Raw genomic sequence first — 72,089 nt, forward strand, 5'->3', positions numbered from 1 at the left:
ATTACATGCATAAAATTAAAATATAATTAACATGATACATAGTAGACACATATTATATGTATATAAATATTGTAACTTATTTTTATGTATATAAACTTCCAACCATGCATATTTGTTGGTAGGATTCAAATTGATGTTTTAGCCATGTGATTCAAGTTTAAAAACCAAATAAATAACAACGAAAATTGTTAGACGTTTTTATCTAAATAATAGCTCGCAATACACAATTCATGAAGCATATTATAATTCTTTCAAATCAAAGATATTTTGACCTAGTGATTATGACTCAAGTGTTGTGAACAATAGGTTAATAGGTTCGATTTCTCCAACTCCTTTTTTCTATAACTTTGTACTGCCTTCGTGCAATTACCTAATAAATGTGATTATAATTGATTGCATTACTCTCCAATCAATAGCATAATGCATGACACACTCTAGGATTAACTAATTGAAAGGCACATCAACGTGGGAATCCATTAATCAAACACATGGTAAGTAGACCTGGCATGGACCGAGTCTGTTCACAAGTTCGACCCGTGGGCTTGTGGAAATGGCGGGTCGGGCCGGCCCGGCCTGAAAATTTCAGATTTTATCCACGACCCGGCCCAGGCCCACGGGCCAGGCTCGTGCCTCTTGCGGACTGACCCGTATTTTATGTTGTTTTTTTTTTGAATTTTTTACAGTTTTAGGCTAAAAGCACAAAGGAAAAGAGCATTCGCCCTACGGGCCAGTCCCACAGGCCATCTAAGCAGGCTCGTGCCGGTGCGGGCTTGAAATAATTTTTTTTGACCGTGACGGGCTTGTAGCAGACAACAAGCCGGGCCTCAAGCGGGCTCATGTCGGGTTGACCCGCGTGCTAGCCCGACCCATGCCCACCTCTAATGGTAAGGCAACATTTTGGGGTGATGAGTTTTGCTGCGACATGGCGTTGTGTCTTATATTTATGACATGTAGGCTTATTTTTCTAGGTTTATATATATAGATGTTTGTTAATGGAAATCTTGATGGAAGAGTTTAGTCATATACTACATCTGATCTTTATAAGTTTACCCGTATTTCTTTTCGAGATGTTTCTTATTAGTTTAACCCTTTGTTTTGTTTCTATTTTTGGAATGGGACCACTAAATTTACATCACACATACATTCAACTTTAACATAAAATAATAGTTTATCTTTCTTTTTATGTCACATAACATTGTTTCTCCTAAAATTTTGTGCAAAAGAAACGGGTAAACTAATAAAAACTGGAGGGAGTATTCTTTAAAAATTTAAAAATAAGGAAAAATTCCCAAGAGGGCCCAACTATTACCCATTTTCATTTATAGTCCAACTATGGATTATTCCCTACAGGTTTCAAGTTTACCATCTTGTGATTTTCATGGATCATGAGTTACTTAAAGCTGGTTAAAATTTAAGGTTTTTTTAAATTTTACCATCTTCAAACACTTCCAACAAGTGACAGAGATCTATAAATTCTGACCAATATTTAAAAATCTTACTTTCTAAACCATTTATAAATTACTCATAACTTATAAAAATTACAAGATAGTAATTTTGAGACTTGTAAAGAATAATCTAGTTGAGACTTTAAAAAAAAGGTAATAATTGAATACTCTCTTGTAAATTATTCTTAAAAATATTGGTTTTTTTTAAGGAACCCGTGCATTTTTCGTAAAATTAAAGAGTTAGTCCCTCTGTTTTTTTTATCTTTCTCACTTGGAATCTTGACACTATTCATGTTTAGAAAGAATCTTCTCAAATAATCTCAAGTGATAAGAAAAAACATAGTCATGTGGGATCTTGTTTTATTCGTCTGTACTTTATTAATATTCAATCGTTATAATTTTTACTAATACATAATGAAACATATTTAAGTTTAAAAACGTACATTGAAAGACGCTTACAAAAGTGAGAATGATAAAAAAAAAGAGAGAGTACCTCGTTAAAAAAAAAGTTTTTGAATTTAGTTCTAGATACTAGTTGAGAGTTGAAATTGAATGGGCAAAAAACCAAAAAAAACCCGAAACCAAAACCCTCAACTTTGCTCCGCCCTCGTCACCGTCACCAACTAGACCATCACTGCCCGTCAACCCCAATTTATCAACAACGCACCGCTGACTGCACCATTAATGTTGATTCGAACACTTTCAAAGCTGAAAACTCCTTTTTTCATCTCTCCAGTTCTTCATCACTGTAACAAAAAATTGCCCATTAATCAACTTTCTACCCTATTATTTTTTAGCCCATTAAATTCATCAAAACCCAGCAATGGGTTTTCATTACTTTTAGGGAGAAACATCCACGATGGCAGACCAAGAGGCCCTCTTTGGAGGGGGAAGAAGTTGATTGGGAAAGAAGCCCTTTTTGTCATTTTGGGTTTGAAGAGGTTTAAAGATGATGAAGAAAAGCTTGATAAGTTCATCAAATTTCATGTGTTGAGGCTTTTGAAGTTGGATATTATTGCTGTTCTTTCTGAACTTCAGCGTCAAGAGGAAGTTGCTTTGGCTATCAAGGTTTTTTCTTTAATTGAATTTGATTTTCTATTGTGTGAATTTTGATGAGTTACATTTATTGTGGAAATGGTTTCTTATGACGATTCATGTTAGCCGACCCCAAATCATTTTGGGACTACGGCTTTGTTGTTGTGGGAATTTGGGTTCCATTTGGTAGGGCGTAAAACATTTTTCTGGAAAAATATTTTCCTCTATTTTCAGTTTTACATTGTTTGGTTGGCAAAAGAATGTAAAATCATTGGGGTAAAATTACTCTCACAATGACAGAAAATCATTTTCCACATCTCTCTTGTACATTCCTCACACTATCTTCTTATTTTCCTTTCCATTTTCCTTTCATTTCATCATTTTTCTTACATGGAACCAAACAACTGAGAAATTGTGTTTTACATTGTAAATGATTTTCCATGAAAATCATTTTACACTAAAAATGTTTTGCTACCAAACGGAACCTTGGTGAATTCTCTGTTTTACTGTCTATTTACTCATTTTTTTTCTTCGTTACTTTTGCAATGGATCGATGCAATTATTTGAGTTGGTATTGTTGCTTAGACACATAGCTGAACTGTTAGTGCAGTTTAATTAATTTAATAAAGCCGTTTCCTGTGATGTTTTTGAGATTTTTAACAGCTGAAATGTAACTGTGGAAATAGCTTTCTTTGTTGGGGTTTTCATTGAATTCGTGCATTGTAATAATGTCTGATTATATTGAACTGTTACCCATGGAAAACCTAGTAAGTAGACAAAATTGCTGTTAAAATAAGTAAAGATGACACATTCCTAGTAAGTAGAAAAAATTGCTGTTAAACTAAGTAAAGATGGCACATGCCTCCTTGTTATGCCAGAATATTTAGAATTGATTTTTTACTCCCTTTTTTTTTAGAATTAATATCCTTAATAATTTTTTTATGCCATGTGTTAATTTCGTGGTGCTGAAGATTGATTGTGGAAAAGTTTCATTAGTTTCTTATCATTGGTTATAAGTTACAACTTTGATGGTAGTTGGCCTCTGTTATCATGTTATGTCAGTCGTTTTGGGAATACATCCCTTTGAAAATTGAGTGAAAATGTATTGCTAGTACTGGGGGTGACAATTTTGTGGGCTGCGAGCATGGACCTTGCTTTGTTGTGTTAAATCCGCAATAGAGTTAATTTATTTAGCTAGTTTTTATTTTTTATGTTATTACCATTATCCTTTTGGCATATTATCTTAGGCCTTTTTGAGCAAAAGTAGCTGTTATAGTGGCCATTAGTTGCTGTATTAGGTTCGCTGTGGAGAAAATAGCGTTCGTTAGATGTCGTTCAAGAAAACAGAACTATTTTTCTGTGAAAACATTACTTATAATTTTAGAAGTTCCGTATTTCAACTTATCTAAAATAGTACATCAACCTTTAAGAGTTCCTTCAAATTACTACTCTACGAAGCATATTTTCTTAATGGATAGACTTTTTGCTAAACAAAGTCTTCTAACCTAGTTTATAAAGTGTTGCCAACAATGCCCTAATCTGTTCCTTTTTTATGTGTATGCTCCACATTAGGTATAATCCTCATAGTTGGAACCTTGATGATCAAAATTGTGTTTTGTTGGTTCTTTGTGTTTTGTTGGTTCTATCTAATGCTCAAAAATGTTGATGTCCCATGCTCTTCTTTGGTCTTTTGAGTGGTTACAGCCTTACAGGTTAGTGCATAAAACTTCATTGTTCGATAGATAAGATATTTTTAAAGATTTTACCACTATATGGAACAAATGATTTGATGAATGAATATTTAATTATTGTTTTAACTTGTAGACAATTCAAAATAATCTGGTCATACTCTATACTATGTACTTTATCCATTTTGAATTAAGTGAAACACTTCTCTCTTTTATATGGGAACTTTTTGAGATAAATATGTCACTTATTTGAGAATGGAGGAAGTATATAAATAGCTAAAGTTAGAATAAGAAAGATTATATACGTTTTGTGGTATCAGTAATTATTTGAAAATTTGGTTGTGATGTCTTTTACAATGGTCTTATTGTTGGGAATACCTGTAAGATATGTTTTTTGACATGCAGCGCCTAAACTCATGACTCGAGTCACTTAGAGTCAATTTTCGCCTCATTCATTTACATTAAAACTGATTCAAGGACCTGAAAATATGCACCCTCTGGAATTGATTTCCATGAGCTTACACCATGGGGAGAGATCTTGCTTCACCATCCAAGGTGATGAGTATTGTATTTGGGCTTGATGATGTTTGTTCACAAAGCCTCATCTTTATTCGCAAACTTTTAGATCCACTTTGTCTTCAGGACGTCATTTTTCTTATGAATGGGCCTAATGGTGAGACCACATCATGCTTTGGGTGATGCGCAACAACAATTATAACCCTGCTTATGACATTTTACGATGATGCTCACTTAGAAGCTGCACATAACTGAAAGTGGCTCCCTTTTGAAGTTGTAAAAGAACATTGACCTGCAACCTGTGGGGTGTTTCAGGAAGGAGAGGGGGGGCATCTGTTCTTTACAGAAATTCAAAGTTGGTGACTTGAGGTAGAAAACTGATGATAGCAGCAATTATCAAGTATCTTTTTTAGGCTTGGGTTATTTGTTCAGCTGATCACGTATCTCATTGATCATTTTAGAGTAATTTTTACAGCAATGGCTATGAATTTATGAAACTGACACATTCCAGCATCCTATTTCGTCAATTAATATTCTGAATTCTTGAAGTGTCTTGACAGCTATTCTGTTGGTTTGAGCCTTGAGGTAAATCGTTTTATGTTTTTTCTGCCTTTCGGAACTTTTCTTTTTTCACGAGTGCTGAAAGTAAGCTATTAAATGCTGACAGCAGTATGCTACTTTAGTGCTTATGTGGAATCAAATTTAGTGTTATAAAGGTTAAGACCTTCAGGGATGTAGTTGTGGGCAGAAAATCTGGTTCCCTCTGAGTTATATGACTTCTCCAATCATAGAAGTCTCTCTCTTTTGTATGGAAGGAGCATTAATTTCTTATAACCTGCTTGCCCTACTCAATCATGTCTTAATTATACTGTTCCTAAATCAGGTGTTTAGGGTAATTCAAAAGCAAGACTGGTATCATCCTGATGCCTATCTGTATAAAGACTTGATTATTGCAATGGCCAGATGTAAAAGAATGGATGACGTGATTCAACTTTGGGCAGACATGAAAAAGGAGGAATTGTTTCCCGATTCTCAAACATATAGTGAGGTCATCAGAGGCTTCTTAAGGGACGGTTCCCCTGCAGATGCTATGAACATCTATGAGGACATGTTGAAGTCTCCAGATCTTCCCGAGGAACTTCCATTTAGGATCTTATTAAAGGGTCTTCTACCTCATCCACTTTTGAGAAACAAAGTTAAGCAGGATTTTGAGGAACTCTTTCCTGAGCGTTCTGTTTATGATCCACCACAAGAGATATTTGGAATGCGCTAATGTTTGTAATTTGCATCCTTACTTTGCTGTTAGATCCACGATTCCTTTCCATTTGTGATATTGGAATTCTAGTCTTATGTATGTCATTGTAGAGCTTGATATTGTTGCTATTGTGTGTGCGTGTACATGTGTTCTCTTTGTGCTTTAAATGTCAAGTCGTTGGATAATTTTGATTTTAGCTATGTTGGTTATAACTCATAATTAACCTTGATGTACTATGTGGTATGCTAAATAATTTGAAGGGCTAATATTAGACTTCGATGTTAGGAAGGAATTGTAGTCTTGAAAGCAGTCACATATTGTTGCACACTTGCACTGTGCATGAGTGCATGTGTAAGCTAACTTATAAACCATGCCTAGCAAATAAAGCATAGGAAAAGCCCCTCCATTTCAACCTCCCTTTAAAACTTCTTGGATGAGAGAAACAAACTAGCCTTCTTTTCTTCTTTCTTGTGAACCACGACACTTGGAGCTAAAGGATGCACACAAACCCCCTTTGAACCAACCAATCCCGAATTCACCTTTCTATCAAATTGCCATGACCTATCAAGTAAAACATGGCAAGCACTCATAGGAAGAACATCACACCATAACTCATCTTTGTAGCTTCCAATAAAGTAGTGCTTGTTTATTCACTCTAAAACCGACGTTATAACTAAGCCAACTCAACTTGTAAGGGTGTGGATGATCCTCACACCAAAACTTAGTTTAGTCACCAAATCTGCCGCCACAACATTAGTGCAGGAACCACTATCAATGACATGTTACAAGTGTTTTCTCCTACTTTGCAATGAGTATGAAACAAATTATCCTTTTGCTCATTGTGCGAAAGACAATCAACATATAAAACCCTCGGCAAAAACATCTTCCTCACTACTCTCCTCATGAATTTATTTTTGGCACACACTCATTTAACTCCTCTTCATTCAAGGTCATGTATTGCCTCATAGTAAGAGCTTTCTTTGATGGACAATTGCTTGCTATGTACCCTAAACACTTTCTATTCTCTTTATATTTCTCTCTTGGCATGAAAACCTTTTGTAATTTTCACTCTCTTTTCCTCTTTGGATGAGCTATCCTTCTTATACCCTCATGGTTCTTGTTAGAGGATGAATAAGATGCATAAGATAAAGGTTTCGTGAAAGAGTTGTCTGTTTTAGCATAGGAGTGCTTTGACCTTTTTTTTTCACGAGCTTCAAATTTGAGAGCTAAACTACACATATCATCAAAAGAGTTATCGTTTAATACCTCCACCTTCTTTGCAATGGGCCGGTTCAAATCTTTGAAGAAACATGCAATATTTAATGGTTTTTTCACATCCAAGTCGCAAGTAAGACACAATTTATCAAACTCTATAGTGTACTTATGCGCACTCAATATATCTTGGCATAGAGTAGTTAACTTGAGATATTATTTTTTTCATAATCACTTGGCAAAAACTTCTCTTTGAGCTTCTCTTTTAGCTCAGTCCAACTGAGCTTGTCTTTCCCCTTCCTTGCACATTTTGCTTTCAAGTTATCAAGCTAAATTCCTCAAATTTTGTTAATCTCATCATTGAAATTAGGTTTGACAACCCTCACAACAAGATCATCTTCTTCCTCATCCGAACCTCCAATGTATTCAACACTATTCTTATGTAGCTTCTTAGTGATAATAGAAGCTATAACATCCATTTTGTCTAAAGTCAATTCATATTACTAGAATCAACATTATATTTCAATTGATAATCAAATTGTTGCTTAAATCAGCAATAGCCTTAGTTAATTTCTCCATATCAGTCAACATTATAGCTAATCACAACAAGAACACCAACAAAACAACAAACTAGGAAGCAAAGAGCACACTAACACCACTAGCCCCACGTAAAAATGAGAACTTTGCAAGAAAAGAAATGAGTTGCCTTGGATCTTTGAAGAGTAGAATCCCTTGTATCCTCACCTTTTTGGAAAATCTTATACCACTTGATATGAGCACCAAGCTAAGGAAGCCAAGTATTCAAGAGAAACGTCACTTTGATGCAAACAACACAAGGAAGCCGAACTAGAACAAGTAACAATGATATTTCTTTGCTAAGTAATCTCTCCTAATTACTCAAACAAGAATACTTAACACCTCCAAACCACTTCGAAAATTAAGTTGTTCAGACACTAACTAAATAATCACTCCTAAAAAATCAAGTTAATGGACACTTAGGTTTGAGAAAGCAATCACAAAGATAATTTTTAATCATAAACTCACTCTAATCTTCGTCATGGTTATACGCCCTTTATTTATAATAGAAGAAGCAATAAAACCTTAGGTCTCCAAGCACACTACATGCCATGACCAACATAGAGAATGATGAAAAAAGTTTTCCCTCAATTCAAGCCTAGAGTATAGGTATAACTTAAAGAAACACAAGCATAAGGAAAGCTATGCAAATCTTTCATCAAATACACTAGAATCACTCGGCAACAAGGACACCTCGTTGCATGCCACTTAGAATTGATGCTTAAGGATACTTTCCTAAAATACAAGCTATGACAACTAAGACTCACATGGACCGAATTTATCGAGGATTTTCGGACCTTATTGCAACTAAATATAACTAAAATCAACTCAACTACTTTAATTAACATTTAACTAATTAAGACTAAAGGTATGCAATTTTGGATTCCGATCTCTGATCCATGAAAACTTTGCTTTATTATTGCTTTTAGTATTATTAGTATCTATCAAATTTATTAATATGTTTAAACCTTATCAAAAACGATTTTTTTAAATAAAAAATACAAATACGGGTCCAACCAGTCCAAAACTGGACCAGATCGAAAAATCTTCGGTGCGGACGACACCAGACCGGAATATTTCTGTCCACTCTTGGTTCAAAAAATTTCAGAGTTCGGTCCACTGGTCTGGTCTGGTCCGCTTTTGGACCGGTGCACACCCTTAATTAGAACACTCAAATAAAATGCTAAGTAACTTGTTCTTCCATCCAAGCAACACTAGTGACAAAAGCTTGTCTTTAAGCCATCAAAGTGAACCCCATATGTTCCATGAGAATTGAAATAGGTTCATCTTGATTAGTTGCTTTAGAATCCGCATCATTCAATCTCTACTAAGTTTATCACTCAAGACTAAAGCAATAAGGGTTAGTTTAAGCTTGAGAATCACATGCTAAAGTCATATCACCTAATCAAAAAATAACCTAAGGTCCACTAACTAGTAGTTAGGAAGTTAGGATCGAATCCACAAGGAGATAGCTATACTATAATGTCTGAAGTCTAATATTATACTAATTAAATCAGATGAAAATGGTTGGTTTACTGAACTAATTGCAAATAATCAAATCAAGAAATATCAAATAAGGGAAAGACCACACATACAGTTCACCACGTATGCAATTCAGGATATCAAGAATGATTTAGGAAACTCAATAAATCAATTTGACTAGAGCACATGTAATTTCCTTAGAATATTACCTCCTCGAAACTCACTAAGCCGCTCTCGCATGACCATAAATTGCTAAGCCTACTATTCAGAGCCTATACGAAATCCTAGCTCTTAATCTATAACGTTGTATTGCAATAATAATCAACACAGTTGCCAAACTTGTAGATTAACATAAACAACTTAATAGTAAGAATCAAATAATTGAACAAATAGTCATTTAATTAATCTCTCATATGCATATATAGGTCCCCAAATCCCTAGAAAGTAAACTACTCAGGCATATTTAGGGAAACTATAATCATAATTAAATAAACAAATAACATGATGGAATAACAAAGAAGAATTAAAAAGGAAATAGTTAGTGATGAGAGATAATACCCATTAAAGAAAGATTATTGAAAATGATTACTTTAAATCTTCAAAGTGTTTGCAAGGTAGACTAAACTAGTGTTCGTGAGAAATAAAAACTAGGCTAACCGTCTAAGCTAATAAAACTGAATTAAAATAAAAAACATGGTCTTCCCCCTCTAGAAGGATAAGTATTTATATTAACACAATTAGGAGCGTAACACACGCTTCAAAACTCCAAAAAAATTACCCCTCTCGAGTCGCCGGGGAGGATTTTGCCTGATCGGATGGTTGTCAAGTACTATAGAATCTTCAGCACGCCCGATCGGGCGGGATCTTCTGACCGAGTGGGATTCCTCTATCTATTTGTTCACATAAAATCCTCTCACCCGAGCGGATTTGCCTGGCCGGGCCCGCACGCAATATTTTCTTCCAAATCCTCAAACGTCCAAATATCACTAATTAAGGTCGCCCAACCGGTCGGGACGGATCTTCCCCGGCTAGGCGGCCGTCAGGTGCAATGCCATAACACTTGCTTTATTCGTCGAAATTAGGCAAGTGATCACTCGTTGGAAAGCTCTTGAAGTGTAAATATCATCAAAAGAGTGGACGGAAATCATTTTTCTACTTCTTCCACTATTCGATTTGCTTCAAAACTCTTCCAACTTAATGTTGGTGCTCTAAGAAATACACCATCTCTTATGATCGTATGAATGACTAGGAAATGCACTCAAATATGCTAATTCCTACAATGATAAACAGACACACTACAAGGAGCACATTAGCACTAAAAATGGCTCCGAAGAACGCAATTTGACAAATAATCAATGAACGACTGGGGGTAAAAACTCTATATGAAATAGGCATATCACCGACGAACTCAAAGCAAAACTATGAAAACACAAAGGTCTTTTATAAGCAATCTCAAAATTGATTTTCGTTCATCTTAACCTTTCCTTACACAGAGTGAGGAGCAGAATAAAGGAAGCTAAAACACTGCAAAAAATAACCTAGGAAAATTGTTCAACTTGGAAGGTTTTAGGAGTTACATTTCCTCTCGTAATTCATGCCTATCATCAAGCCTATTTAATGAGCTGTTACAAGCTTGCTTAAACCAACAAATGACGACCTAATTGGGTTCCTAATCATACGCCTAATTAGCTAAAACACACGGCCAAATATTGAGTTACTTTAAGAGCAATAACTTGGTTTTATTATAGCTAAATATACCAACAAAAGCAAATTAAAACACTTATGCCCATAACATAACTATGGGCTTCTCAAAAACTCCATGTCACGCCAATTTTGTTGTTGCTACAATCTTGTTGGGTCTCCGGTCCAAGTAATGCAAGTTACACACTCGGGCTTGTGAACAAACGGTGAGAAACTAAAAGCTTCTAAAACAAGTGCAACTGGTTAGCGAGTTGAAGAGCTTTTTGATTGGGCTTGAATTTGGATCACTAGGAGTTTAGGGACAATACAAGGGCTAAGAGACTTCCTAATCAATTCATTTGCCTTCAATTCTTCCATTTGCCTCCTTATTTCTTCCGTTTCTTTTGGATTTGTTTTATGGGTGATGCAGATTTTCATGCAACTAATCAAGATGATTTCACTTGTCATGGAACATATAGGTTCACTTTGATGGCTGAAAAACAAGCTTTATGGGTTCACTTTGTTGTTATATGTGTGTGTCAGCAAAAGGTTGGCGTGAAGATGGCATGAAGATGGGAGATTGTTACAATAATATCACCCTCGATTCTCATTTGTAGCATGCAACTTGCAGCAAGAAGTAGTGGCTTGTGTTAGTTACAGTAAATCAAGTAAGCCAAAGATTAGCTACAACAATATGGAGTACATGTTATATGTTTGTATGGCTTTTGCAGGAAATCGGATGGAACTCCCAAGCACATGAAGATAGACTTTCCTACAAAAATTTTACCGACCCACTATCATCAACGAGTTCACGGTAAACTCTTTTGAAATACAAAGGAGAAATCAATAACGTTTGGTTGATGACAAACTCTATTCTCTACAATGTGTGTGAATGTTACATTTCTCAAGAACAATGGAGAGGAAAATCTAGAATAACTACTCCAAAGAAATTATAAGAATGATCTTAATCTTGCTGTATGTGTGTAGTCTCTATATATATGTATATTAGGAAAATCAAAGATTACGTGGCCAAAATCATAAATTGTTTCGCTCGAAATGTAACTAGAAAGAAGGAAAATCGCATCAGAAAACAAGTTTACATACTAGTTTCATGACTAATGACCCAGGTACGACCAATGACGGCCTGTCGCGATGTGCGACCTAGGTAGCAGGGTGCGACCAAGTTATATTTAAGAACTTTGCTTTGTTGCATTTGAGGATTTGCAAACAGGAACTTGTAGCGAGGTGCGATTACAAGTCAGTCCCTTACTCTCAAAAATCTTTATAATCACATTATACACTATTAAAGAAACGCTAATTTGTGTCTGCTATTTTGCGTTGAATAAAAAAGAAACTGAAGCCAATGCTCTTGTGGAAACAATTTGCTTCGATTCCGCTACCCAATTGACGCAAATGATGGAATGTGCGTCAAACTGACAAAGAAATCGACACAAATCCTTTTAGCATATGACACATTATTAATTTGCATCGGTTCGTGTGTCATGTTCGACGCAAATGATCGGTAGCCAAGCCAAAAGCTGAGCATGTGTTTCTGCGTCGGTTCGGCCTCATAAGTGCGTTTCTAAGGCACTGTATGGACTCCTTTTAGCTCATTTTGATCCCATCTCTCTCCTTTCTTCCCTTTTCTTCTCCCTTTCCCCTTCTATTTCACTCACTTGATCATTCTTGATCATAGCGACATTTGGCTAGGTTTTCAGTAAATTTTGACTCAATTTCTAGTACATTTGCTTTCACCCTGTTATGCCATGTTTATAATATAGGTAGAACTACCTAAGATGGCTATGAGTTGTAGAGTTGGCAAAGAAAGCAATGAAAATAGAGCATACGATGAGAAATGGTGCGCTTGCACCATGCCCCATGTCCGCGTGCACAAAGGAGCACATTGCATAATAGAATCTTGTTCAGGGAATTTCAAATGGACATAACTTTGGAACAACAAATTGGATGATGGTAATTCTAGTTGGAGGTGAAAGCTTGTTTCGATAGCATTCCAACGACTGGTCATAAGCTTTATTTGGATCTAAAACGAAAGGGTTGTGCACCCAGACCACTTATTGAGGTGCGCTTGCACCTCTCGACAAATTCCTGCATTCCAAGATCAGTATGTTTGTTGCGCACGCACCTGTTTGTGTGGTGCGCCCGCACCTGTTTGTGTGGTGCGCCCGCACCATCTATGTTTCGTCAAAGAGTGTGAGGCCTCGTGCCTAATCAAAACATTAGAGATGATTATTTTTTCACTTATGCTTTATTCTATAGACTATAGGGTGATATTATGGTTCTTATTTGTAATATCCCTATTTTTAAGAGCGTTTATAAATGCTAATTATATTTATTAAGTTAACCATGTGACGGATTATTTTTATATTATTTGGGTTGGAATATGAATTTATATTTGTTATGTTTGTAAAGTATTTAATTATATAATTTTTTGAAGTTATTAATATTTATATTTTTGGGTTTTATGTGTAATTTGTTTGATGATATTCAGCTAATTAGGAACTTAAAGTCGTTTCCTTGCACGCCCCTTGTCACTTTAATTAAAACCAAAACCCACCCTCGTAACTCTTTCACTTTTCTTTTCTCTTTTAACTTACTTAAGTTTTAATTGGTTTTAATTATTTTGTTTACTTTTATTTTTTTTTAAAACCATAACCTTCCTAAACTAGCTTACTTAATTAAGTTAGTAATTAGTATGTTTTAGTTTCACTTAATCTTTTATATGTTTTCTAAATTTCTAAATTAAAACAAGGAGTAAAATAAAGTTAGTTTTATATATTTAAATTAATTGTTTAAGTAATTTTTGTGAGTACTTAAAACGATTTCTAAAAAAAAAAAAAAAAAGAAAGAAAAAAAGAAAAAAAGAAAACTCTTTCTCTCTCTCCGCGAAAACCCCACAACCCAAATACCCCAACCCCTTTTTCTCTCTTAAACCTCGGTCTCCCTCCTCTCTTCCTCTGGTGGTACTCTGGCGCTAGTTCCCCCCTTCGATGCTGCTACTGTTGTGCAACAACGCCGCCATCCCCTTTGCTCGCGTCTCTCCTTACCGCGCGCCGATTTCTCGCGAATGGTGCTGCCGTATTGTTGCAGTTGTTCGCTAGTGGACGGCGGTCGTCGTGCTACTGTTGTTGTGGTTGGTAATGCTGTCGCCGGCAAGTTTTCCCCTCTCCTGTTTTTGTTCGCTGCTGCTGTTGTCGTCTTTCCCTTGCCAACGTCACCACCGATGTCCGATGTGTGTTGGTGGTTTGCAGAGTACCAAAGTTACTAATGACCCTTTTGTGTTGTTGTTGCTATTGTTCGTTGTTGTGGCAGTTGCGTTGTTGATATTGCGTTGTTGTTGATGTTGCATTGTTGTTGTTGTTGTTGTGTCGTTGTAGTTGTGGTGGTTGTTGTGGAGTTGACGAGTTGTTGCTCGTGTTTCCCTCCACCTTGTGCTGCTGCTACTGTTAGTATTCGGGGTGCTGCTTCGTCGGTGCAGCCGTGCGACGGGTGCCAGCGCTTAACTGAGGTGGGGTTGCTGGTGTTACTTGTTGTTACGTGCTGTTGATGATGTGTTGACTACTCTTATTTTTTCTTCTATTGTTGTTTAAGAAGAAACCCGACCTTATGGGTTAAGGAGGTATATTAACATAAGCTTTATTTAGTTATTTTATTTGTATCAAATGATGGTCTAAATATTAGTTCAAGGGTTTTGAAAAGAAAATCAAATTAAGAGTTGTAATTTACTTTTGATGTTGTAATTCTGATGGTGGTTCATTAGTTTAAGTGATGGTTTCATTTGAAGATAAACTTGATGTTAGGATGCCAAGTTTTGGAATCAGCTTATGATATGAAATTCTAATAGTGTTGCTTAATCGATTTGGGATTTTTTTTATATTGATAAAGTCAGCTTGGGTAGGAGCTACTACCTCCGTTTCTTTTTAATGGTTACACTTTGACATTTTACACTATTCACAAATTGCACTTTGACCCTCGTTTGTGATTTATACGTGAATAAAAACATAGTCATGTGGGATCTTGTTAGATTCGTATTAGTATGTATTTTATTAATATGTAGTTTTTATATTTTTTACAAATACAAAATTAGAGATATAAAGGCTCAAAGTAGTGCATCGACATGCGTGAAAAGTGTAAGTGTAACAATTAAAAAGAAACAGAGGTAGTAATATTTAGTGTGATTAAGAAAGTGAGTTATTCATTGAAGATAATGTAAGAATGGTTATTAATTAGTTTTATGCTTATTGTTGAGGTCAATTATGAAGAGTAATTATGGAATTCAACTTAAAGTTGGTGATCTTGGAGTTTATTAGCACAAAATTTGATCGCGTCTCAGGTAACTTATATGTTCAGTAAAATATTTACTAATGCCCTTTTGTATATGGATCTCTTTGTTCTGTTTTTGATACGTATTATGACCAAAGTTATGAATGTGTTGATTCTGGAAGCATTATTTGATAATATGAATACACAATAATTGTTTTGCTAGCTTTGTTGTTGAACTAAAAATAAAAAGTGGGCAAGGTATGGGTGGATAATAGTTATTCTTTTGACATGATATGGTTGACTACGCTTCATACGAACCTTGGGGTTAGTATTGCTCGACTCCATACGAACTTTGGATGCGACGTTTGTCTAAATCCAGTACTTGCCACTGATTTGTTTTAAAAGAATGAGCTATGTCAGCGTTGAAATGAAAGGAAATGATTTAAAATAAAATGTTTATAACGGGTTGAAGTAAAGGTTACAAGTTTTTCACTCATTATGGATTTTTTTTTTGTTTTGTATTTCTTCTCTGCATTTGCAGGTTTGGAATCACGAGCTCGGAATTGAAAGTGGAGTACGAATATATATAGGATTTTGTTTAGTATGGATCAAGTTTGTATTTTAGATAGTTGATTCACGAATAGTTCCCAATGATAATTCATTGTATATAATATTTGGGAATTTTAGTCAAGTTGGTGCAATTAAGGATATTTTTTTCTGCTTCGATTTTATTTAATTAAGAGTTAAATTCTAATTTATGGATGTTGAGTGTGTTTCATTAACAGCTCGGTAGAGCGGGATGTTACATTATTAGAGAGAAAACATTTGGCTTATTCTTAGATTTGACATCCATAGATTAATTTTGATTTCAAATGTTCTTAATTGAATTTTGAACTATTTTATCATCCTCATGAATCAACTTAATTTTTAGGCCAAGATATTGGGTAGAAATTAAGGAGATCCTTATTACGGGTTTTCCGAATTCATTGAATCCCTTAATCAATTGTCTAAAGATCATTTGATAGAGGATTTAGTTGATTGATTAAGCGATTATTCTTGAGGACTATCTGAGAGATGACTCAAGTAATTTAGAGGAAAACTAAACCTTGCATAATCGTGGCATTTGAATCTCATTTGCATTCATGATCGTTGTCCATTCGGATTCATACTAGTAACCTTAACTATATTGTCTTTATTGTGACTCTAAGTCAATGTTATTTTGATGATGATAAACACATTATGCTATAACATGTATGTATGTAACAGTGATCTAAGAAAGCTATCAAGATTGTATGTTCATGAAAGCTCAAGAACTTGAAGATATAGAAGCTTAGGTCTAGTTATATTCTTAGTCATGTTTATGCAGTGTAATTAACTTATTGGAATTTTGTGCTAAACTAAAAATGTGAAATTAAGATGATTAACTATTTTCTTGAGTTAATAAAATAGGTAATTATATTAATTTCATGTTTCTATATAAAAAGGGAGTTTCTAATTTTAAATATTAGTTTTGAAAAGAAAATATTTTTATAAAACATCTTCGAATAAAGAGTTTTGTAAAAACTGATTTGAAAAAAAACGTTTCTTTAAATAAAATTTAGAAAGAAAAGTTTTGAAAAATTGATTTTTAAGAAAAAGATTTTGATAAAGATTTTCGAAAAAAAGAAAAAGAAGAGTTTTAAGAAAAACTTATTTCTAAAGAAAAAGCTTTGGATAGAGATTTTTGGATAAAAGTTGATTTAAAATCTGAATAATAGTTGGCATAAGATATGGAGGAATCCTTATCTTATAAGGAAAGAAAAAAATTAGTTTTGATAAAAGATAAAATTTGATTTTGAAAAAGGAAAAGATTTTATCCCTTGATTTTAGGAATAAAAAATCTTTAAGAAGATAATCATATCTTGGAGAATAATTTTTATTCAGTTGATAAGTTACATAAGGGATAGAAATCGGAAAAACAAGTTACGTTTTCAGATATAGTTTCGGAAAATTTCGAGAGCTAAAAACAGATTCTCATAGCACAGTGTACGACACAAAGTTCTAGTAAGTTAAATTTTCTAAACAACGATTGCAACGATCCTCTATTTGTTTGAATATGAAGCATGCTTTTGAGGAATCATTCATTCAGTAATTCTCACATTATAGAAAGTAGCAACAAGTGTTGGAGAGTGTAATACCCCATATTTTTTAGTATTTATTTAAACAATAAAATCTTTATTTTATATTTATTTTCTAAAATAAATATTTTAAGCAAAGGGTATTTTAGTATTTTCAATGATTTTTAATTATTTTGGCGGGAATATGGCGCCAAAATTGGATTTGTTAAGCTTTTGGTATTAAATCCTAGTCAAAAAATTCAGAAAACCAAAAAAAAAAAAAAAATTTTTTTTTTAGGGGCCATATATTCCTACGGGATATATGGTGATTTGAGGGAGTTTTGTTTTCCTATAACTTCCAAATTTATGATGGGGGTTACAAATCTTGGTTTAATCCCCTAATTTATGGTGAAGGTTACAAACTATTTAATTTTTGAAATTAAGTACTACCTATTCTACTCCTATAAAAACCTCATACCTTAAGCCATCTTTTTCACACAAAAACTTTGAATAATCCATACTCTCTTACTTCAAAGTTCTTCTTTCTCTTCCTATCTATTCTAGTTTTATATTTCTTATTCAAGTTTCAATTTTCTTTGGTTTAAGAAAAATATTTTCATATTTCTTACTCAAAAATATTATGCTCATGATAGGTCATTCATGTTTAAATTCATGATTAAGTTCATGTGATAAATTACTAATTGGTTGGTTATGATAAAAGCTCAAGTATAATAATAAGTGAAGATACTAGTATACTTTTTGTGCAAGATCAAGGTACGTGATGTAGCTAGATCTTTTAGAATGTGGTTTTATATGATAAAGTTGTTTATTGATTTTTTTGGCTGGATTGGTTTACAAATTTGGTTTAAAATGGTTACAATATTTTATTATTCACTCTTGGAAGTGAAAGAAGGAATGATTTTATCAATCATTTTTATATATAAAAGTTTTATGATCCTTTTTGGAAAATTAAATTTTTTTTACAAGGAAAGGTTGATTGGTTTTTTTTTTTTTATGAACTTTGAATGTCCAAAAAGTTGTTTATGAGGAAAGGAGGTTTATTCATGACGTACAAGTCATATTATTATTATTTTTGCTTGATTAATATCAAGAGATTCAAAGTCCACTTGTTGGCAATTTTAGTTACCCCTTGATATATTTCCGTGATGGGATGACTAGCTTGGGGGGGGGGGTGTGCACACTTAGCAAAATAGAAGGGGAGACAAGAAGAGGAATTGTTTTGCAAGATTATTTTTAATCCAAGTTGTTTGGAAAGAGTTTATTCTTAAAAGGTTATTCTTGAATTACTATTCAAGTGTTTGGAAATAGTTTGTTCTTAAAAGGTTGTTCTTGAATTACTATTCAAGTGTTTGGAAAGAGTTTGTTTTTAAAAGGTTGTTCTTGAATTACTATTCAAGTGTTTGGAAAGAGTTTGTTCTTAAAATGGGCGCGAAAAAGGAAAAGCTCGTCGTTGTTGTTCAGAAGTCGCCGGAGAGAGAGAGAGTTTGAGGGTGAAGAGAGAGACGTTGTTCTAGTGTGAGGAGAGAGACGCACGCGAGAGGAAGAGGGAGTTTTAGGGTTTGAGAGAATGAGGCTGTTCTAGTGTGAGGAGAGAGACGCGAGAGGAAGAGGGAGTTTTAGGGTTTGAGAGAATGAGGCTCCGTTCTAGTGTGAGGAGTGTTTAAGAGTATGGGGCTTTTGGGCTGATCTGCGTCGGATGGGCCAAGGGGTCTGACGCAGATTACTTTGTTATGTGCGTCGCACTATGGGCTTCATGCGACGCACATAGATGATTTGCATCGCACCATAATTACATACGACTCATATCGGTCGTCTTGTGTGTCGATTCATTGTTGCATGCGACGCAAATGGTATCTATGCGTCGTTTCCGTGTTTGTGCGACGCAAATGGGGCGATGCAAATTGACCTTTTTCTACTAGTGCCTCGATGTAGTTTTGGGGATGGATTGCTTGGAAGATTCAAGGCTCAGATTGATTGTGAGGCCCAGAAGGTGTCCATAGTCGGTCCTAAGAAAGAAAGAGTGACTTATAGGAAGCTTTGGAAGGAGAAGGGAATGAAGATAGTGTCTGCGATGAGAATTCAATCTTATGTGAAGGAGGGATGTCCGTTATTCTTATGTGGAGTTCAGAGGATTGAAAAGGAAGATGAGAATAAGGAGATCCCAGTCGTATCTGAGTTTCCCGATGTGTTTCCTGAAGAGATTTCGGGTGTGTCACCGTTTAGGGATCTTGAGTTCACCGTAGACTTGATGTCAGGAACCGGACCTATTTCAAAGGCTCCATATAGAATGACTCCAACTAAGATGAAAGAGTTAAAAGTTCAGTTGGAGGAGTTATTGGAAAAGGGTATATAAGACTAGAGGTGATCATTTTGGCCCGGCCCGCTTTTGGGCAGAATTTTTCGGCCCGCGGGCCGGGCTTGGCCCGGTCCGATCGTATTTTTTTTGCTTTGGGCGGGCTTTGGGCAAGCCAAAAACAACTTTTTAGTCTATTTTTTGGCCCGGTCCGTTTTGGCCCGCAAAAGCCCGCTAATTTAGGCCCGAATTAGCGGGCTTTCGACACAAAAATTCGGCCCGAATTTAGGCCCGACCCGACCAATGGGAAAATTTTTTTGGCCGCGGCCCGACCCATGATCACCTCTATATAAGACGTAGTTCGTCTCCTTGGGGTGCACTTGTATTGTTCGTGAAAAAGAAGGATGGTAGTTTGAGGTTGTGCATTGATTATCGGGAGTTGAACAATGTGACGATCAAGAATAAGTATCCGCTTTCGAGAATAGATGATTTATTTGATCAGTTGAAAGGAGCGGGGATTTTCTCGAAGACAGATTTGAGGTCAAGTTATCACCAATTGAGGATTGCTGAGGGTGATATTCCGAAGACTGCATTCAGGACGCGTTATGGTCATTATGAGTTTACAGTGATGCTGTTTGGTCTGACCAACGCACCTGCAGTGTTCATGGATTTGATGCATAGGATTTTTAGGCCATACTTGGATAAATATGTGGTTGTGTTTATAGATGATATTTTGATATATTCGAAGGATAGGAGCAGTCATGAGCTACATTTGAGGAAAGTTTTGTCCACCCTAAGAGAGCATAAATTGTACACCAAGCTCTCTAAGTGTGAGTTTTGGTTGGATGATGTTGCATTTTTAGGACATGTTATCTCAAAGGAAGGAGTTTCGGTGAATCTTGCTAAGATTCAAGTAGTGTGCGAGGGGCCAACACCGAAGACAGTGTCTGATATAAGAAGTTTCCTTGGGTTAGCTAGTTACTATCGAAGATTTGTAAAGGATTTCTCGAAAATCTCAAGATCAATGACTGGCTTGATGAAGAAAGAATGTAAGTGTGTTTGGACTCTAGAGTGTGAGGAAGCTATTTCGGCGTTGAAGGAAAGGTTGACTACAACAACTGTTTTGGCTCTGCCTGATGAAAGTCAGCAGTATGATGTTTATAGTGATGCTTCGAAATTTGGGTTAGGGTGTGTATTGATGCAAAACCGGAAGGTCATCGCTTATGCTTCTAGGCAGTTAAAACCATATGAGGTGAACTATCCAACCTATGATCTTGAATTAGCTGTAATAGTGTTTGCTTTGAAGATATAGCGAACTACTTGTATGGGGGCAACGTGTAAGTTGTACACAGATCATAAGAGCTTAAAGTATATTTTCACTCAAAAGGAGTTGAACATGAGGCAGAGGAGGTGGTTGGAGTTGATCAAGGATTATGATCTGGAGATCAAGTATCATGAAGGGAAAGCTAATATTGTTGTTGATGCATTGAGTCGAAAGTCGAGTCATTCAGTTAATGCAATGGTACTGCCAAGTCAGTTATGTGTCGAGTTTCTAGAAAATGTCATTGGAGGTACTAGAAGAAGGAGCTGTTGAGGAATTATTGGGTTCTTTGTCGATTCAACCCTCAATTTATGATGAGATTAGGGAAGGTCAATCAAAGGATGAAAAGTTAGAAAAGATTCGAGAGAAGATCCAGGATGGTCAGTGTTGGATTTCCAATAGCCGATGATGGAAGTATTCGGTTCAAGGGAGGTGGTGTATACCAAGAATAAGAAGAGTTGAAGCGGAAATTAATGGAAGAAGCTCATAGCTCAACTTATTCAGTACACCAGGTGGTGATAAGTTGTATAAGGACATGAAGAAAACTTCTGGTGGCCAAACATGAAGCGAGAGGTACCAGAGTCCGTGGCTAAGTGTCTCACATGCCAAAAGGTCAAGTTTGAGCACAAGAGGTCGCAAGGGAAGGTTCAACCTCTGGATATTCGAGTTGGAAATGGGATTCTATATCAATGGATTTTGTGTCTGCATTACCAAGAACTAAGGCTGGAAATGATACAATTTGGGTAGTGGTAGATCGTTTAACTAAATCTGCAACTTTCATACCTATGAAGAATACTTGGTCGATGGATCAATTGGCTAAAGCATATGTGAAGTGGGTGGTGAAATATCATGGTGTGCCTAAGGACATTGTTTCCGATCGTGATTCACGATTCTTGTCCAACTTTTGGCGAGTTTGCAGATGGCTTTGGGAACTAATTTGTTAATGAGTAACATTTTCATCCGGCTATAGATGGGCAAACAGAACGAACAATTCAGACTTTAGAAGATATGTTTATGGAGTATCAGGGTTCGTGGGAGGATTTCTTGGATTTGATAGAATTTTCCTACAACAGTCATCATGCAAGTATTCGTATGGCTCCGTTTGAGGCTTTGTATGGTCGAAGTGTAGAAGTCCAGTCTGCTGGAATGATATTAGTGAAACCGTGGTGCTTGGACCGAGTTCCTCGAAGAGACGGTGAAGCAGGTGAAAGTGATTCAAGAAAAGATCAAGACAGCTCAAGATCGGCAGAAGAGTTATGCTGATTTGAAGCGAAGGGATGAAGAGTTTCAGGTTGGGGAGAAGGTATTGTTGAAAATATCTCCAATGAAAGGGGTGATGCGATTTGGGAAGAAGGGAAAGTTAAGCCCAAAGTATATCGGGCCATATGAGGTGTTAAAGAAGATCGAGAAAGTGGCATACAAGTTTGATTTGCCAAATGATTTAAGTCGAGTCCATGATGTTTTCCATATATCTCAGATAAGGAAGTATTTTCGGATGTGTCTCATGTGGTGCAACCTGAGCCCATTGAATTAGATGATAGTTTGACTTACAAGAAAAGACCTGTAAGAACCCTTGATAGTAAAGTTAGAAGTACTCACACTAAGGATGTAAGATTAGTCAAAGTATTATGGTTAAACCATCATATTGAGGAAGCAACATGGGAAGTTAAAGCGGATATCCGCAAGAAATATCCGGCATTGTTTTTCGAGGTTAGTTGTCGAGTTACGGGGTCGTAACTCCTTTTAAGGGGGGTAGAATGCGATAGAGTTTCGCGTCTCTACTATAGTTATGCATTTTAGCATATTTTTGAGTCATTATATGCATTTTAGACATGAGCATTTGAGTCAGAAACTAATTTTGTTTTAATCCGTTTTTGGAAAGTGTTATGACTTTTTGTCTTAAGTTTCGAGGTCGAAACTTCTTTTAAGGGGGTAGACTGTAATACCCCATATTTTTAGTATTTATTTATAATAAAATTTATTTATATTTATTTTCTAAAATAAATATTTTAAGCAAAGGGTATTTTAGTATTTTCCATGATTTTAATTATTTTGGCGGAATATGGCGCCAAAATTGGATTTGTTAAGCTTTTGGTATTAAATCCTAGTCAAAAAATTCAAAAACCAAAAAAAAAAAAAAATTTTTTTTAGGGCCATATATTCTACGGGATTTATGGTGATTGGAGGGAGTTTTGTTTTCCTATAACTTCCAAATTTATGAGGAGTTACAAATCTTGGTTTAATCCCAATTTATGGTGAAGGTTACAAACTATTTAATTTTGAAATTAAGTACTACCATTCTACTCCTATAAATACCCATACCTTAAGCCATCTTTTCCACACAAAAACTTTGAAAAAATCGTACTCTCTTACTTCAAGGTTCTTCTTTCTCTTCCTATCTATTCTAGTTTTATATTTCTTATTCAAGTTTCAATTTTCTTTTGGTTTAAGAAAATATTTTCATATTTTTTACTCAAAAATATTGTGCTCATGATAGGTAATTCATGTTTAAATTCATGATTAAGTTCATGTGATAAATTACTTATTGGTTAGTTATGATAAAGCTCAATCATAAGAATAAGTGAAGATACTAGTATACTTTTTGTGCAAGATCAAGGTACGTTATGTAGCTAGATCTTTTATAATGTGGTTTTATATGATAAAGTTGCTTATTGATTTTATTGGTTGGATTGGTTTAGAAATTTGGTTTAAAATGGTTACAATATTTTATTATTCACTCTTGAAGTGAAAAGAAGGAATGATTTTATCAATCATTTTATATAGAAGTTTTTTATCCTTTTTGGAAAATTAAATTATTTTTACAAGGAAAGGTTGATTGGTTTTTATGAACTTTGAATGTTCAAAAAGTTGTTTATGAGGAAAGGAGGTTTATTCATGACTTACAAGTCTATTATTATTATTTCCGCTTGATTAATATCAAGAGATTCAAAGTCCACTTGTTGGCAATTATAGTTACCCCTTGATATAGCTCCGTGATGGGATGACTAGCTTGGGGGGTGTGCACACTTAGCAAAATAGAAGGGGAGATAAGAAGAGGAATTGTTTTCAGGATTATTTTTAATCCAAGTTGTTTGGAAAGAGTTTATTCTTAAAAGGTTATTCTTGAATTACTATTCAAGTGTTTGGAAAAAGTTTGTTCTTAAAAGGTTGTTCTTGAATTACTATTCAAGTGTTTGGAAAGAGTTTGTTCTTAAAATGTTATTCTTGAATTATTATTAAGTGTTTAAAATAGTTTATTCTTAAAGAGTTATCCTTGAATTATTAGTGATGGAGTTTTCGAAATAAAAAATTGTTACGAACTAACAAATGTGTTACTTATCTAGTAATTTCGTACTCAGTTTTATACTGACGCGTATTTTCTTTTTCCTATCTGGCTTTGCCCTGTTTACCTTTTTGGTAAGCAGATTTGTAGGTGAATTTTGGATGTGCATGGGAGCATACTAGGAAGGAGATCTTCACCTAGATTAGAGTGTTTCATTTATTTTGAGTATTGGGACAATATTTACTTTTATTAATAAAGAAGTATTATTATTTTGGTTAAAGTCTTCCGCTGCAAGTTATTTTGTTAGTTAGTAGTTGGTTGCCGAAAGCGTGTTAGTCACGTGGCGGTAATACTCCTAAATTACTCAAATATTATTTGCTAAATTATTTATTTAAAAGTGAGTAATTTGGAGGTGTTATAGAGAGCACTACTAGAGTTAGTAGTGGAGGAATCATATTGTATCAAGAGTTTGGTATTTTAAGATTCAAATAATAAAAGAGTAGTTTGTGTTGACGTATATCTCAGAGGTGAGATTGAACCACGTTAAATTCTTGTGTTTTATTATTTGATTTCATTATTTTAGTGTTTTGATACAATTTAGTTCAAGCAAAAACATTAATCGGAGAGTTTACGAGTGAATAACACGGTGTAAGCTTAGTCATTGTGCCATAAGAGCGTTTTTGCAAAAAACGATTAGTTTTTGTCATCAATTCAACCCGACCTTTCTTGAGTGTCATCTTGTATTCCAACAATCTTCCTCATTGATATTTTCATCTCGTATTATTTTCTAGATATTTGATACTACCTAGTCATAGTTTTTACAAAAATCATTCAAAAACCTCAAATATTGTTTGAAAAATAATTTTTGGTGCCAGAACGACACACTAAAAACCTCTTATCAAAATGACATCTTTGCGGGGAAAATTGTGCTATTGATTAAAGTTTTCTTGAGTTTGAAATTGCTTAACTGATTTTTTTACTTCTATTTATTTGTTTATTTTTTTTATTTTATGTGGTAAGTGTTGTTCATATGAGTCTAGGAATTTGTATATAATTTTTTTTTAAATCTTTTTTTAAGAGAATTTCGAAAAAATGGCGGACTTTTTTTTTCCTCAATATGAGGATGAACCATTTTGGAATTATTATTATAGATTTGAGAATACTCTTCTAACTAAGTATAAACTTGAGCTTTGGAAGATGTGTGAGGTAATGTATGAAGGCTTGAATATGCATACAAGAGAAGTGGAGTCTATGTTTAATGGTGAATTTCGATCCAGCACTTTGATGAAGCATGAAGTTTCTTTAGGTGGCTATCTAGAGACACTTATGAGTGGGACCATGAAACTACTACTTTCTCTAATTTAGAAAATATCTCCAGCTGTTAACTACATGTATATTCAGAAATTCTTAATTCACTCAAAGAAATATTTCCTTGTTAAAGCGGTGTGATTCTATGATAGACAACATTGTCGAATCTAGCAAAAGCTCAATCGAAACATTGGGTAAAATTATTAATAGTTAAAATCACTCTTGCAGGTTTATAACCAATGAATATGATGATTGAGATTCGGACGAGAACTGTACAGTAGAGAAGTCATTTATTGAGAAAGCCTACATTACAGAGTCTAATAATGTTGAAAAAGTAGTTGATGAGACTTTTGTTTCTACTCGTCCTCTTCATATTCCTTTTTTACAGAAACTCGACTTAGTTCCTTCCTTCTCCATTTTATTTTCCCTCTCCTAAAAATTTCACCATTGGAAGAGTCTTTTGCATCTATAAATCTTCACAAGACTCAAATGAAAGTCATCGAGGATATGATTGAGCTCAAATTTTACAAGTAACATCAAAAAGAGAAATCACAATTTTTTTTTTATTGGATTTTAACGTTTGTTCTTCGTACTTTCCGGGATTCTCTCGAAAATTTCATTATTTCGGCACTAATTTCTTGGTAAGCATGTAGATGCATTGAAATTTTTGCATGCTCTTTGTTTATTTTTTTACCTATTTGATCCACTGTGAAATGTGTGCTGATGGTTATGGCAAACTATTAATATCTTTGTCAAATTACTTAGTGGTATAGTCCAGCTAATTTCCTAAAATAGCACTTTTCGGGAGGTACTATGAGGCAATCCTTCTTATCTTTGGATTTTTGCTAGATTTTGTGTCGTTACTTCCTCCCTTACTTTCTCTTTGCAAGCCTTGCTGTGACTTTAGGTGATCTTTGAGATTGGTAACTTTTGGTAGTCTTTTTGAAATTAGGCGGGTTGGTTGTTTGGATTTCCTTATCCTTTGTGTGATGAACCCCGAAGAAGGGCCATAAACTCGTATGACTCATTTACAACCTTCACCATTGATCGTGTAACTTGTGACTTGCATTTTAGCTCCCCAAGATTGTAATTACCGAAATAGGGCATTTCACTTTGCTAGAATTAAGAGCTCAAAAGCCAAAAACATTTTATACCAGCATAATTATCCACTTTTCAACCCATCTGAGCCTTTCTATCCTATTTTTGCTTAACCCTCATAATAAGTAATGGGCAAACTTTTCTCAAAGTAGAGTACATGTTTAGGTTGTGTTGAGTCGAGTTATTTTGATGCTAAGCCTTTTGGGTGAAAGTGAGTTTTGTTTGTATAATTCCAAAATATAAAGAAAATTGCGAAAAAAAAAGAAAAGAAAGAAAGCTCTTATTAATTCATTTGGATTATTGTTGAAACAAAAGAAAGTGAATAGCAAATTGATGAGAAAAGTGAAAAAATATGTTCAAAACTTAAAAATCAAAGTGAAAAAGAAAAAAAAGTACTATTTATGTTTGAGATTTCAAATTGAATTGTGTTAGAACTAGCTTGGGGCAGCCTCTTGCCCCTAGTCTGTATTCCGTTTTACCTTTTTTTGCACCACATTCCCAAATTGATATCCTCACCCCTAAGATAGCCTCGTTACAACCTTGATAAAATTCCTTTTGACTTCTAAAGTAATCTTGGTGTATTCAGTAGTGGCGGGTGAGATTTTGTGCAAGTCGTCAAAATGTGGTTGAGGTGAGCAATTATGGTTGAGCATCCTTCGGGGGGAGATTCAAACTTAGGACTTGGAAGTCGAGAGGGGTGAGAAACCACTCCTAGAAAGCCTAGTTTTTAAGAAGACTCGGTTGATTGGATCTCTTAAGTCACTCTTGTGCTTCCTAATCATCGTTCCTCTTGTGTTTCTAGTACATTTGTTTTCACCCTGTTTTGTCATGTTTATAATATAGGTAGAACTACCTAAGATGGCTATGAGTTGTAGAGTTGGCAAAGGAAGCAATGAAAACAAAGCATACGTTGAGAAATGGTGCGCTTACACCATGCGCCATGTCCGCGTGCACAAAGGAGCACATTGCATAATAGAATCTTGTTCAGGGAATTTCAAATGGACATAACTTCGGAACAACAAATTGGATGATGGTAATTCTATTTGGAGGTGAAAGCTTGTTTCGATAGCATTCCAACGACTGGTCATAAGCTTTATTTGGATCTAAAACGAAAGGGTGTGAGGCCGCACCTCTCGACAAATTCATGCATTCCGAGATCAGTATGTTTGGTGTGCCCGCACCTGTTTGTGTGGTGTGCCCGCACCTGTTTGTGTGGTGCGCCCGCACAATCTATGTTTCGTAAAAGAGTGTGAGGCCTCATGCCTAATCATAACATTAGAGATGATTATTATTCCACGTATGCTTTATTCTGTAGACTATAGGGTGATATTAAGGTTCTTATTTGTAATATCCCTATCTTTAAGAGCGTTTATATATAAATGCTAATTATATTTATTAAGTTAACCATGTTTTGGATTGTTTTTATGTTATTTGGGTTGGAATATGAATTTATATTTGTTATGTTTGTAAAGTATCTATTTATTTAATTTTATGAAGTTATTAATATTTTGTTTTTGGGGTTTTATGTGTAATTTGTTTGATGATGTTTGGCTAATTAGGAACTTAATGTCGGTTCCTTGCACGCCCCTTGTCAGTTTAATTAAAACCAAAACCCACCCTCGGAACTCTTTCTCTCTCCGCGAAAACCCCAAAACCCAAATACCCAAACCCTTGTTTCTCTCTCCTCGTGATTTTTCTCTCTTAAACCTCGGTCTCCCTCCTCTCTTCCTCTGGTGGTGCTCTGGCGCTAGTTCCCGCCCTTCGTCGCTGCTATTGTTGTGCAACAACGCCGCCCTCCCCTTTGCTCGCGTCTCTCCTCCTCGCGCGCTGATTGCTCGCGGCTGGTGTTACTGTGATTGTTGCTGTTGTTCACCGGTGGACGGCGGTCGTCGTGCTGCTGTAGTTTGTGGCTGTTAGTGCTGTCACCGACAAGTTTTCCCCTCTCCTGTTTTTGTTCGCTGCTGCTGTTGTCGTCTTGCCCTTGCCACCGCCACAGCGCCACTACCGACGTGTGTTGGTGGTTTGCAGAGTACCAAAGTTACTGATGACCCTTTTGTGTTGTTGTTGTTGCTATTGTTCGTTGTTGTGGCAGTTACGTTGTTGATATTGCGTTGTTGTTGATGTTGCGTTATTGTTGTTATTGCGTCGTTGTAGTTGTGATGGTTGTTGTGGAGTTGTTGCTCGTGTTTCCCTCCACCCTGTGCTGCTGCTACTGCTAGTGTTCTGGGGTGCTGCTTCGTCGGTGCAGCCGTGCGACTGGTGCTAGCGCTTAACTGAGGTGGTGGTGTTGGTGTTACTCGTTGTTGTTACGTGTTGTTGGTGATGTGTTGACGGCTTCTTCTTCTATTGTTGTTTAAGAAGAAACCCAACCTTATGGGTTGAGGAGGTATATTAACATAAGCTTTATTTAGTTGTTTTATTTGTATCAAATGATGGTCTAAATATTAGTTCAGTGGTTTTGAAAAGAAAATCAGATTAAGAGTCGTAATTTACTTTTGATGTTGTAATTCTGATGGTGGTTCATTAGTTTAAGTGATGGTTTCATTTGGAGATAAACTTGATGTTAGGATGCCGAGTTTTAGAATCAGTTTATGATATGAAATTCTAGTATTGTTGCCTAATCGATTTGGGATTTTTTTTATATTGATAAAGTCAGCTTGGGTAGGAGCTACTATTTAGTGTGATTAAGAAAGTGAATTATTCATTGAAGATTATGTAAGAATGGTTAGTAATTAGTTTTATGCTTATTGTTGAGGTCAATTATGGAGAGTAATTATGGAATTCAACTTAAAGTTGGTGGTCTTGGAGATTTATTAGCACAAAATTGGATCGTGTATCAGGTAACTTTTATGTTCAGTAAAATTATTTACTCATGCCGTTTTGTATATGGATCTCTTTGTTCTGTTTTTGATACGTACTATGGCCATAGTTATTAATGTGTTGATTGTGGAAGCCTTATTCGATAATATGAATAAAAAATTATTTTGCTAGCTTAGTTGTTGAACTGAAAATAGAAAGTGGGCAAGGTATGGGTGGAGAATAGTTACTCTTTTGGCATGATATGGTTGACTACGCTTCATACAAAACTTGGCGTTAGTATTGTTGCACTCCATACGAACTTTGGATGCGGCGTTTTTCTAAATCTTGTAGTTGCGACTGATTTGTTTTAAGAGAATGAGCTATGCCAGCGTTGAAATGAAAGGAAATGATTTGAAATAAAATGTTTATAACGGGCTGAAGTAAAGGTTACAAGTTTTTCCCTCATTTTGGAATTTTATTTGTTTTGTATTTCTTCTCTGCATTTGCAGGTTTGGAATCACGAGCTCGGAATTGAAAGTGAGCAAGAATATATATAGGATTTTGTTTAGTATGGATAAAGTTTGTATTTTAGACAGTTGATTCAAGAATAGTTCCCAATGATAATTCATTGTATATAATATTTGGGAAGTTTAGTCAAGTTGGTGCAATTAAGGATATTTTTTTCTGCTTCGATTTTATTTAATTAAGAGTCAAATTCTAATTTATGGATGTTGAGTGTGTTTCATTAGTAGCTCGGTAGAGCTGGATGTTACATTATTAGAGAGAAAACATTTGGCTTATTCTTAGATTTGACATCCATAGATTAATTTTGATTTCAAATGTTCTTAATTGAATTTTCAACTATTTTATCATCCTCATGAATCAACTTAATTTTTAGGCCAAGATATTGGGTAGAAATTAAGGAGATTTTTATTACGGGTTTTTCGAATTCATTGAATCCCTTAATCAATTGTCTAAAGATCATTTGATAGCGGATTTAGTTGATTGATTAAGCGATTATTCTTGAGGACTATCCGAGAGAGGACTCAAGTATTTTAGAGGAAAACTAAACCTTGCATAATCGTGGCATTTGAATCTCATTTGCATTCATGATCGTTGTTTATTCGGATTCATACTAGTAACCTTAACTATATTGTCTTTATTGTGACTCTAAGTCAATGTTATTTTGATGATGATAAACACTTTGTGCTATAACATGTATGTATGTAACAGTGAACTAAGAAATCTATCAAGATTGGATGTTCATGAAAGCTCAAGAACTTGAAGATATAGAAGCTTAGGTCCAGTTATATTCTTAGTCATGTTTATGCAGTTTAATTAACTTATTGGAATTTTGTGCTAAACTAAAAATGTGAAATTAGGATGATTAACTATTTTCTTGAGTTAAGAAAATAGGTAATTATATTAATTTCATGTTTCTATATAAAAAGGGAGTTTCTAATGTTAAAGATTAATTTTGAAAGGAAAATATTTTTATAAAACATTTTCGAATAAAGAGTTTTGTAAAAACTCATTTGAAAAAAACGTTTCTTTAAAAAATAATTTAGAAAGAAAAGTTTTGAAAAATTGATTTTTAAGAAAAAGTTTTCAAAAAAAGAAAAAGAAGAGTTTTAAGAAAATCTTATTTCTAAAGAAAAAGCTTTTGATAGAGATTTTTGGATAACAGTTGATTTAAAATCTGAATAATAGTTGGCATAAGATATGGAGGAATCCTTATCTTATAAGAAAAGAAAAAAATTAGTTTTGATAAAAGATAAAATTTGATTTTGAAAAAGGAAAAGATTTTATCCCTTGATTTTAGGAATAAAAATTCTTTAAGAAGATGATCATATCTTGGAGGAATAATTTTTATTGAGCTGATAAGTTATATAAGGGATAGAAATCGGAAGAACAAGTTACGTTTTCAGATTTAGTTTCGGAAAATTTCGAGAGCTAAAAACGGATTCCCATAGCACAGTGTACGACACAAAAGTTCTAGTAAGTTAAAGTTTCTAAACAACGATTGTAACGATCCTCTATTTGTTTGAATAAGAAGCATGCTTTTGAGGAATCATTCTTTCTGTAATTCTCACATTATAGAGAGTAGCAACACTTAGGGTTTAAGTGTTGGAGAGCACTACTAGAGTTAGTAGTGGAGGAATCATATTGTATCAAGAGTTTGGTATTTTAAGATTCAAATAATAAAAGAGTAGTTTGTATGGACGTATATCTCAGATGTGAGATTGAACCACGTTAAATTCTTGTGTTTTATTATTTGATTTCATTATTTTCGTGTTTTGATACAATTTAGTTCAAGCAAAAACATTAATCGGAGAGTTTACGAGTGAATAACACGGTGTAAGCTAAGCCATTGTGCCATAAGAGTGTTTTTGCAAAAAATGATTAGTTTTTGTCACTCAATTCAAGACGGCCTTTCTTGAGTGTCACCTTGTATTCCAACAGTCTTCCTCATTGATATTTTCATCCCGTATTATTTTCTAGATATTTGATAGTACCTAGTCATAGTTGTTACAAAAATCATTCAAAAGCCTCAAAAACCCCTCAATTAGGTAGTTTAGACTTGATAGACTTTGATCAATCCCATTTTTTTATGTATCGACCCTTGGCTTGCCTTTAGTACATTCTTAGTTATTGCTTGTTAGTTTTTTCAAATATTGTTTGAAAAATAATATTTGGTGCCAGAACGACACACTAAAAACCTCTTATCAAAATGACGTCGTTGCGGGGAAAATTGTGCTATTGATTAAAGTTTTCTTGAGTTTGAAATTGCTTAACTGATTTTTTTACTTCTATTTATTTGTTTATTTTTTTTATGTTTCTAATTTTCTTTTTTTTTTTTTATTTTATGTGGTAAGTGTTGTTCATATGAGTCTAGGAATTTGTATATAATTGTTTTTTAATCTTTTTTTAAAAGAATTCCGAAAAAATGGCGGACTTTTTTTTTCTCAATATGAGGATGAACCATTTTGGAATTATTATTATAGATTTGAGAATACTCTTCTAACTAAGCATAAACTTGAGCTTTGGAAGATGTGTAAGGTAATGTATGAAGGCTTGAATATGCATACAAGAGAAGTGGAGTCTATGTTTAATGGTGAATTTCGATCCCAGCACTTTGATGAAGCATGAAGTTTCTTTAGGTGGCTATCTAGAGACACTTATGAGTGCGACCATGAAACTACTACTTTCTCTAATTTCAAAAATATCTCCAGTTGTTAACTACATGTGTATTCAGAAATTCTTAATTCACTCAAAGAAATATGTCCTTGTTAAAGAAGTGTGATTCTATGATAGACAACATTGTTGAATCTAGCAAAAGCTCAATCGAAACATTGGGTAAAATTATTAATAGTTAAAATCACTCTTGCATGTTTATAACCAATGAATATGATGATTGAGATTTGGACGAGAACTGTACAGTAGAGAAGTCATTTATTGAGAAAGCCTATATTACAGAGTCTAATAATGTTGAAAAAGTAGTTGATGAGACTTTTGTTTCTACTCGTCCTCTTCATATTCCTTTTTTAAGGAAACTCGACTTAGTTCCTTCCTTCTACATTTTATTCCCTCTCCTAAAAATTTCACCATTTGAAGAGTCTTTTGCATCTATAAATCTTCACAAGACTCAAATGAAAGTCATCGAGGATATGATTGAGCTCAAATTTTACAAGTAACATCAAAAAGAGAAATCACAATTTTTTTTTATTTGGATTTTGACGTTTGTTCTTCATACTTTCCAGGATTCTCTCGAAAATTTCATTATTTCAGCACTAATTTCTTGGTAAGCATGTAGATGCATTGAAATTTTTGCTTGCTCTTTGTTTATTTTTTACCTATTTGATCCACTGTAAAATGTGTGCTGATGGTTATGGCAAACTATTAATATCTTTGTCAAATTACTTAGTGGTATAGTCCAGCTAATTTCCTGAAATAACACTTTTCGGGAGGTACTACGAGGCAATCCTTCTTATCTTTGGATTTTTGCTAGATTTTGTGTCGTTACTTCCTCCCTTACTTTCTCTTTGCTTGTCGAGTCCAAGGACGGAGTTTGTATTAAGCTTGGGAGAGTTACCATATGTTCTCTGTATCTCAAAATTTTCTTCCTCCTCTTAATTAGGTTCATATTATTATATTTGCATGTTAATTAATTTCATATTAGTGTATTTACATGTTATGTTTAGGAAAAAAAAACTAATAAAAACAAATTTCCTTTTTCTTTTCTTACTTATATTTATGCATTTAGATTAGTTTGGTTGCATACATGATATGTTGCTAAAGTGTTCATAACTTGATTGGAAGACCTTCTTTGCATTTGACTTGATGATTTTGCAAGCCTTGCTGTGACTTTAGGTGATCTTTGAGATCGGTAACTTTTGGAAGTCTTTTTGAAATTAGGTGAGTTGGTTGTTTGGATTTCCTTATCCTTTGTGCGGTGAACCCCGAAGAAGGGCCATAAAACTCGTATGACTCATTTACAACCCTCACCATTTATCGTGTAGCTTGTGACTTGCATTTTAGCCCCCAAGATTGTAATTACCGAAATAAATAGAAGATGATTTAGGGCATTTCACTTTGCTAGAATTAGGAGCTCAAAAGCCAAAAACATTTTATACCCGCATAATTATCCGCTTTTCAACGCATCTGAGCCTTTCTATCCTATTTTTGCTTAACCCTCATAATAAGTCATGGGAAACCTTCCTCAAAGTAGAGTACATGTTTAGGTTGTATTGAGTCGAGTTATTTTGATGCTAAGCCTTTTGGGTGAAAGTGAGTTTTGTTTGTATAATTTCAAAATATAAAGAAAATTACGAAAAAAAAGAAAAGAAAAGAAAGCTCTTATTAATTCATTTGGATTATTGTTGAAACAAAAGAAAGTGAAGAGCAAATTGATGAGAAAAGTGAAAAAATATGTTGAAAACTTAAAAATCAAAGTGAAAAAGAAAAAAAAAGTACTATTTATGTTTGAGATTTCAAATTGAATTGTGTTAGAACTAGCTTGGGGGAGCCTCTTCCCCCTAATTTGTATTCCGCTTTACCCTTTTTTGCACCACATTCCCAATTGATATCCTCACCCCTAACATAGCCTCGTTACAACCTTGAAAAAATTCCTTTTGATTTCTAAAGTAATCTTGGTGAATTCAATAGTGGCGGGTGAGATTTTGTGCAAGTCGTCAAAATGTGGTTGAGGCAAGCTATTATGGTTGAGCATCCTTTGGGGGGATTCAAACTCAGGACTTGGAAGTCGAGAGGGGTGAGGAACCACTCCTAGAAAGCCTAGTTTTTAAGAAGACTCGGTTGCTTGGATCTCTTAAGTCACTCTTGTGCTTCCTAATCATCGTTCCTCTTGTGTTTGATTGGTCTACTAAATCTTGGTATGAACTCATTTAGCTTGCATGTCATGTTTGTAGCTTTGCATATAGAGCATTTAGGCTAGCGTGTTGCATGGTTTTCTTTTTCATCGTTTTCTCCTCTTTTCTTTCTTTTTTTTATTCTTGTTTACTTGAGTTCAAGTAAAATGCTAAGCTTGAGTGAGTTTGATTAGTGCGTTTCTAAGGCACTGTATGGACTCCTTTTAGCTCATTTTGATCCTATCTCTCTCCTTTCTTCCCTCTTTCTTCTCCCTTCCCCCTTCTATTTTGTTGACCCTTGAGTTTTGAAGATGACTTAACCACAAAAGCCATAGTATATTTTATTTATGTTGTTGCAAGGTAATTCATTCTCGAGCAAAGAGAATACTTGATTGAAGATTAAAACGGAGAATTAATCAAGATCGAAGTAAAGATGTTCGAGTGATGAAGAATCAAGCATGGAATGAAGATTAGAATACATTAGGGTGTATTTATTATCTTCATGTAAGGTTGAGTAAAAGCTCAATTAAGTTCGTGGTGAATTCTCAAAGGAACTTGGTTCTGTTCCCATGACAGGAATAGACCTGGCACAATAGGAACAAGGTTAGGGAACAAGACTTAAAACTGGTTAGGAACACCTAAGAGTCTCTAAAGTTGTGCGCCTAACTCAATGTATGCGCCCAATATGTTAGTTAGAGTTTTTAGGGTTGTTTGAACTAAGATCCACTATTTTAGGAATTTAGTTTAAGTTTGTTAGGAAAAAGATTTTAAAAGGATTTTCTGATTTTATATAACCGATTTTCGAATCTTATCTTTTTATCTTTTATCTTTTATATTTTATTTAAAAGATTTTTTTTTCAAAATATAATATCTTTTCGGTTTTTAAAAGATTTCGGTTTTAAAATATAAAACTGTTTTTCGTTTTTATTAAAGTTATTTTTAAAAGATATTTTCCTAAAAACTAGCTAAAGTAAATAATTTATTTATTTCCTAAAAAATTGGACTACACGACTAAAGCTACTGCTACACGATTTTTGTAGTTAGTGGGTTTAGTGGCTTAGTTAATTATCCTCCAAGTATTTAATTAATTTAAATAATTTTAATTATTCATCAAGTTTTGTAAAACCACGTAATATGGTACTGCTTCTCTTATGAAGTGAAGTAGTGGATTAGTGGGTTATTTACTTGTCATGGAATATTTAATTTATTTAATTAATTAATTAAAATCATGGAGATCATGTGATAATGGTTTAATTAGTGGAGAACATGTCTTGTCTTGATTGTCTATAAATAGGCGCCTAAATCTTTGAACAATTTATGTCTGACTTAGCTAATTTGTCTTAGTTATCTAAAAGAGTCAGTGCCTTTTCCTTAAGAGAATTCATACTTACATTAATCGAGTTTATTACTCTTCCATTGTTTTACAAAGTGTTTTTGAGAAAAGGGTTTGAGTGAACTCTTGTAAGTGTGAGAAGCTTTGAGTGAAGCAAGAGAAAGAGAAAGAGAAAGGAACTACGAGTGAAGTTTGAGAGGAACGTCAGTTGTGAGAACTGTCGTTGGGAACTTGAGTTGAGTGACTTAAGTTGAGAATCGAGAGAAAAGTAATAGGTTGTAATCAGAGTTGTTTTGGCCTATTATAGTGGAAAGTTCTTTTAAAATCCCTTGTGGTCGATGTTGTTTCTTCCTACTAGGCCTAGGAAGTTTTTCCTCGCTAAATCTCTCGTGTTCCCATTGTTTGTTCCCAAGTTTACTTTTAATTCCGCAAAAAGTATAGCTTATTCACTCACTATAATTCACCCCCCTCTTATAGTGCTCATATTATACAACATATTTCATTCACTTGATCATTCTTGATCTTAGCGACATTTTACTAGGTTTTCAGTAAATTTTGACTCAATTTATAGTACATTTGCTTTCAACCTGTTTTGCCATGTTTATAATATAGGTAGAACTACCTAAGATGGCTATGAGATGTAGAGTTGGCAAAGGAAGCAATGAAAATAGAGCATACGTTGAGAAATGGTGCGCTTGCACCATGCCCCACGTCCGCGTGCACAAAGGAGCACATCGCATAATAGAATATTGTTCAGGGAATTTCAAATGGACATAACTTCGGAACAACAAATTGGATGATGGTAATTCTAGTTGGGGGTGAAAGCTTGTTTCGATAGCATTCCAACGACTGGTCATAAGCTTTATTTGGATCTAAAACGAAAGCGTTGTGCGCCCGGACCACTTATTGAGGTGCGCCTGCACCTCCCAACAAATTCATGCATTTCGAGATCAGTATATTTGGTGTGCCCGCACGTGTTTGTGTGGTGCGCCCGCACAATCTATGTTTCGTCAAAGAGTGTGAGGCCTCATGCGTAATCCTAACATTAGAGATGATTATTATTCCACGTATGCTTTATTCTATAGACTATAGAGTGATATTAGGGTTCTTTTTTGTAAGTCCCTATTTTTAAGAGCGTTTATAAATGCTAATTATATTTTATTAAGTTAACCATGTTTTGGATTTTTTTTATGTTATTTGGGTTGGAATCTGAATTTATATTTGTTAGGTTTGTAAAGTATTTATTTATTTAATTTTATGAAGTTCTTAATATTTTTTATTTTGGGTTTTATGTGTAATTTGTTTGATGATATTTGTTTGATGATTTTTCTCTCTTAAACCTCGGTCTCCCTCCTCTCTTCCTCTGGTGGTGCTCTGGCGCTAGTTCTCGCCCTTCGTCGCTGCTACTGTTGTGCAACAAGGCCGCCCTCCCCTTTGCTCGCGTCTCTCCTCCTCGCGCGCTGATTGCTCGCGGCTGGTGTTGCTGTGATTTTTGCTGTTGTTCGCCGGTGGATGGCGGTCATCGTGCTGCTGTAGTTTGTGGTTGGTAGTGCAGTCGCCGGCAAGTTTTCCCCTCTCCTGTTTTTTTTAGCTACTGTTGTTGTCGTCTTGCCCTTGCCACCGTCACTACCGACGTGCGTTGGTGGTTTGCAGAGTACTAAAGTTACTGATGACCCTTTTGTGTTGTTGTTGTTGCTATTGTTCGTTGTTGTGGCAGTTACGTTGTTGATATTGCATTGTTGTTGATGTTGCGTTATTGTTGTTGTTGTGTCGTTGTAGTTGTGATGGTTGTTGTGGATTTGTTGCTCGTGTTTCCCTCCATCCTTTTGCTGCTGCTACTGCTAGTGTTCTAGGGTGCTGCTTCGTCGGTGCAGCCGTGCGACTGGTGCTAGCGCTTAACTGAGGTGGTGTTTGTAATCCCCCACAATTTTAAAGAATTTTCATAAATATATTAAAGTATTTATGTAGTGATATTTAAATCCAAATAAGTTTGGAAAATGATTTGACTTTTAAAAAGGGTTGATTATTTTAAAAGTCAACTGAAATTATTTTTCATAGCTTACTAAAATTTGAAATATTTTAATTAAGCATGTTTTAATAAGAGTTTTAAATATTAAAAGTATATTGAAAAGGTAGTCAGTGGAATCGAAAGCCCAAAAAGTGATAAAAAGGGAAGGAGTCATTTGATGACTAAAGTTTTAAATAGCCCATCTTATTAGTCATCAAGTTTCATTAATTAAAATCTCTTTTCCTAAGCCCACAAGTAAAAGCCTTTATATAAATATCCTAAAAACCCAAAATATTTTCACCCTACACTTTATTTTCCTCCACTTCACATGTGATTTCTCTCTCACTCTCACTCGGCATTCTCTCTCTCCTCCTTGTGCGTCGTTTTCTTCATCTTTCTCTCTCAAAAATTCGTTTCTTCTTCTTCAAGTAACGTTTCTTGTTCAACAAGAAACGTCACAAATACTTCTCAAAAACCGAATCTACTGCCGCCGGTCCCTGTCGTGGCTGCTGTGCTGTCCGGCGCCTTCCTTTCCTCATTATTGTTGGTTGTTTTCTTTCTTCCTCTCTAAGATTCCATTAAAATACTAGTTTTTATGTTATTATATTGATATTTATCATGTTTGTGAATTAAAATACTGTTTCATTTATGTATTTAATTTTCGGATATCACGAATATTATTATAATAAATTTCAGATTTAATATTTTAAGTTTATTTTAGTTTTTATCATGAAATTTATAGTTTTTAGGGTTTTTAATTACTAGAAACTATATATATAAAGTATAAATCATGAGATTTACTTAGTACATAATTTTATATGTATTGAATATATTTTCAAAAGATTTATCAAATATTATAAGTGCTATAATTTCAGAAAATAAGTATTTAGAGAGTTTTAAAGGATTTTTAATCACTAGAATAGTTGTACTATACTAGGGATTAAAAATAACGAAAGTTTGGTACGTAAAAACGATTTTAAAACACGTTTAAGGGGGTTTTGATCGTTTTAAAGTTGCTGTAATTTTTAGTTCGAGATATTTATTTTCATTACTTTATTTTCTAGGCGGAGATTTCGTCGTAGGAGACTTTTAGCGAGTAAAAGTGGCCTACCGATTGGTTTATACAAGGTACGTACATCGTCTACGTGCTATGTGATTTAGAAGCATGCTCTAAGAGTATTTTATTTATTAGTATCATGTATAGGACTCTATTTGTTCATATATATGATTACTGGAATTATTTTTACATGTTATATGCCTGTGTGCTACATGTAATCTAGAAGTGTTTATGATTATAAATGTTTGTATGGAAGATTGATGCAAGCAAGATAAGTCAAGTTTATTTATTAATTCGTGAGTGGATTAATATAAGTTAGAGTGAATCATGTCTTACATGTATTCTTTGAGTATTATTTATTATCTTATAAGGGCCGTGGACCTTATTTGGTAAGTTACAAGTTCTACCTATATAAAGGTAAAGTTTATTGTTGGCTAGGTTCAACAAGTAAGTTAGTAAAGTATAAAAAGGAAGTTAAAGGAGTCTTGATTGATGAGTTGTGATCATTTGTTAATCCAAAGATAAAAAGAGATTCTGTTATGACTATTTGAGTATTAGTTGTGTGTTGCTTGTTTGTTGTGTCAACACAAGTAATAAAATATATTTAACGTAAAGTGAAACGAGAATAAGTTATAGACTTTAGACTGGTGCACGTCTAGAGTTGGACACTAAGGGTTGGAGTACATGGTGGTAGCCCATGGCTTTTCTAGGAATGGATTGATCCCCATCCCTCTTTCAGTTCAAAGGTTCCTCGATATCGCAGGTCATTTCTGGAATATGTGGTAGCTCCCATATTTCATATTTTTAGATGAGTCAACTCGTCCAATAACTATTCCATTTAAAGGAAGAAATAATGTTTAGAGTCTAGTTCAGTAAAAGTTGCCTGCAGATTATTGTACGCTCATATTATTATTTATTCCTGCAAGTTATTTTTGTAGTATCATGTTTAGGTTTATTTATGTCTGGTATGTATTACTCAGCTTTGCTGATTACGTGCTTGTCTGTGTGTGTGATCATGACTTTGCCTATTAATCCTGTGGTGATCCTTCGGGGGAGCAGAGTCGAGAAAGCATTGACATTACAGGTTCTCAGATGCATCTCATTGGGAATCTGGAATGGAGAGACTCATTGTATTACTAGTATTATTTAAGTTGCTTTCGTAGGAACTTGTGCTTTCAGACATTAGTTTTAAGTTGGTGTGTTTAGTTTCAGACATTGTTATTGTTTCATAAGTTTTAATAAAGTTGTTTTTAGAAAGTTGTTTTCCGCTCAAAATTCTGAGTAAGCCGAAACGTTATCACACGGGCGATAATGCCTGGGTAATTCTCTAAGGTTTATTATAAAAGTATTTTCTAGAAAGAGAGCATTATCGGGGTGTTACAAAGTGGTATCAGAGCCAGGTTAGTTTAAGACTTATAGGCGTCTAACTAACTAGTTTACTAAGTGATTTTGGCTTACTAAGTTACGTAGCTTATTAGTTATTTGAAGGAAACCTTAGAATTGCTCCTACGTTTTCATTTCGAAAGTTGGACATAAACCGAAATTTTTTTTTCCGGAAATTCAGATGTTGCTTTTTTTTATTTATTGTTCGAAAATTTTTTATTCGAAATCTTGTTTTTATTCGAAATTTTTTTCGAAAATTATACGAGTTCGAAATATTTTCGAAACATCTTGATTAGTCCAATTTTTTTTTTCTGTAGGACGAAATTTTTTTTTTTTTCGGGTGCATAAGTTCGAAATTTTTATCTACTCGAAATTTTTTTTTACTATTCGAACTTTTTTTCCAGGCACTTAAGTAATATTATTTATAAAAAGTGTCTGCATTATTTTCATGCCTTTAAGGTTTATAGTATTGCATTGTGAGAATGGGTAGTATAAGAAGGGCATATAGGATAGAAATATTATATGCCTGCATTAAAAAGTTAGTTCAGCATCATTATTATTTTCTTCCCTGCAAATAAGTGCATTATTATTATACTTCCCTGCTAATGATGCATGAATATTTTTTCTTCCCTGCTAACTGTTTATAATTCTTGCCTGAAAGTGTATATTTACATGCCTTTGTTTTTGTTTACCCCTTGTTATTTGTGGGAACGCGTTAGAGAGAGTGCTAAACCTTCTGGTTTATTGTGTTGTAGCTCTACGAATATGGCTGCTAATCTAGGAAACTATTTTAACCCCATCGTTCTGACCGACGATGAACCGACGACTTCATCACCCATTGACCATAGAGAGTATGAAGACTGCATTGGAATGCGTTGTATTTTGAGAAAGAATTTGCTAGGGATGATGAAGTCATCATAGAAGAGGACCGTGCTAGAGGTACACTAGGGAGGTATTATGATGCATGTTTAGGTATGAATCTGAACCTGAAGAGGACGAAGACACCATACCTATTAGAAGATCTAAGATCAGAGAAATTCATCGATTACTATGAGGATGAAGAAGAGGATGAAGCTAGTGATGAAACCTTCATACCTGAGCAATATAAGGAAGACAAGGATAAGGATGGCAATGTAGTGCCATAGGTTATATATATACTTATATTTTTTTTATTATATAGATATACATAAGATTTAGTTATAAGAATAATGTTGGATTGTGCCAACAAGACAAAGGTGTTTTATAGAGTTTCATTTTAGGAAAAATATAGATATATTGTGTTATTTTATTTCACATTTTTTTCCCTTCTATGGAAGAATAAAATATATTTATTTTATTGAGGAGTAAGAATTTATTTTGGGCACGTAATGGGAAATATTTTATTTTTATTTTATTTTCATTATGTGATTCATATTTTCTTGCTCAATTCATTTCATGTTGTATGAATTATTTACGTGAACAATTATATGATATTAGAGAACATTCATGTTGAAACTTAGTGAATTGTATGTTGATGCGATCTTTAATGATCAAATCAATGTTGCCTTGCTTAGATGACTATGTAAGTTTTCTGGAACCTGAGTAGAGTTATATTACTTTCAGGTCCCGAAGTAGAATGGCTAACAACACTGAACTAGCTGATGCTATTCGCCTCTTGGCGAAAACTGAATCAGGACAAGGTCGAACGTCCAGAGACTGCTGGAGAGATGTTCGAAAGACTGGCCAAAGTGAAACCACCTTACTTTAAGGGACAATCTGACCCTACCTTCCTAGAGAACTGGATTAGGGAATTTGAGAATTATTTGAGTAGTGAATTGCCCTGCTAATATGAGAGTAGGCAGGCTGTTTTATACTAAAGGATGAGGCTGATTTGTGGTGGAGAGAAAATGGGGCTAGATTGAGTGCTGCTGAGGGATTCAATTGGGAAGCCTTTGTGTTGTTTGAGAGGAAAGTTTTACCCTGCCTTCATGAGAAACAGAAAGCTCAAGAGTTCATCAACCTTAGAATGGGTAGTATGACTATTCTGAATATATAGTAAATTCATAACCCTGTCTAGGTTTGCACCTGAGGTGGTAGCTACTGAGGAGCTTAAGGCTCAGAGGTTCGAACAAGGGTTGACTGATGAAATCCAGCTGGGATTAGGGGGTGAAACCTTTACATCTTAGATGTGTGTATGGGAGAGCTTCATATATTTATGGTTGCAATCAAGGAGAGATAAGAAGGAATGTGTATTGGTGAAAAGAGAAAGAGGTTAGTACTGGGGAAACCAAGGTAATTTAAGAAAAACCGGAATGGAATGGGAATTTCCAAGGAAGAAAACCAGGATAACTAGTCAGGGTAGACCTGAGAGGTGTTCACTTGCAAGTTTGTGACAAAAACCATCCTGGGAAGACTGAAGGGAGAGTTAGTGACCTGTATTATTGCCAGAAGAAGGGTCATAGAGAGTATGAGTGCTTCCAAGCACGGGAAAGATCTGAAGACTCAGGGAAATGGTAATCAGGCTAGATCAGGGTCCAATCAGTAGGGAACCAGGGTCCTAAGCCTGGAGGTCAGAATAACCAAGGAAACTATAGTAGGCCTGCTAATGAAATCCTACCCAGAAAAAGCCTGCAGGAAAAGTGTTCGTGATGAGTATGCGAAGCGAGAGAGTCGCTGATGTGGTAACTGGTAATTTCTCTATTAATTCAGTTTTCGTTAAAACGTTATTTGATTCGGGGCGACTTATTCTTTTATTTCGTCTTCTGTTCTAAAGAGTCTGGGTTAGTAGGTATGATCAATTGACTTGTCTATTAGTATTCCTACTGGGGAAGTCTTAAGTGTACTAAGTTGTTCAAGAACCTGCCTTTGAAGATAGGAGGGAGTGTCTTTCCATCCGATTAATCGAGTTTAACTTAGGAGACTTAGATGTGATTCTTGGGATGAACTGGTTGAGTCATTACAAGGCCAGGATTGATTGTGAATTCAAAAGTAGTGTTGAGAAACCCTTCGGGAAAATTGACCTCATATAGACGATTTGGGAAACCAAGAATTTGGAGTGATCTCTGCTATGCAAGTGCAGAAGTTGATGAGAAAGGGGTGTGAGCTATTTTCTGTAGCGTGCAAGATGTAGTAAGGAAGCTGATTAAAACTTGAGGATGTTCCAATAGTGAATGAGTTTATGAGTATTTCCGAGTGAAATTTCAGGTATGCCGCCTGCAAGAGCTGTTGAGTTTACCATAGACTTAGTTCCTGGAACTGCACCTATATCTAAGGCACCTTATAGAATGGCACCTCCTGAGATGAGTGAGTTAAAGAAGCAATTGCAAGAACTTTTGGATAAGGTTATATCAGCCTAGTGCATCCCTTGGGGAGCTCCTGTGTTTGTTCGTGAAGAAAAAGGATGGGAGTATGAGGTTATGTATCGACTATAGGGAGTTGAACAATGTTACCATCAAGAACAAGTACCCTTTGCCTAGAATAGATGACCTATTCGATCAACTGAATGGAGCGAGTGTGTTCTCGAAGATTGACTTACGTTCAGGATATCATCAATTGAGGGTAGCTGATAAGGATGTACCTAAGACTGCCTTTAGAACGCGTTATGGTCACTACGAGTTCACTGTAATGCCATTTGGGTTAACCAATGCTCCTGCTATATTTATGGACTTGATGAATAGGATCTTTCATGAGTTTTTGGATAAGTTCGTAGTGGTTTTCATTGATGACATTTTGATATATTCGAGGAATGAAACCGAGCATGATGAACATTTAGGGTATTTTGGAGACTTTGAGGAAGAACCTATATGCCAATTCTCTAAGTGTGAGTTTCGTTTGGAGAAAGTAGCATTTTGGGTCATTTTGTGTCTAAGGAAGGAGTCTAGTAGATCCTGCTAAGATTCAAGCTGTGAGTGAGTGGCCAACTCCAAAGAGTGTGTCAGACATTAGGAGTTTCTTGGGTTTAGCTGGCTATTATAGGAGATTTGTGGAGATTTCTCGAAGATAGCAAGACCATGACAATTTAATGAAAAAGGAGTCCAAGTTTGAGTGGAATGAGAAGTGTGAGGAAGCTTTCAGATCTTGAAGGATCGTTTAACCACTGCACCTGTTTTAACCCTACCTGATGGGAATGAGGGATTTGAGGTCTATAGTGATGCTTCGAAAAATGGTTTGGGTTGTGTGTTGCAACAGAATGGTAAGGTAATTGCATATGCATCGCGTCAATTGAAACCTTATGAGGCTAATTACCCTACCCATGATCTAGAGTTAGCTGCCATAGTGTTTGCATTGAAATTTGGAGACATTATCTTTATGGAGCAACTTGAAGATATTTACAGACCATAAGAGTTTGAAGTACATATTTACCCAAAAAGACTTGAATATGAGGCAAGAGAGATGGCTGAGTTGATTAAGGATTATGATCTAGACATCCAGTATCATGAGGGAAAGCCAATGTGGTGGCTGACGCCTTGAGTAGGAAATCGAGTCATAGTTTGAGTACTTTGATAGTCCCTGAGGAGTTGTGTAGAGATATGCAAAGGTTGAACCTAGAAATTTTAAATCCTGGGGAAAGTGAGGCTAGACTTAGTAATCTTTCTTTGGGAGTGTCAGTTTTCGACGAGATTATTGAGGGTCAAGTTGGGGATGAGCACCTAGACAAGATAAAGGAGAAAATGAAGCAAGGTAAGGAAGTAGACTTCAAGATTCATGATGATGGGAGTCTAAGGTTTAAAGGGAGGTGGTGTGTACCACAGAAGTGCAATGACCTTAAGAGACGTCTTATGGACGAGGGCATAATACTCCATATTCTGTGCACCCTGGGGGTGACAATTGTATAAAGACCTTAAGGTGATCTATTGGTGGCCGAAACATGAAGCGAGAGGTAGCTGAATATGTGTCTAAGTGCTAACCTGTCAGAAAGTGAAGATAGACCATAAGAGACCATGGGGAAAGTTCAATCGTTAGAGGTTCCTGGATGGAAGTGGGATTCTATTTCTATGGACTTTGTGACTGCCTTACCCAAGCGAGGAGTGGAAATGATACCATTTGGGTTATTGTGGATAGACTGACCAAGTCCGCGTGTTCATACCTATTAAGGAGACATGGAAAAGAAGCAACTCGCTAGAACCTATATCAAGCATGTAGTGAGATTGCATGGAGTTCCAAAGGACATTATATCTGACGTGACTCTAGATTTCTATCAAGTTTGGAAAAAGGTCAAATTAAACCTTGGGACAACATTGAAAATGAGTACTGCCTTTCACCCTGCGACCGATGGTCAGACTGAGAGGACTAATAAGACTATGGAGGATATGTTGAGAGCATGTGCATGATTTTCAAGGAAGTTGGGAGGACCAATTAGATTTGATTGATTTTCTTACAACAATAGTTACCATGCGAGTATAAAGATGGCACCATTTGAGGCATTATATGGACGGAAGTGTAGAAGTCCCATCTGCTGGAATGACTTTAGCGTTTGGGGACTGAATTTATTGAGGAGACCGTCAAGAATGTTCAATTGATTCAGGCTCGAATTCAAGCTGCGCAAGATAGGCAGAAAGTTATGCAGATTTAAAACGCGCGAAGATGAGTTTGCTGTAGGTGATAAAGTATTCCTGAAAGTATCACCCACTAAAGGCGTTATGAGATTTGGGAAAAAGGGCAAGCTAAGTGCTAAATATGTAGGCCCATATGAGATTTTGGAGCGCATTGGGAAAGTAGCTTATAGATTGGCATTGCCAATGGAGTTTGAAAAGATGCATGATGTATTCACATCTTCCCAACTTAAGCGCTATATCCCTGATGAGCGCATGTGTTAGAGCCTGAAAGCAGTGCAGATAGATAGTAGCCTCACATATGAGGAAAGACCTGTCAAGATTCTCGACAGGAAAGTGCGTAGTACGCGCAACAAGGATGTTCATATTGTCAAAGTTCTTTGGTCTAACCACGAGTCAGAAGAGGCAACGTGGGAAGCCGAAGAGGATATGAAGAAAAAGTATCCAGACCTATTCCTTGAGGTGAGTTACGAGGGCGTAACTCGTTTTCTTTAGGGGGGTAGAATGCGATAAATTTGCGCTTTTGTCTATTTTTATGAGATTTTCATGCATATGTATGCCTATGTGGGCAATTTGCACATGTTAGTGCAAAAGAAGTAGAGTCTCCGCATAAGAAAAGTGTTCATAAGTAACACAAGTGTTTTAAAAATGGGAAAGTGCACAGAGGCACTACTTCTTTCAAAAGTTTTCGAAATGTTGAGTTCAAACTTTTGAAAGTACGAGGATTTTGTGTTAAGTTTCGGGACGAAACTTCTTTTAAGGGGGGTAGACTGTAATCCCCCACAATTTTAAAGAATTTTCATAAATATATTAAAGTATTTATGTAGTTATATTTAAATCCAAATGAGTTTGGAAAATGATTTGACTTTTAAAAAGGGTTGACTATTTTAAAAGTCAACTAAAATTATTTTTCATAGCTTAATAAAATTTGAAATATTTTAATTAAGCATGTTTTAATAAGAGTTTTAATATTAAAAGTATATTTGAAAAGAAGTTAATGGAATCGAAAGCCCAAAGTGATAAAAAGGGAAGGAGTCATTTGATGACTAAAGTTTTAAATAGCCCATCTTATTAGTCATCAAGTTTCATTAATTAAAATCTCTTTTCCTAAGCCCACAAGTAAAAGCCTTTATATAAATATCCTAAAAACCCAAAATATTTTCACCCTACACTTTATTTTTCCTCCACTTCACATGTGATTCTCTCTCTCTCACTCGGCATTCTCTCTCCCCTCCTTGTGCGTCGTTTTCTTCATCTTTCTCTCTCAAAAATTCGTTTCTTCTTCTTCTTCAAGTAACGTTTCTTGTTCAACAAGAAACGTCACGAATACTTCTCAAAAACCGAATCTACTGCCGTCGGTCCCTGTCGTGGCTGTTGTGCTGTCCGGCGCCTTCCTTTCCTCATTATTGTTGGTTGTTTTCTTTCTTCCTCTCTAAGATTCCATTAAAATACTAGTTTTTATGTTATTATATTGTTATTTATCATGTTTGTGAATTAAAATACTGTTTTATTTATGTATTTAATTTTCGGATATCATGAATATTATTATAATAAATTTCAGATTTAATATGTTAAGTTTATTTTAGTTTTTATCATGAAATTTATAGTTTTTAGGGTTTTTAATTACTAGAAACTATATATATAAAGTATAAATCATGAGATTTACTTAGTACATAATTTTATATGTATTGAATATATTTTCAGAAGATTTATTAAATATTATAAGTGCTGTAATTTCAGAAAATAAGTATTTAGAGAGTTTTAAAGGATTTTTAATCACTAGAATAGTTGTACTATACTAGGGATTAAAAATAACAAAAGTTTGGTACGTAAAAACGATTTTAAAACACGTTTAAGAGGGTTTTCTTCGTTTTAAAGTTGCTGTAATTTTTAGTTCGAGATATTTATTTTCATTACTTTATTTTCTAGGCGGAGATTTCATCGTAGGAGACTTTTAGCGAGTAAAAGAGGCCTACCAATTGGTTTATACAAGGTACGTACATCGTCTACGTGCTATGTGATTTAGAAGCATGCTCTAAGAGTATTTTATTTATTAGTATCATGTATAGGACTCTATTTGTTCATATATATGATTACTGGAATTATTTTTACATGTTATGTAACACCACGTAATTTTCACTCATTATTTTTGGTGTTGTTTACATTAAAATGATATTTTCTATTAAAATAAAATAATTCATTATTAAAAAATATTTTTTTAAAGTGTATAATTATTTATATTGTGTTATGTTGTTGTGATTATTAATTTAAAGTGTATATAATGTGGCATTTATTTTATCATATAGTTAGTAATTCGATAAATTTAAGTAGCGTGTGATTTTAGTTTTTAAGTGTTGTATATAATATGGGTCGACCAACATAAAGAATTTCTTTTGCAAACCCATATCCTTCTTATGTTGTCCAAAATTTAGAGGAGAAGTATTAAGCATAGTATTAGCATCTTCTATCTATCCCTCTTTGTAACCACCAAAAGGTGAAGAGCCATCTTCCATTAACCCATCTTAATACAATTAAACCTTTGCTTTATGATATGAACCATCACATTATTTTTGCTGCACACTCCCTTCACACCAGCCTTACAAAGAAAAATAAAGAGTCCTTCTCCCTTCTCGCATTTTCGGCCATTTCTGCACACTCATCTAATTTGCCCCATATCTCCTTCGTCTCTTATCGGAATTGGACGTGTGAGTAGTCGAAATTCATATACTCAGAGAGATCTTGCTCGTGGTGTCATTCGTTTTTGAATATATTTGAAGAATTGGTCGCAGTTTTCTGTTTCAATCAGACGGGTCACCCAGTTTTGTTTTCCCGTCGCACCTTCACGAATTTGATCATCGCTGAAGATCTAACCGTTGGATCGCCATGAAATTTGGACAGAATATTGAGGACATCTGGGCCTTAAGTATGACCAGAGAGATTTTAAATCCGAGCAACACATTGACGGGAATCGAGATCAGAACAGAACAGTATATAATGAAAATGCAAGCAATTGAGGTCTTCAAAGGTAACTAACGGCGAACCTAGTGCGATTAGAATCCGTTTAGGAATTATTTAGTTCTTAATATCTAAGTTGTGTTGATTTTTATGTTAAGATTTGTGGGTTGCTAAAGTTTCATATTATTGATGTTATACTTGTTATACTTAAAGTTTATGAGTGATAGTTATGTGGAAGGAAACTAATTCTACTATTTTGTTATCTTGCTAGAGTTAATGGTTAGAATTTTTGTTTTATTATATCTTTATGGTTTACATATTGGTTAGTAGACATTGTAAATCATGTTGTTATACGCCTATTATGTTGGTTTGCTTAAGTATGATCAAAATGATTATAATATGAGAGTATGAATATTTGTTGCCTGCCGGTGTAAGTCGCTTGAGGAAGATTCATGTCCATGGCTTGTTATTTGTTGTTATTATCTGCCACAAACTTAAGAGTGATGCTTCTTCCGTATTAGCATGGTAGTGTGGCAAGCTTACGGTTTTTATTTACATCTTAGTAGTTATGGTGTTGTAAGATGTTGGGTTGTTTGAATGATTAGATATGATTCAAGTATACTGGTGTATCAGATGTATAAGATTTTGGTGTTATAGTTATGTATACTTATGTGTCAATGTATGCAGGTATGATGATTTACTCTTATTGCTAATGCATGCTTACATGAGCTTATTATTATTTTATTATTATTATTATTATTGACATATATTTATATTATGAGTGTTTTAATTATTTTATGATGGTTTGGTTGTTTGTATGATTTTGGGATTATAATAATATTGTAGTTTTATAAATCAATATCTAAGTTGTCGACGTTACAGTACTCGAGGGAGAATAATACTGCTTTAGTACCGTTTCGCCAAGAGTTATGTACCAGGGGTATTATGACTAACATTGTAATTAACCTTGTACCCAAACTCAGACAACGAGAGTGTAGTAGTTGGAGTATCTGTTTATACTGTGTTTTTGGTGTATATTTATGTTTGAAGAAAGATTTATTCTTTTCAGTTGGGTGAAATGATTTTTATTAGTATTATATTACTATTACTTTGAGAGGAATAAATATTGTTGAATTGAGACTCTTGGATTGCGATCCTAGTTTCTGCTGATTTTAGGTGTAAGGCCTGAAGGGCATCCTTATTATTTATATTTGATGAATGAATTGTTGTATTTAATTGTGAAATATTTTATTGAGATTAAGATATCCGGTGGGATAGATGTAGTCCCCGGTGAAGAACATGCCAACCACCTAGGTTGCGATTTAGGGGATTACCTGGGTTAATTTTGTCGTCCGAGAGGTTGGGAAGTACTGAGCTGGGTACTATCCTGCATCGGGAGTTTGGCCATTCTTAGACACAGACAGTAGGGAACGTAAGCCCATAGGCTGTCTGGAGATTTCGATCTAACAAACCTTAAGAAGTGGTTTGCGAGCCACTGGCGTTCTGCTCTTTCTCAAAAGCTATTTATATTATTTTGGAGGCTTATGTTTTTTATCTTGTATGTCTATATTAAGTTTACTATTCATGATTTACTTTATTTAACCATGTTAAACTGTTAGTTGTTGTTTGCTGTTATTTGGTTCAGTTTGATCTTTTATGTTGATTGGGACTTATTTATTAACGCTTGATAACTTCTATATGGATCCTAATTGAGCTGGGAGAGCTGTTAGTTACTCCCCACTGATTGTGGATGTTTGTTGTATATTTTTGGCAGGATTTGCTGATGAATCTTATTTGGTTTTGGGCTCGGGTTGAGTGTGAGCATTAAAATGTTAGATGTTTTAGGCCTAGACTCTTTTATTAATTTAAGAGTTAGTTTTCTCTTTGGTTATCAATTTAATTTATTTATACTATTTATTTATGTTGGTTTTATCACTTAGATATTTAAACGCATTTCTTGTAGTAGTGACATTCCCAGAAGACGATGTTTCCGCCATCGTCCTATACTTCTATATTATTATTTATTTCTTTTTCTGCTTTGAAATTCTGGGGTGTTACAGTTGGTATCAGAGCAAAACGCTCCTAAACTCTGAAAAGGAGTTGCTAATGATTCTTTGGAATTATTAGTTAGCTTAGGAGATAAAATCTGTTTAGAATTAATTTTGTAGTTTCGCTATAATGAGAGAAAGATGGGTAGAGTAAGTAAGAGGAAGCCTTATGGAATGTGGTTTGCCCATGCTTGTGGAGCATATATAATATGTATAGTTACTTGTTTATTGGTGGAATTAGTCTACCAAGTTTGTAATCTTATTTGCAGGACTACCTCCTACGTTTAACCTTTCTTGTTATCGGAGTGCGCTGTGAAAGCAAAGTGATTTATATCCCTCTAGTTCAGGGTTGAGTTGCGCGTTAAAATTATGTTATGTTGTGCATTTTAAAATAAACTTCCATTTTATTTTAACATAGTTATGTATAGTACATTTGTTATTCTATTTTTATGGTTGCTTAATAGTGTGTTTTATTATGGAGACGATATATAGCGTCTATTTCTTTCAACTAAGTCTGGTTTTATGCGAATTTATTTCTTTTTGTTTTTTTTGTCATTTAAAACTTTCGAACTTGAGTTCATATTTCAAATAATTTTTATATATTTGCTCTTAATAAATTTCATACTTATATTATAATTATATTTTGATATTCAAGTTTTGTTATTGTCAATACTTTGCTATTCTCTTTGAAAAGAAAATTGTGTTTAGCCGAGATCTAAAACTTGTTTGAGTTGATATTAAGTCATAATGGGTGATTCCTTTGACTTGTATGTCAATTTGATAAGTCTAAATTTTAAAATTATTTGAGTTGATATTGAGTCATAATGGGTGATTCCTTTGACTTGTATGTCAATTTCATAAGTTGAGACATTTTATCTATTTTGAGTTACTTTTCTTTTTGAGTTGATATTAAGTTTATATTGGGTGATTCCGGTAAACTTTAATGTCGATTTGACAAGAAGCCTTTCAAATATTGTTTTGTTGATACTATGTTGCAATGGGTGGTTCCATGCATTTTGTGTCGATTGACAAATTTTAAAATTGTTGTTTATTATTTATTTTTTATAGCCTATTTATTATTAGTGTTTCGTCGTTGTGAAATTTTTTTAAAGTTATCAACTTCTTTTGCGAACTTAAAATTTCATATATATGTTTAGGAGGCGTACGCTCTTATAACATATGTCATGACTTGTGTTCGTAGTGCTATTTTAATAAAGCAGCTAGCTACTCTTTATTAAAATGTTCTTATCTCTTTAAGTGGAGTATAAGCCTGTGTGGTTACCTCTATTTAAATTGGTTTGACTATCAATCTACGAACTTTTACTTCTTCGTTTCCAAAAAAAAAAATTATTATTATGTTCTTTTATAATTTTACTTAAATATTTATTCATGCTCCTTTGCAAAATTAGCAATAGTTTATTTTGCTAACGTTTCTACCTTATACTTTCTACTTGTCTTTGGTTCTTCAACATTTTATAAATGATGTTTGTTACCATGCTCCTTACTATACAACTTTTTTGGTCTTCCAAATAAAACGTATATTATTTGAGTTATCAAATTTTGTACCCGCAAAGTTGTTTAGTTCTTCACTAATATCCATCGATTTCTGTTTTCTTAATGTTCTTTATCAAAAGTATATTCTTTTGGTCTGTTATTTCTTTCCAAGTTTCGAGGACGAAACTCTTTTAACGGGGAGTGATTGTAACACCACGTAATTTTCACTCATTATTTTTGGTGTTGTTTACATTAAAATGATATTTTCTATTAAAATAAAATAATTTATTATTAAAAAATATTTTTTTAAAAAGTATATAATTATTTATATTGTGTTATGTTGTTGTGATTATTAATTTAAAGTGTATATAATGTGCGAATTTATTTTATCATATAGTTAGTAATTCGATAAATTTAAGTAGCGTGTGATTTTAGATTTTAAGTGTTGTATATAATATGGGTCGACCAACATAAAGATTTCTTTTGCAAACCCATATCCTTCTTATGTTGTCCAAAATTTAGAGGAGAAGTATTAAGCATAGTATTAGCATCTTCTATCTATCCCTCTTTGTAACCACCAAAAGGTGAAGAGCCATCCCCCATCAACCCATCTTAATGCAATTAAACCTTTGCTTTATGATATGAGCCATCACATTATTTTTGCTGCACACTCCCTTCACGCCAGCCTTACAAAGAAAAATAAAGAGTCCTTCTCCCTTCTCGCATTTTCGGCCATTTCTGCACACTCATCTTGTTTCCCCATATCTCCTTCGTCTCTTATCGGAATTGGACGTGTGAGTAGTCGAAATTCATATACTCGGAGAGATCTTGCTCGTGGTGTCATTCGTTTTTGAAGATATTGGAAGAATTGATCGCAGTTTTCTGTTTCAATCAGACGGGTCACCCAGTTTTGTTTTCCCGTCGCACCTTCACGAATTTGATCATCGCTGAAGATCTAACCGTTGGATCGCCCTGAAATTTGGACAGCATATTTAGGACATCTGGGCCTCCATTATGACCTGAGCGATTTTAAATGCGAGCTACAGATTGACGGGAATCGAGATTAGAACAGAACAGTACATAATGAAAATGCAAGCAATTGGAGGTATTCAAAGGTAACTAACGGCGAACCTAGTGCGATTAGAATTCGTTTAGGAATTATTTAGTTCTTAATATCTAAGTTGTGTTGATTTTTATGTTAAGATTTGTGGGTTGCTAAAGTTTCATATTATTGATGTTATACTTGTTATACTTAAAGGTTTATGAGTGATAGTTATGTGGAAGGAAACTAATTCTACTATTTTGTTATCCTTGCTAAGTTTAATGGTTAGAATTTTTGTTTTATTATATCTTTATGGTTTACATATTGGTTAGTAGACATTGTAAATCATGTTGTTATACGCCTATTATGTTGGTTTGCTTAAGTATGATCAAAATGATTATAATATGAGAGTATGAATATCTGTTGCCTGGCGGTGTAAGTCGCTTGAGGAAGATTCATGTCCATGGCTTGTTATCTGTTGTTATTATCTGCCACAAACTTAAGAGTGATGCTTCTTCCGTATTAGCATGGTAGTATGGCAAACTTACGGTTTTTATTTACATCTTATTAGTTATGGTATTGTAAGATGTTGGGTTGTTTGAATGATTAGATATGATTCAAGTATACTGGTGTATTAGATGTATAAGATTTTGGTGTTATAGTTATGTATACTTATGTGTCAATGTATGCAGGTATGATGATTTACTCTTATTGCTATATGCATGCTTACATGAGCTTATTATTATTTTTTATTATTATTATTATTATTGACATATATTTATATTATGAGTGTTTTAATTATTTTATGATGGTTTGGTTATTTGTATGATTTTGGGATTATAATAATATTGTAGTTTTATAAATCAATATTTAAGTTGTCGACGTTACAGTACTCGAGGGAGAATAATACTGTCTTTAGTACCGTTTCGCCAAGAGTTATGTACAGGGTATTATGACTAACATTGTAATTAACCTTGTACCCAAACTCAGACAACGAGAGTGTAGTAGTTGGAGTATCTGTTTATACTGTGTTTTTGATGTATATTTATGTTTGAAGAAAGATTTATTCTTTTCAGTTGGGTGAAATGATTTTTATTAGTATTATATTACTATTACCTTGAGAAGAATAAATATTGTTGAATTGAGACTCTTGGATTGCGATCCTAGTTTCTGCTGATTTTAGGTGTAAGGCCTAAAGGGCATCCTTATTATTTATATTTGATGAATGAATTATTGTATTTAATTGTGAAAATATTTTATTGAGATTAAGATATCCGGTGGGATAGATGTAGTCCCCGGTGAAGAACATGCCAACCACCTAGGTTGCGATTTAGGGGTATTACATGGGTTAATTGTTGTCGTCCGAGAGGTTGGGAAGTACTGAGCTGGGTACTATCCTGCATCGGGATGTTGGCCATTCTTAGACACAGACAGTAGGGAACGTAAGCCCATAGGCTGTCTGTAGATTTCGATCTAGTAAACCTTAGGAAGTGGGTTGCGATCCACTGGCGTTCTGCTCTTTCTCAAAAGCTATTTATATTATTTTGGAGGTTTATGTTTTTTATCTTGTATGTCTATATTAAGTTTACTATTCATGATTTACTTTATTTAACCATGTTAAACTGTTAGTTGTTGTTTTGCTGTTATTTGGTTCAGTTTGATCTTTTATGTTGATTGGGACTTATTTATTAACGCTTGATAACTTCTATATGGATCCTAATTGAGCTGGGAGAGCTGTTAGTTACTCCCCGCTGATTATGGATGTTTGTTGTATATTTTTGCAGGATTTGCTCATGAGAATCTTATGTTGTTTTTAGAAAGTTGTTTTCCGCTGAAAAATTCTGAGTAAGCCGAAACGTTATTACACGGACGATAATGCCTGGGTAATTCTCTAAGGTTTATTATAAAAGTATTTTCTAGAAAGAGAGAATTATAGGGGTGTTACAATGTTGTTGGTGTTACTCGTTGTTGTTACGTATTGTTTGCTTGTGATGTGTTGACTTCTTCTTCTTCTATTGTTGTTTAAGAAGAAACCCAACCTTATAGGTTGAGGAGGTATATTAACATAAGCTTTATTTAGTTATTTTATTTGTATCAAATGATGGTCTAAATATTAGTTCAGTGGTTTTGAAAAGAAAATCAGGTTAAGAGTCGTAATTTACTTTTGATGTTGTAATTTTGATGGTTGTTCATTAGTTTAAGTGATGGTTTCATTTGGAGATAAACTTGATGTTAGGATGCCGAGTTTTAGAATCAGTTTATGATATGAAATTCGAATAGTGTTGCTTAATCGATTTGGGATTTTTTTTATATTGATAAAGTCAGCTTGGGTAGGAGCTACTATTTAGTGTGATTAAGAAAGTGAATTATTCATTGAAGATTATGTAAGAATGGTTAGTAATTAGTTTTATGCTTATTGTTGAGGTCAATTATGGAGAGTAATTATGGAATTCAACTTAAAGTTGGTGATCTTGGAGATTTATTAGCACAAAATTGGATAGCATCTCAGGTAACTTTTATGTTCAGTAAAATTATTTACTCATGCTGTTATGTATATGGATCTCTTTGTTCTGTTTTTGATACGTACTATGGCCATAGTTATGAATGTGTTAATTGTGGAAGCCTTATTCGATAATATGAATAAAAAAATATTTTGCTAGCTTAGTTGTTGAACTGAAAATAGAAAGTGGGCAAGGTATGGGTGGAGAATAGTTACTCTTTTGACATGATATGGTTGACTATGCTTCATACGAACCTTGGCGTTAGTATTGTTGCACTCCATACGAACTTTGGATGCGGCGTTTTTCTAAATCCTGTACTTGCGACTGATTTGTTTTAAGAGAATGAGTTATGCCAGCGTTGAAATGAAAGGAAATGATTTGAAATAAAATGTTTATAACGGGCTGAAGTAAAGGTTACAAGTTTTTCCCTCATTTTGGAATTTTGTTTGTTTTGTTTTTCTTCTCTGCATTTGCAGGTTTGGAATCACGAGCTCGAAAATGAAAGTGAGCAAGAATATATGTAGGATTTTGTTTAGTATGGATCAAGTTTGTATTTTAGACAGTTGATTCAAGAATAGTTCCCAATGATAATTCATTGTATATAATATTTGGGAATTTTAGTCAAGTTGTTGGTGCAATTAAGGATATTTTTCTCTGCTTCGATTTTATTTAATTAAGAGTAGAATTCTAATTTATGGATGTTGAGTGTGTTGCATTAGCAGTTCGATAGAGCGGGATGTTACATTATTAGAGAGAAAACATTTGGCTTATTCTTAGATTTGAGACCCATAGATTAATTTTGATTTCAAATGTTCTTAATTGAATTCTGAACTATTTTATCATCCTCATGAATCAACTTAATTTTTAGGCCAAGATATTGGGTAAAAATTAAGGGTATCCTTATTACGGGTTCTCCGAATTCATTGAATCCCTTAATCAATTGACTAAATACCATTTGAGATAGGAGTTAGTTGATTGATTAAGCGATTATTCTTGAGGACTATTCGAGAGAGGACTCAAGTATTTTAGAGGAAAACTAAACCTTGCATAATCGTGGCATTTGGATCACATTTGCATTCATGATCGTTGTCCATTCAGATTCATACTAGTAACCTTAACTATATTGTCTTTGTTGTGACTCTAAGTCAATGTTATTTTGATGATGCTAAACACTTTGTACTATAACATGTATGTATGTAACAGTGAACTAAGAAAGCTATCAAGATTGGATGTTCATGAAAGCTCAAGAACTTGAAGATATGGAAGCTTAGGTCCAGTTATATTCTTAGTCATGTTTATGCATTGTGAGCCGAGCCGAGCTAGGCAAAGCTCGGCTCGTAAAGCTCGTGAACAACTCGATTATTATTTTATACTAAAAAAAATATATATTAAAAAAATATTTTACATTAAAAAAAATTAATACAAATTTATATTTTAATTTAGATTACAAATTATATGTTTTAATTTGTGATCCAACTTCACCTCTACTCCACTAGGCACTAAAGTCCCACATTGGTTAAGAAAACAAGGATCAACCTTATTTTCTTTATAAATAGCTACTACTCCTTACTTCAACTTAAAGTTTAATTTTGTATCTCCTTGGTTGGAAAACAAAAACTATACTTTATTTTCTTCATAAAGGAAATGAAGTATATTTTTAAATATTTGATTATTTAATACTTAAAATATTTGATAATTTTTTCTTTAGCAAAACATGGAGTCCCACATTGAAATTTTAACAATGCTAGGAGGGATTCCAAGTTATAAAAGCATATGTAAACAAAACAAGGGTACAATGAGTTATTTTTTCTTAACAAAACATGGAGTCCCACATTGAAATTTTAGCAATGCTAAGAGGGATTCCAAGTTATATAAGCATATGTAGGATGAGTTTGTTTATCTTAAACAAAACATGGAGTCCCACATTGAAATCTTAGCAATACTAAGAGGGAAACCAAGTTATAAAGTATGGGGATAGTGAGTTTGTTTTTCTTTAACAAACCATGGAGTCCCACATTGAAATCGTAGCAATGCTAAGAGGGAAATCAAGTTATAAAAGCATATGATGTGTTAGTGAACAAGCTCACCTACTCCGAGCCGAGCCGAGCCGAGCCGAGCCGAGCTCATTAGTCGAGCCTCAACGAGCTCACGAGCTGAGCCGAGCTCATTAGTCGAGCATAAACGAGCTCACGAGCCGAGCCTAAACGAGCTCACGAGCCGAACCTAAACAAGCTCACGAGCTGAGCTTAAACGAGCTCACGAGCCGACCCTAAACGAGCTCACGAGCCGAGCTCGAGCCGCAAATTCTAATCACGAGCTCGAGCCGAGCTCTGCTCCCCCAAGCTCGGCGAGCTCACGAATCGAGCCGAGCCCATGAAAAGTTAAATGAGCTCGAGCCGAGCCCAGTACTATTCGGGCTTGGCTCGCTCGATAAGCACCCCTAGTACCTAGTCATAGTTGTTACAAAAATCATTCAAAAACCTCAAAAAACCCCTCAATTAGGTAATTTAGGCTTGATAGACTTTGATTAATCCCTTTTTTTTTATGTAACGGTCCTTGACTTGCCTTTAGTACATTCTTAGTAATTGCTAATTAGATTTTACACATATTGTTTGAAAAATAATTTTTGGTGCCATAACGACACACTAAAAACCTCTTATCAAAATGGCGTCGTTGCCGGGAAAATTGTGCTATTGATTAAAGTTTTCTTGAGTTCGAAATTGCTTACTTGATTTTTTTACTTCTATTTATTGGTTTTTTTTTTATGTTTTTAATTTTTTTTTATTTTATGTGGTAAGTGTTGTTTATATAAGTCTAGGAATTTGTATATAATTATTTTTTAATATTTTTTTTAACTTATGAGTGGGACCATGAAACTACTACTTTCTGTAATTTAGAAAATGTCTCTAGCTGTTAACTACATGTATATTCAGAAATTCTTAATTTACTCAAAGAAAATATGTCCTTGTTAAAGAGGTGTGATTCTATGATGGACAACATTGTCGAATCTAGCCAAACCTCAATCAAAACATTGGGTCAAATTATTAATAATTAAAATCACTCTTGCATGTTTATAACCAATGAATATGATGATTGAGATTTGGACGAGAGCTGTACAGTAGAGAAGTCATTTATTGAGAAAGCCTACACTACAGAGTCTAATAATGTTGAAAAAGTAGTCGATGAGACTTTTGTTTCTACTCGTCCTCTTCATATTCTTTTTTTAAGGAAACTTGACTTAGTTCCTTCCATCTCCATTTTATTCCCTCTCCTAACAATTTCACCATTGGAAGAGTCTTTTGCATCTATAAATCTTTACAAGACTCAAATGAAAGTCATCGAGGATATGATTGAGTTCAAATTTTACAAGTACCATTAAAAAGAGAAATCACAGTTTTTTTTTCTTTTTATTTGGATTTTGACGTTTCTTCTTCATACTTTCCAGGATTCTCTCAAAAATTTCATTATTTCGGCATTAATTTTTGGTAAGCATATAGATGCATTGAAATTTTTGCATGCTCTTTGTTTATTTTTTACCTATTTGATCCATTGTGAAATGTGTGCGCTTTTCCTGAAATTACTTGGTGGTAAAGTCCAGGTAATTTCCTGAAATAGCACTTTTCGGGAGGTACTATGAGGCAATTCTTGTTATCTTTGGATTTTTGCTAGATTTTGTGTCGTTACTTCCTCCCTTACTTTCTCTTAGATTGTCAAGTCCGAGGACGAACTTTGTATTAAGCTTGGGGGAGTTACCATATCTTCTCTCTATCTCAAAATTTTCTTCCTCCTCTTTGTAATTAGGTTCATATTATTATATTTTCATGTTAATTAGGTTCATATTAGTGTATTTACATGTTATGTTTGCAACAAAAAAAACTAATAAAAACAAAATTTCTTTTTATTTTCTTACTTATTTTTTATGTATTTAGATTAGTTTGGTTGTATACATGATATATTGCTAAAGTGTTCATAACTTGATTAGAAGACCTTCTTTGCATTTGACTTGATGATTTTGCAAGCCTTGCTATGACTTTAGGTGATCTTTGAGATCAGTAACTTTTGGTAGTCTTTTTGAAATAAGGTGAGTTGGTCATTTGGATTTCCTTATCCTTTGTGCGATGAACCCCGAAGAAGGGCCATAAAACTCGTATGACTCATTTACAACCCTCACCATTGATCGTGTAACTTGTAACTTGAAAATTAGCTCCCCAAGATTGCATATCACCAAATTAAATAGAAGAATGAATTAGGGCATTTACTTTGCTAAAATTAGGAGCTCAAAATCCAAAAACATTTTATACCAGCATAATTATCCGCTTTTCAACCCATCTGAGCTTTTCTATCCTATTTTTGCTTAACCCTCATAATAAGTCATGGGCAAACTTTCCTCAAAGTAGAGAACATGTCTAGGTTGTGTTGAGTCGAGTTATTTTGATGCTAAGCCTTTGGGTGAAAGTGAGTTGTGTTTGTATAATTACAAAATATAAAGAAAATTAAAAAAAAAAAAAAAGAAAGAAAGCTCTTATTAATTCATTTGGATTATTGTTGAAACAAAAGAAAGTGAAGAGCAAATTGATGAGAAAAGTGAAAAAATATGTTCAAAACTTTAAAATCAAAGTGAAAAAGAAAAAAAGTACTATTTACGTTTGAGATTTCAAATTGAATTGTGTTAGAACTAGCTTGGGGGAGCCTCTTCCCCCTAGTTTGTATTCCGCTCTACCCTTTTTTGCACCACATTCCCAAATTGATATCCTCACCCCTAACATAGCCTCATTACAACCTTGATAAAATTCCTTTTGATTTCTAAAGTAATCTTGGTGAATTCAATAGTGGCGGGTGATATTTTGTGCAAGTCGTCAAAATATCGTTGAGGCGAGCTATTATGGTTGAGCATCCTTTGGGGGGGATTCAAACTCAGGACTTGGAAGTCGAGAGGGGTGAGAAACCAACCCTAGAAAGCCTAGTTTTTAAGAAGACTCGGTTGATTGGATCTCTTAAGTCACTCTTGTGCTTCCTAATCATCGTTTCTCTTGTGTTTGATTGGTCTACTAAATGTTGGTATGAACTTATTTAGCTTGCATATCATGTTTGTAGCTTTGCATATAGAGCATTTAGGCTAGCGTGTTGCATGGTTTTCTTTTTCATCGTTTTCTCCTCTTTTCTTTCTTTTTTTATTATTCTTGTTTTACTTGAGTTCAAGTAAAATGCTAAGCTTGAGTGAGTTTAATAAGTGCGTTTCTAAGGTACTGTATAGACTCCTTTTAGCTCATTTTGATCCTATCTCTCTCTTTTCTTCCCTCTTTCTTCCTCCTTTCCCCTTATGTTTCATTCACTTGATCGTTCTTGATCATAACGACATTTTGCTAGGTTTTCAATAAATTTTGACTCAATTTACATTTGCTTTCACCCTGTTTTGCCATGTTTATAATATAGGTAAAACTACCTAAGATGGTTATGAGTTGTAGAGTTGGCAAAGGAAGCAGTGAAAATAGAGCACACGTTGAGAAATGGTGTGCTTGCACCATGCCCCATGTCCACGTGCACAAAGGAGCATATTGCACAATAGAATCTTGTTAAGGGAATTTCAAATGGACATAACTTTTGAACAAAAAATTGGATCTAAAATGAAAGAGTTATGCTTGTTTCAAGTTGAAATGTCCGACCAGAGCAGAACAGTTGGTGCGCCCGCACCTCTCAACAAATTCCTGCATTCCGAGTTCTGTATGTTTGGTCCGCCTGCACATGTTTGTGCGGTGCACCCATACCATCTATGTTCCGTCAAAATTTGTGAGGCATCGTGCCTAAATAAAACAGTAGAGATGATTATTATTCGAATTATGCTTTACTCTATAAACTAGAGGGTGATATTAGAGAGAGAAAATCATTGGGCTTATTCTTAGATTTGAAATTGATAAATTAAAGTTGTTGATTTTCTACACTTTCAAGGTAACTTTATTTAATTTAATTTCAAAGTTTTCAGTTTTATTCATCGTTTAGATTATCAATCTCTCCGTTTCCATAGTAGTAGTTATTTTTTTATTACAGTTTCATATATGTTTATTTTCATTAGATTAATTATCCCTTAATCATGTTTAGCCCTAGATTAGTTATAAAGTTCATGATTTTATGCTTAGAATCCATGATTAGTGAGTAGTCTCCTATCTAGGGTTAGGGTAAAAGTATGGATTAGGGTTTACATGTATGAAGATAGCACACAACTAACCTAATGTTGAAACTGTGGAAAAGGGGCTGGATGATTGTGGATTTGGTGGAGAAAAAACAGCGTGGAGATTATGGCTACAATGGATAGATCATGGGTCATTTTTGACACCCACGTCTATGTAATGGAGAAAAAGTAGGAGCTGATGAAGATCTCCTATATATGGCTAAAAAAACGAGCCAGAATTTTTGTATAACTTCCCAGATTTATTTGTATTTTTTTATAAGGAAGTTTATTTCGATTTATTATTCTTCAAACAATTATTCTTGTAATAATTTCCGAGATGGGTTGAGAGAACAAAAATCTTGTAATTAAGAGTGAAAAAGAGAGAAAGAAAGAGAAGGGAGAAAGAGAAGACTTCTAGTGAAGTCAAGTAAGGATAGTCAAGTGTTCAGGGGGAACAAGGTGACTGGGAACTGGTTCCTAGAGGAACTAAGTGCGGATTGATTTATAATAAGTTGTAATAACTATTATAAATAAAGAGCACGGTTTCTTCCTAAAGAATTGAGGAAGAGAACCTTGTTAAAAGGAGTTATGTGTGTTCTTCCTTATTGGATTTTCTCTTCATTAGCTTTCAAATTACATTATCCGCAAAAAGTTTTAAAATTTTTCCAACTACAATTCACCCCCCTCTTGTAGTTGATCTAGTGTTTATACTAGACTAACAATTAATATCAGAGCTCGGTTCCTCCAAAATCAGTTAACACTGAGGAGCTAATACCTGGTAATCATGAACACTATGGGAGAAAGATTAGACGAAGGTTACTCAACCCAACGTCCGCCTATGTTCAATGGGAATCATTATCCATATCGGAAGAACCATATTGAAATCTTCATTAAGGCTGAAAACTATCAAACGTAAATAGTCATTGAAATCGATGACTTTGACGTCACTGTGAAGGATGAAAAAGGCGAATCAGTTCCTAAACCTCTCTCAAAATATGATAAAGAAAACTTTGATAAAATGGAAATGAACAACCTGGAAAAGAAGATACTTCGTTGTGGTCTTGGTCCCCATGAACACAATATAATTATTGGTTGCAAATTTGCCAAGCAAATGTGGGAACTTCTACAAGTGACACACGAAGGAACAAGCGAAGTCAAGAGATGGTCATGCACAAATATGAGTTGTTCTAGATGAAACCTAAAGAGTCAGTTTAAGATATGCTCACTAGATTCTTCAATATTATCAATGAGCTTAACTTTCTAGGAAAGGCTATCACACCAGAGGAACAAGTTCGAAAAGTCCTAAGGAGTCTCCTACAGGATGACAAATGGATGGCAAAAGTAACAGCTTTGCAAGAAACTAAGGACTTCACCACATTAAATGTCTAGCAACTTGCATGTTCCTTGTTGACTCATGAGTTGCAGCTAGGAACTTATGAGGCTGATTCTAGTAGACCTAAAGCTTTGGCTCTCAAGTCTAAAAAACAAGATGATTCAAAAACGGATGATGACGAAGCTGCATTGATCGTGAAAAAGTTCAAAAAGTTCTTTAATAGAGACTACAAAGAGAAGAGTGCTAGAAAGCCCTCAAAGCTAACCTGCCATAAATGTGGAAGTCCTGATCACTTTATTAAGGAGTGCCCACTTAGGGAGAACGACAAGGGAAAAGGAAAATACAAGGAGAAAGGGAAGGAACAACAAAAACCTTTCTCAGAAACTGAAATGAGAAGGGCCATGGTTGTAGCCTTGGGGGAATCTGACTCTGACGAGGAGCAAGAACAACCTGAAGAAGAAACATCTCATCTATGTCTCATGGCAAAGATAGATGACGAGGAGGACTTGCCAAACAACAAGGTATGTATAAATGTTATTGAAGAAGAGTTATAAAAACTTAAAAAGAACCAACTTATTAAATTGCTTTTGGAAACTTTGGATGATTACAAGGCAATCTGCATTAGAGAAGAGAATATGGAGAATGCCTTAGAAGTCACCAAAGAACATTCATACTGGTTTAAAACTTTAAACTCAAGTATTGAGGAACGATTTTTTGAAGTGTTTGAGGAAAACCGACGTATTCAAGAAGCATATGAAAAGGTTAAAAATGAAAACTACTTCTTAAATATAGAGATGGCATAATTGAAACTGTTTGTTCCTGAAGGAACCAGTTCCCCTAGAAATACCAGAACAGATTTCGAGAAATTGAAATCTGAATATGATTCTGTTTTAAATGAAAATCTGGTACTTAAAGGAAAATTGGAATCTTCAAGAACAAAACTTCCTGATCCAGTTAGCTGGATACAAAAATATGAAAATGAAGGAAGAAATGGACTAAGTTTCAATCATAAGAAGAAAAATAAAATGAAGAAATATGTTGATCTGCCAAGCAACCAAATATGTTCTTACTGTGGGAACAATAGTCACTTAGTATCTGACTGTTCCACCAGAGAAGAACATATTGAAAAGAACACTCGCTTAGTTAAACAAGTGTGGAAAGTTAAAAGGAACTCAAGTCCGACAGAGGAACCCAAGTCAGACTAGGTTCCTACCACTGACTAATTGTTTTGGATACAGGCTAAAGTGAGGGGGCCTAACATGTGGTACCTCGATAGTGGTTGTTCTAAGCACATGATAGGGGACAAAACAAAATTTCTCTCACTTTCAGTCTATGAAGGAGAACTGTGACATTTGGAGACAATCTTACATGTTACATAGTAGCTGTAGGCAAGGTTGGGAAATCTCAATCACATTCCGTACATAATGTATTTTTGGTCGAGGGTTTGAAACATAATTTACTTAGTATTTCTCAATTCTGTAACAAGGGGAACAATGTGAAGTTTACTAATGAATGTTGTGTAGTAAGTGATGTAGGTACAAGTACCAAGATACTGGAAGGAACTAGGAAGGGAAACACTTATGTTGTTAACTTGAACCTGGTCCTAGGAACAATCTGACTTGTCTAAGTGCGATAGAAGACGAACCACTCCTTTTACATAAAAGGTGTGGTCACGAAAGCATGACCTTGCTTCATAAGCTAAGTGGTAAGGACTTAGTTGTTGGTCTTCCAACAATCAAGATCTCAAATCATGAAGTTTGTGGAGCATGTGCGAAAGGAAAACAAGTTAGATCCTAATTCAAAACAAAGAAGATGGTAAGTACACAAAGTCCACTTGAATTGATTCACATGGACGTATGTGGCCATGTACGTGTCCAAAGCAGATTAGGTAAGAGATATGTATTAGTCATAGTTGAGGATTTTTCAAGATACACTTGGATTATTTTTCTTCATAGCAAAGATGAAATTTTTGATGAATTTGTAACCTTTGCTAAAAGAATTCAAAGGGTAAGTGGTTTTAAATTGAAACATATAAGACTTGACCACGGTAAGGAGTTTGAAAACTCGAAGTTTGATGATTTTTGCAGCAATGAAGGACTAGATCACAACTTCTCTGATCCTAGGACCTCGTAACAGAATGACGTGGTTGAAAGGAAAAATTGAACTCTGGAGGACATGGCTAGACCAATACTTATACCTAGCAATCTTCCAAAGAACTTAATAGCCCTGTTTTTAAAAGCGTTTATTTAGAAGTTAAACATAATTACTAAGCTAATTATTTTCCAAAAACTTTTATTTTATTTGAGTTGGAGTATGAATTATTTTGTAGTGTTGTAATATATTTGTTATATTAATTCTATGTAGTTATAATTATTAATATCAATGTATATTATGGTTCTTAGTGTGATTCGTTGTGGCTTATTTGCCCAAAATAGCAACCAAAACCCAAAACCCTTTGTCGGTCCATGAAAGCTCATCACATTCCTTTACTCTCTCGTGGGCTCTAAAATTTCAAAATCCAAAACCCAAAGAAAACCCAAAACCCGAAACCCGTGAAACCCCAAATCCCATGTTTGTCTCTTCTTTCATTCACCCCTGCTTCCCTTTCACGTTGCTTCGCCGCTGCTTAGAGTTGCTGCTCGATGAACGTCGCCGCACCACCCTCCTGCCTCGCTGGACGCGCGACCTGTTTCAGCATTCTTTCCCCTCGCTCGCTCTTTCTCCGTTTCGTCTGATGTGTCGCGTCTGTTCGCTGCCAATCTCGAAACTCGTCACGAACCACCAGGCTGCTCGCGTTTCGCCACCGTTCTGCTCTCCCTCCTCTCATGTTCGTGGTCGTTGTTGTTGGTGATTCTGTTGCTAGGTTGTTGCTGCCCTGCTCTTCTCCTCCGAAAGTCTGTTGGTGCCGAGTATGGGTGGAGCCACCCTAAGCCGACGTTATGAGGTGGTGCTCTTGTCTTATTCTCCCAGTTGTGTTGTCATTGCTGTTGTGGAGGTTGTTATTTGGTTTGTTAATTATCTTGCAATCTGATTTCTTCATTATTTTGGGAAAAATTCATCTATTCCAATTTGAAGTCAAATTTAAGTTAGCTAGAAACGCTAGGTTTATTTCAAGAAACTTAGTTGTTGTGGAGTTGTTGCTCTGTTTTTCTGTTTTCTTATGGATGTTTTTATTAGTTTAAGTAAGTTAGCTAACTTTGATTTTATTTATTTCAGTAATTTAGACTTATGAGTTGTATTGGGAAGTTTAGAATTGCCTATTGATTGCGGTTGTAGGATTGAGTTGTAGGATTGAGTCTTAGTTTTAGTTAACTTTATGTTTATAAGAGGTAGAATCTGTTTAAAGAATTTAAGATTTAGAGTTTGGAGTTATGGTTGTAAAGGATTTCCAAATTGGGAATTAGTTGTGATTATGATTTCTAGTTTAGATTAGTCTAAGTTTTGTTATTGATTATCGTTATAATTTTGAGGTGATTCTTAGAGGATGATTTTGGAGTGAAGAATCATTTGGGATTATGAAGTTGATTGTGTTGTTGGAACTGGATTACATTTCAGGTAACTTTTATGTTCAGTGAAATCATTTACTCATGCCCATGTTTGTGTGATCTCTCTGTTCCATTTTGATAAATATGTTCGTACTATTGCCATAGTTATGAATGTGATGTTATGAGTTGATTCTGGAAATTTTATTTGATGATTATGTATATGCAAATGTTTTGTTGGCTAGTTTATGAACTGAAAGTAGAAAGTGGGCAAGGTATGTGTGGAGGATGGTTACTCTTTTGACCTGATACGATCGACTATGCTCCATAACGGACCTTGAGGATAGTATTGATGGGCTCCATAATGACCCTTGGAGGCAGCGTTTTTCCTAAGCCTGTACTTGCCACTAAATTGTTTAAGAGAGTGAGCTATACCAACGTTGTAACGGAAAGAAGTGATTTGAAATAAAATGTTTTTAACGGGCTGAAGTAAAGGTTATGAGTTTTCCGCCCATTTTGGAATTGTGATTGTTTTATATTTCTTCCTTGAATTTGCAGGTTTGGTGTTGTGAGCTCGGAATTGGAAGTGAAGCAAGATTATGATGTCGTCCTAGATTAAGGATTGAGTTTGTATTTTAGATAGTTTTGTTGAGAATAATTATTTATATTTCGTTGTATATAATATTTGGAAATATTAGTCGAGTTATTTGTGTATTTAAGGATATTTTTCCGCTGCGAAGTAATTTATTAAAGAGTTAATATTAGTTTATGGTCGTCGAGTGTGTTTCGCTTGCAGCTCGGAAGAGCGGGCTGTTACAAAACTTTTGGGCAGAGGCAGTCAACACAGCTTGCTACATCATCAATAGGGTCAATGCTAAGACCCATTACCTTGAAAACCCCCTATGAGCTTCTCAAAGGAAGAAAACCCAATATCTCCTACTTTCGAGTCTTTGGATGTAGATGTTTTATACACAATAATAATGGTAAAGATAACTTAGGAAAATTTAATGCAAGAAGTGATGCGGCAGTTTTTATTGGATATGATATAAACTCTAAAGCCTATATAGTGTATAATAAAAGAACAATGTGTGTCGAGGAAAGTGTCCACATTATCTTTGATGAAACTAACTTTCTACAAGAACCATGTTATGATAATGACTTTGAGATTGGATTGACTCGATCTGAAGAGTCAATCAATTTTGATGAAGAACTAATTACTCCTGCAGGTACCGACAAAAAGCATATTCCTAAAAAAGAGATGAATATTCCTGATCCTAATCCTCAGGGGGAACATGCAAATGAATGAACTCCTGATGAAGTAGCACATGAAGAAGAAATGCATCCAGAGAATGAATCAACAGAAGAATCGCAAGCAGAAGGAACAGGAACAAGAAGGTTTGATCCAAAACCTTAGAAGCACCTAAACTCCCATCCACTGGAGTTGACCATAAGTGATATTGAGAAGGAAACTCAGACAAGATCCCAACTTAAAAACATCTATGCATTCCAAGCCTTTATGTCCATGACTGAACCTCGAGATCATAATGAAGCCCTACTAGAGTCTGACTAGATAAATGCCATGCAAGAGGAATTGAATGAGTTCAAGAGAAACAAGGTCTGGCATCTTGAGACCAATTAAGCCTAAGAACCAAAAAGTAATTGGGCTAAAATGGGTATTCAGGAACAAGCTAGATGAGCATGGAACAGTCATAAGGAACAAAGCCAGACTTGTGGCTAAAGGGTATAATCAATAAGAAGGTATTGATTTCGATAAACCTTTGCTCCTGTTGCTAGAATAGAAGCTAGTAGAATTTTGATTGCATTTGCCGCATTTATGAGGTTTAGGTTGTACCAAATGGACGTTAAATGTGCTTTCTTAAATGGATATTTAATTGAAGATGTCTATGCAAAACAACCACCCGGATTTGAAAACCCTGATCTTCCAAACCAAGTCTATGAGCTAGATAAAGCCCTTTATGGGTTGAAACAAGCTCCTACATCTTGGTATGCAAGACTTTCAAAATTCTTACTTTCACATGAGTTTATAAAAGACAAAGTTGATAGGACCTTGTTCCTTTGAGCTAAAGCAATAAACATTCTAGTAGTACAGATCTATGTACATGATATGATCTTTGGTGCTACTAACGAATTTCTTTGCAAGGAAGTTGTTGATCTAATGAGTAGTGAATTTGAGATGACCATGATGAGAGAATCAAACTTCTTTCTTGGTTTGCAAATCAAGCAAACTGAAACAGGAACAATGATCCATCATCAAAAATATGTGAAGGAACTATTGAAGAAGTATGGACTTGAACACGCAAAGATCAACCATACTCCTATAGGAATAGGAACAAGGTTGGATGAGGATCAAAGTGCTAAAGTTATAGATCAGAAAACGTACAGAGGTATGATTGGATCTTTACTTTATCTAACTGCTAGTAGACCTGACATTTTGTTTAGTGTTGGATTGTGTGCTAGATTCCAGTCAAATCCAAAGGAATCTCATTTGACTGTAGTCAAAAGAATTCTTAGATATTTGAAAGGAAGTGATGATCTTTGTTTATTCTATCCCCGAAGTGACACATTCTATCTCTGCATCTGCCTATGCTGGGGACTTGGTAAATCGCAAAAGCACTTCTTGAATTGCTCAGTTCCTAGGAACAAGCTTAGTTTCTTGGAGTTCAAAGAAACAAAACACTGTTGCACTCTCAACAACTGAAGCCGAGTATGTAGCAGCAACTGCTTGTTGTTCCCAGGTATTGTGGATTAAACAATAGGTACGCGATTTGGCATTAAATATAAGTGTGTTCCTATTTTATGTGATAACACAAGTGCAATATGTATCTCCAAGGATCTAGTACATCATTCTAGGGTAAACCATATTCATATTAGACATTATTTCTTGAAGGACTATGTTGAAAAAGGTCTTGTAAAAGTAGGGTTCTGTCCTACTAAGAACCAAATTGCAGATATCTTGACCGAGCCTCTTTCTAGAGATAGATTTGAAAAGATTCGCTTGGAATTAGGGATGATCAGAATAATATGAAAATGCCTTTACATTTATCTCCCTAAAGTAATGTTCATTACTAAGTGTATCCTGCAACTTTCATGAATTTTATTCATATACCTTAGTTAAGGTTAAGGACTCACATGAGTCAAATAATATTCCCCTTAGTGTCCCCACTAGTACTTTGAGAATATAATGTACTTGTACAACATAGTTAGAAGGTATCAATAAGCATGAGTTCAAATATTCACATTTCATACGTTGCATTGGTTTGAAAATTTAAATGCATGCCCATTTGAAAAATTGAATGTCTAAGATAAAAGGAAAGCACCACATTAAATGAACCCACTTTTCACACACATAAAGCCTTCTTCATAAACACTTCCCTCCATCCCATCATTACTTGTGCCAACTATTCACTCTCAAAATCTCATCACATCTGAAACTTCTCATCTACTCTCTCTCTTCTCAAAAACCCTAATTTCCATGGCACCCAAGCGTTCAAGCACCGAAAGTATTCCTCTTCCATAGGAGAAACCTTCTCCTCTTGTGGAATATGATGAAAGCGAGAATGAAATAGAGGTCTCAAGTCAAGCATTTTCTGAATGCAAGGAAAAATCTCTGGAATTGGAACTTTCTTCTAAGCAATTGGAAGACGAAATTAAGGACGAGGAAGAAATAGAAAGAAAAATTAAAATTCCCACGAAAAGAGGTAAAAAGTCAAAGTTAAGTGGACAAAATTCCTTGTAATAGTAAAATTTCAAAAGTAGTCGAGTACTTTATGCGGGCGAAATTACGTGAGAGAAAGAACCGAACCCCTTGGGGGAGTCCAGTCCCCCGGAGGACTGAATAGCACTACTTAGTGACTAGGAGCAGAGAGCCCGTTGCGCCTTGTTTTTTTGACCGGCCTATCTTCATAAGAAAATTGTTGTTGATGAGGGGTTACACTAGTGGAAAAAACCTTATATGTCACTTAGTAATAGATGAGGTTTTTGTAAAATCGCATCCGAAAATCAACCAAAAAATACGAGGGAAATTAGGCAAACAAAATCTGATGCGGTCCTTAAAAAACCGCATCAGATTTTAGATATGATGCGGTTTTTCATGAGCCTGATGCGGTTCATGGGATCGCATCCGAAAATCGTTCCATGAAACAACATGCGCGGCCCAAATCCTACATTTACTGAAACCTAAATATGGACCCAAATCCCACCTTATTTCATTTCGTCCTAAGCGCGGCCTATTATCTTCCCTCTCTCCTCTATTCATTTCGTCATTCCTCAAACCCTAACTCCCTCACACGTAGCCCCCAATCTCTTCCCTCTCTTTCTATTCGTCCTAGCCACTTCCTCAAACCCTAACTCCCTCCTATCTACTCTTCCCTCACAGCCGAAATTCTCACTCACCTCTCTCTATCCTCTCTATTTTTCCCTCACAAAACGAATGAATCGGGAAGAAATTAGAACGAATTAAGAATGAGGAACGAATGAATCACAATTAAGAATATTGAAAAAGAAGGGTGAAAATGAAGAACAAAATGGAGAGCGAATATTGAAGATCGAAAATGAAGAATAAAATGAAGAGCGAAACGAAGAACGAAGAATCGAAGATACACAAGAAATTGGTTCGTTTGGGTTTTTATGAGATTTAGTTTTTGGCTTTGGTTTTAGGTGTTTTTTTTTCGTTTATTTTGGATTTTGTTTTTAGATCTGGTTTTGGTTTAGGTTCTAATTTCATTTTTCGTTTTCGTTTGATTTTTTCGTTTTAGAATCGTTTTTTTAGGCTTCATTTTTGTTTGATTTTTTTGTTTGATTCTAAATTTTCGTTTTATCTGGGTAGTGTATTTTAGTTCCTTCGTTTTCTAATTTTCGTTTTTTTTCTTATCTTAATTTTTTTTCTTCTAATTTTCGTTTTTTAGTTACTTTGTTTACTAATTTTAGTTTTTAGATCTAATTTCGATTTCGTTTCAATTATTTTGTATAATTACTGGA

General features: G+C 34.7%; 1 protein-coding gene and 2 long non-coding RNA genes across 16 annotated transcripts; all 3 read left to right on the forward strand.

Annotated features, from left to right (window-relative positions):
- Positions 1-1,942: 1,942 nt before the first annotated feature.
- On the forward strand, positions 1,943-39,181 carry LOC104902821 (protein THYLAKOID ASSEMBLY 8-like, chloroplastic). Of its 14 annotated transcripts, XR_008967737.1 has the most exons (5): positions 1,943-2,513; positions 5,568-5,958; positions 28,745-28,976; positions 29,346-29,430; positions 29,899-30,047. XR_008967737.1 is itself a non-coding variant. In XM_057392043.1 (3 exons), the coding sequence occupies exons 1-2, from the start codon at positions 2,130-2,132 to the stop codon at positions 5,955-5,957; spliced, it is 774 nt and encodes a 257-aa protein (XP_057248026.1). In that variant the 5' UTR covers positions 1,943-2,129; the 3' UTR covers position 5,958; positions 39,164-39,181. The 14 variants fall into 14 exon arrangements, 10 of the variants coding, with proteins under 10 accessions (XP_057248026.1, XP_048492918.1, XP_057248027.1 ...); XR_008967738.1 differs by lacking the exons at positions 28,745-28,976; positions 29,346-29,430; positions 29,899-30,047 and adding exons at positions 37,871-37,995; positions 39,164-39,180; XR_008967736.1 differs by having other exon boundaries at positions 28,745-29,430.
- On the forward strand, positions 4,589-5,232 carry LOC130590101 (uncharacterized). Its single transcript, XR_008967739.1, has 2 exons — positions 4,589-4,723; positions 4,811-5,232. It is a non-coding gene; the product is annotated as an uncharacterized LOC130590101 (long non-coding RNA).
- Positions 39,182-66,054: 26,873 nt separating the features above from the next.
- On the forward strand, positions 66,055-67,864 carry LOC109133857 (uncharacterized). Its single transcript, XR_002039079.3, has 3 exons — positions 66,055-66,553; positions 67,091-67,164; positions 67,650-67,864. It is a non-coding gene; the product is annotated as an uncharacterized LOC109133857 (long non-coding RNA).
- Positions 67,865-72,089: the final 4,225 nt, after the last annotated feature.

This window comes from Beta vulgaris, chromosome 9, assembly GCF_026745355.1.
Source record: "Beta vulgaris subsp. vulgaris cultivar EL10 chromosome 9, EL10.2, whole genome shotgun sequence".
Taxonomy (NCBI): domain Eukaryota; kingdom Viridiplantae; phylum Streptophyta; class Magnoliopsida; order Caryophyllales; family Amaranthaceae; genus Beta; species Beta vulgaris.

Bases quoted from the DNA above. Each gene is read 5' to 3' on its own strand.
- LOC104902821 (XM_057392043.1), top strand. From the start codon at position 2,130: ATGTTGATTCGAACACTTTCAAAGCTGAAAACTCCTTTTTTCATCTCT. The intron at 2,514-5,567 runs GTTTTTTCTTTA...TTCCTAAATCAG, and splicing joins AAGTTGCTTTGGCTATCAAG to GTGTTTAGGGTAATTCAAAA.